Consider the following 71,177-nt stretch of genomic DNA (forward strand, 5'->3'; position numbering starts at 1 on the left):
GGGGGGGGGGGTGGGGGGGGGGGGGGGTGGGGGGGGGGGGGGGTGGGGGGGGGGGGGGGTGGGGGGGGGGGGGGGTGGGGGGGGGGGGGGGTGGGGGGGGGGGGGGGTGGGGGGGGGGGGGGGTGGGGGGGGGGGGGGGTGGGGGGGGGGGGGGGTGGGGGGGGGGGGGGGTGGGGGGGGGGGGGGGTGGGGGGGGGGGGGGGTGGGGGGGGGGGGGGGTGGGGGGGGGGGGGGGTGGGGGGGGGGGGGGGTGGGGGGGGGGGGGGGTGGGGGGGGGGGGGGGTGGGGGGGGGGGGGGGTGGGGGGGGGGGGGGGTGGGGGGGGGGGGGGGTGGGGGGGGGGGGGGGTGGGGGGGGGGGGGGGTGGGGGGGGGGGGGGGTGGGGGGGGGGGGGGGTGGGGGGGGGGGGGGGTGGGGGGGGGGGGGGGTGGGGGGGGGGGGGGGTGGGGGGGGGGGGGGGTGGGGGGGGGGGGGGGTGGGGGGGGGGGGGGGTGGGGGGGGGGGGGGGTGGGGGGGGGGGGGGGTGGGGGGGGGGGGGGGTGGGGGGGGGGGGGGGTGGGGGGGGGGGGGGGTGGGGGGGGGGGGGGGTGGGGGGGGGGGGGGGTGGGGGGGGGGGGGGGTGGGGGGGGGGGGGGGTGGGGGGGGGGGGGGGTGGGGGGGGGGGGGGGTGGGGGGGGGGGGGGGTGGGGGGGGGGGGGGGTGGGGGGGGGGGGGGGTGGGGGGGGGGGGGGGTGGGGGGGGGGGGGGGTGGGGGGGGGGGGGGGTGGGGGGGGGGGGGGGTGGGGGGGGGGGGGGGTGGGGGGGGGGGGGGGTGGGGGGGGGGGGGGGTGGGGGGGGGGGGGGGTGGGGGGGGGGGGGGGTGGGGGGGGGGGGGGGTGGGGGGGGGGGGGGGTGGGGGGGGGGGGGGGTGGGGGGGGGGGGGGGTGGGGGGGGGGGGGGGTGGGGGGGGGGGGGGGTGGGGGGGGGGGGGGGTGGGGGGGGGGGGGGGTGGGGGGGGGGGGGGGTGGGGGGGGGGGGGGGTGGGGGGGGGGGGGGGTGGGGGGGGGGGGGGGTGGGGGGGGGGGGGGGTGGGGGGGGGGGGGGGTGGGGGGGGGGGGGGGTGGGGGGGGGGGGGGGTGGGGGGGGGGGGGGGTGGGGGGGGGGGGGGGTGGGGGGGGGGGGGGGTGGGGGGGGGGGGGGGTGGGGGGGGGGGGGGGTGGGGGGGGGGGGGGGTGGGGGGGGGGGGGGGTGGGGGGGGGGGGGGGTGGGGGGGGGGGGGGGTGGGGGGGGGGGGGGGTGGGGGGGGGGGGGGGTGGGGGGGGGGGGGGGTGGGGGGGGGGGGGGGTGGGGGGGGGGGGGGGTGGGGGGGGGGGGGGGTGGGGGGGGGGGGGGGTGGGGGGGGGGGGGGGTGGGGGGGGGGGGGGGTGGGGGGGGGGGGGGGTGGGGGGGGGGGGGGGTGGGGGGGGGGGGGGGTGGGGGGGGGGGGGGGTGGGGGGGGGGGGGGGTGGGGGGGGGGGGGGGTGGGGGGGGGGGGGGGTGGGGGGGGGGGGGGGTGGGGGGGGGGGGGGGTGGGGGGGGGGGGGGGTGGGGGGGGGGGGGGGTGGGGGGGGGGGGGGGTGGGGGGGGGGGGGGGTGGGGGGGGGGGGGGGTGGGGGGGGGGGGGGGTGGGGGGGGGGGGGGGTGGGGGGGGGGGGGGGTGGGGGGGGGGGGGGGTGGGGGGGGGGGGGGGTGGGGGGGGGGGGGGGTGGGGGGGGGGGGGGGTGGGGGGGGGGGGGGGTGGGGGGGGGGGGGGGTGGGGGGGGGGGGGGGTGGGGGGGGGGGGGGGTGGGGGGGGGGGGGGGTGGGGGGGGGGGGGGGTGGGGGGGGGGGGGGGTGGGGGGGGGGGGGGGTGGGGGGGGGGGGGGGTGGGGGGGGGGGGGGGTGGGGGGGGGGGGGGGTGGGGGGGGGGGGGGGTGGGGGGGGGGGGGGGTGGGGGGGGGGGGGGGTGGGGGGGGGGGGGGGTGGGGGGGGGGGGGGGTGGGGGGGGGGGGGGGTGGGGGGGGGGGGGGGTGGGGGGGGGGGGGGGTGGGGGGGGGGGGGGGTGGGGGGGGGGGGGGGTGGGGGGGGGGGGGGGTGGGGGGGGGGGGGGGTGGGGGGGGGGGGGGGTGGGGGGGGGGGGGGGTGGGGGGGGGGGGGGGTGGGGGGGGGGGGGGGTGGGGGGGGGGGGGGGTGGGGGGGGGGGGGGGTGGGGGGGGGGGGGGGTGGGGGGGGGGGGGGGTGGGGGGGGGGGGGGGTGGGGGGGGGGGGGGGTGGGGGGGGGGGGGGGTGGGGGGGGGGGGGGGTGGGGGGGGGGGGGGGTGGGGGGGGGGGGGGGTGGGGGGGGGGGGGGGTGGGGGGGGGGGGGGGTGGGGGGGGGGGGGGGTGGGGGGGGGGGGGGGTGGGGGGGGGGGGGGGTGGGGGGGGGGGGGGGTGGGGGGGGGGGGGGGTGGGGGGGGGGGGGGGTGGGGGGGGGGGGGGGTGGGGGGGGGGGGGGGTGGGGGGGGGGGGGGGTGGGGGGGGGGGGGGGTGGGGGGGGGGGGGGGTGGGGGGGGGGGGGGGTGGGGGGGGGGGGGGGTGGGGGGGGGGGGGGGTGGGGGGGGGGGGGGGTGGGGGGGGGGGGGGGTGGGGGGGGGGGGGGGTGGGGGGGGGGGGGGGTGGGGGGGGGGGGGGGTGGGGGGGGGGGGGGGTGGGGGGGGGGGGGGGTGGGGGGGGGGGGGGGTGGGGGGGGGGGGGGGTGGGGGGGGGGGGGGGTGGGGGGGGGGGGGGGTGGGGGGGGGGGGGGGTGGGGGGGGGGGGGGGTGGGGGGGGGGGGGGGTGGGGGGGGGGGGGGGTGGGGGGGGGGGGGGGTGGGGGGGGGGGGGGGTGGGGGGGGGGGGGGGTGGGGGGGGGGGGGGGTGGGGGGGGGGGGGGGTGGGGGGGGGGGGGGGTGGGGGGGGGGGGGGGTGGGGGGGGGGGGGGGTGGGGGGGGGGGGGGGTGGGGGGGGGGGGGGGTGGGGGGGGGGGGGGGTGGGGGGGGGGGGGGGTGGGGGGGGGGGGGGGTGGGGGGGGGGGGGGGTGGGGGGGGGGGGGGGTGGGGGGGGGGGGGGGTGGGGGGGGGGGGGGGTGGGGGGGGGGGGGGGTGGGGGGGGGGGGGGGTGGGGGGGGGGGGGGGTGGGGGGGGGGGGGGGTGGGGGGGGGGGGGGGTGGGGGGGGGGGGGGGTGGGGGGGGGGGGGGGTGGGGGGGGGGGGGGGTGGGGGGGGGGGGGGGTGGGGGGGGGGGGGGGTGGGGGGGGGGGGGGGTGGGGGGGGGGGGGGGTGGGGGGGGGGGGGGGTGGGGGGGGGGGGGGGTGGGGGGGGGGGGGGGTGGGGGGGGGGGGGGGTGGGGGGGGGGGGGGGTGGGGGGGGGGGGGGGTGGGGGGGGGGGGGGGTGGGGGGGGGGGGGGGTGGGGGGGGGGGGGGGTGGGGGGGGGGGGGGGTGGGGGGGGGGGGGGGTGGGGGGGGGGGGGGGTGGGGGGGGGGGGGGGTGGGGGGGGGGGGGGGTGGGGGGGGGGGGGGGTGGGGGGGGGGGGGGGTGGGGGGGGGGGGGGGTGGGGGGGGGGGGGGGTGGGGGGGGGGGGGGGTGGGGGGGGGGGGGGGTGGGGGGGGGGGGGGGTGGGGGGGGGGGGGGGTGGGGGGGGGGGGGGGTGGGGGGGGGGGGGGGTGGGGGGGGGGGGGGGTGGGGGGGGGGGGGGGTGGGGGGGGGGGGGGGTGGGGGGGGGGGGGGGTGGGGGGGGGGGGGGGTGGGGGGGGGGGGGGGTGGGGGGGGGGGGGGGTGGGGGGGGGGGGGGGTGGGGGGGGGGGGGGGTGGGGGGGGGGGGGGGTGGGGGGGGGGGGGGGTGGGGGGGGGGGGGGGTGGGGGGGGGGGGGGGTGGGGGGGGGGGGGGGTGGGGGGGGGGGGGGGTGGGGGGGGGGGGGGGTGGGGGGGGGGGGGGGTGGGGGGGGGGGGGGGTGGGGGGGGGGGGGGGTGGGGGGGGGGGGGGGTGGGGGGGGGGGGGGGTGGGGGGGGGGGGGGGTGGGGGGGGGGGGGGGTGGGGGGGGGGGGGGGTGGGGGGGGGGGGGGGTGGGGGGGGGGGGGGGTGGGGGGGGGGGGGGGTGGGGGGGGGGGGGGGTGGGGGGGGGGGGGGGTGGGGGGGGGGGGGGGTGGGGGGGGGGGGGGGTGGGGGGGGGGGGGGGTGGGGGGGGGGGGGGGTGGGGGGGGGGGGGGGTGGGGGGGGGGGGGGGTGGGGGGGGGGGGGGGTGGGGGGGGGGGGGGGTGGGGGGGGGGGGGGGTGGGGGGGGGGGGGGGTGGGGGGGGGGGGGGGTGGGGGGGGGGGGGGGTGGGGGGGGGGGGGGGTGGGGGGGGGGGGGGGTGGGGGGGGGGGGGGGTGGGGGGGGGGGGGGGTGGGGGGGGGGGGGGGTGGGGGGGGGGGGGGGTGGGGGGGGGGGGGGGTGGGGGGGGGGGGGGGTGGGGGGGGGGGGGGGTGGGGGGGGGGGGGGGTGGGGGGGGGGGGGGGTGGGGGGGGGGGGGGGTGGGGGGGGGGGGGGGTGGGGGGGGGGGGGGGTGGGGGGGGGGGGGGGTGGGGGGGGGGGGGGGTGGGGGGGGGGGGGGGTGGGGGGGGGGGGGGGTGGGGGGGGGGGGGGGTGGGGGGGGGGGGGGGTGGGGGGGGGGGGGGGTGGGGGGGGGGGGGGGTGGGGGGGGGGGGGGGTGGGGGGGGGGGGGGGTGGGGGGGGGGGGGGGTGGGGGGGGGGGGGGGTGGGGGGGGGGGGGGGTGGGGGGGGGGGGGGGTGGGGGGGGGGGGGGGTGGGGGGGGGGGGGGGTGGGGGGGGGGGGGGGTGGGGGGGGGGGGGGGTGGGGGGGGGGGGGGGTGGGGGGGGGGGGGGGTGGGGGGGGGGGGGGGTGGGGGGGGGGGGGGGTGGGGGGGGGGGGGGGTGGGGGGGGGGGGGGGTGGGGGGGGGGGGGGGTGGGGGGGGGGGGGGGTGGGGGGGGGGGGGGGTGGGGGGGGGGGGGGGTGGGGGGGGGGGGGGGTGGGGGGGGGGGGGGGTGGGGGGGGGGGGGGGTGGGGGGGGGGGGGGGTGGGGGGGGGGGGGGGTGGGGGGGGGGGGGGGTGGGGGGGGGGGGGGGTGGGGGGGGGGGGGGGTGGGGGGGGGGGGGGGTGGGGGGGGGGGGGGGTGGGGGGGGGGGGGGGTGGGGGGGGGGGGGGGTGGGGGGGGGGGGGGGTGGGGGGGGGGGGGGGTGGGGGGGGGGGGGGGTGGGGGGGGGGGGGGGTGGGGGGGGGGGGGGGTGGGGGGGGGGGGGGGTGGGGGGGGGGGGGGGTGGGGGGGGGGGGGGGTGGGGGGGGGGGGGGGTGGGGGGGGGGGGGGGTGGGGGGGGGGGGGGGTGGGGGGGGGGGGGGGTGGGGGGGGGGGGGGGTGGGGGGGGGGGGGGGTGGGGGGGGGGGGGGGTGGGGGGGGGGGGGGGTGGGGGGGGGGGGGGGTGGGGGGGGGGGGGGGTGGGGGGGGGGGGGGGTGGGGGGGGGGGGGGGTGGGGGGGGGGGGGGGTGGGGGGGGGGGGGGGTGGGGGGGGGGGGGGGTGGGGGGGGGGGGGGGTGGGGGGGGGGGGGGGTGGGGGGGGGGGGGGGTGGGGGGGGGGGGGGGTGGGGGGGGGGGGGGGTGGGGGGGGGGGGGGGTGGGGGGGGGGGGGGGTGGGGGGGGGGGGGGGTGGGGGGGGGGGGGGGTGGGGGGGGGGGGGGGTGGGGGGGGGGGGGGGTGGGGGGGGGGGGGGGTGGGGGGGGGGGGGGGTGGGGGGGGGGGGGGGTGGGGGGGGGGGGGGGTGGGGGGGGGGGGGGGTGGGGGGGGGGGGGGGTGGGGGGGGGGGGGGGTGGGGGGGGGGGGGGGTGGGGGGGGGGGGGGGTGGGGGGGGGGGGGGGTGGGGGGGGGGGGGGGTGGGGGGGGGGGGGGGTGGGGGGGGGGGGGGGTGGGGGGGGGGGGGGGTGGGGGGGGGGGGGGGTGGGGGGGGGGGGGGGTGGGGGGGGGGGGGGGTGGGGGGGGGGGGGGGTGGGGGGGGGGGGGGGTGGGGGGGGGGGGGGGTGGGGGGGGGGGGGGGTGGGGGGGGGGGGGGGTGGGGGGGGGGGGGGGTGGGGGGGGGGGGGGGTGGGGGGGGGGGGGGGTGGGGGGGGGGGGGGGTGGGGGGGGGGGGGGGTGGGGGGGGGGGGGGGTGGGGGGGGGGGGGGGTGGGGGGGGGGGGGGGTGGGGGGGGGGGGGGGTGGGGGGGGGGGGGGGTGGGGGGGGGGGGGGGTGGGGGGGGGGGGGGGTGGGGGGGGGGGGGGGTGGGGGGGGGGGGGGGTGGGGGGGGGGGGGGGTGGGGGGGGGGGGGGGTGGGGGGGGGGGGGGGTGGGGGGGGGGGGGGGTGGGGGGGGGGGGGGGTGGGGGGGGGGGGGGGTGGGGGGGGGGGGGGGTGGGGGGGGGGGGGGGTGGGGGGGGGGGGGGGTGGGGGGGGGGGGGGGTGGGGGGGGGGGGGGGTGGGGGGGGGGGGGGGTGGGGGGGGGGGGGGGTGGGGGGGGGGGGGGGTGGGGGGGGGGGGGGGTGGGGGGGGGGGGGGGTGGGGGGGGGGGGGGGTGGGGGGGGGGGGGGGTGGGGGGGGGGGGGGGTGGGGGGGGGGGGGGGTGGGGGGGGGGGGGGGTGGGGGGGGGGGGGGGTGGGGGGGGGGGGGGGTGGGGGGGGGGGGGGGTGGGGGGGGGGGGGGGTGGGGGGGGGGGGGGGTGGGGGGGGGGGGGGGTGGGGGGGGGGGGGGGTGGGGGGGGGGGGGGGTGGGGGGGGGGGGGGGTGGGGGGGGGGGGGGGTGGGGGGGGGGGGGGGTGGGGGGGGGGGGGGGTGGGGGGGGGGGGGGGTGGGGGGGGGGGGGGGTGGGGGGGGGGGGGGGTGGGGGGGGGGGGGGGTGGGGGGGGGGGGGGGTGGGGGGGGGGGGGGGTGGGGGGGGGGGGGGGTGGGGGGGGGGGGGGGTGGGGGGGGGGGGGGGTGGGGGGGGGGGGGGGTGGGGGGGGGGGGGGGTGGGGGGGGGGGGGGGTGGGGGGGGGGGGGGGTGGGGGGGGGGGGGGGTGGGGGGGGGGGGGGGTGGGGGGGGGGGGGGGTGGGGGGGGGGGGGGGTGGGGGGGGGGGGGGGTGGGGGGGGGGGGGGGTGGGGGGGGGGGGGGGTGGGGGGGGGGGGGGGTGGGGGGGGGGGGGGGTGGGGGGGGGGGGGGGTGGGGGGGGGGGGGGGTGGGGGGGGGGGGGGGTGGGGGGGGGGGGGGGTGGGGGGGGGGGGGGGTGGGGGGGGGGGGGGGTGGGGGGGGGGGGGGGTGGGGGGGGGGGGGGGTGGGGGGGGGGGGGGGTGGGGGGGGGGGGGGGTGGGGGGGGGGGGGGGTGGGGGGGGGGGGGGGTGGGGGGGGGGGGGGGTGGGGGGGGGGGGGGGTGGGGGGGGGGGGGGGTGGGGGGGGGGGGGGGTGGGGGGGGGGGGGGGTGGGGGGGGGGGGGGGTGGGGGGGGGGGGGGGTGGGGGGGGGGGGGGGTGGGGGGGGGGGGGGGTGGGGGGGGGGGGGGGTGGGGGGGGGGGGGGGTGGGGGGGGGGGGGGGTGGGGGGGGGGGGGGGTGGGGGGGGGGGGGGGTGGGGGGGGGGGGGGGTGGGGGGGGGGGGGGGTGGGGGGGGGGGGGGGTGGGGGGGGGGGGGGGTGGGGGGGGGGGGGGGTGGGGGGGGGGGGGGGTGGGGGGGGGGGGGGGTGGGGGGGGGGGGGGGTGGGGGGGGGGGGGGGTGGGGGGGGGGGGGGGTGGGGGGGGGGGGGGGTGGGGGGGGGGGGGGGTGGGGGGGGGGGGGGGTGGGGGGGGGGGGGGGTGGGGGGGGGGGGGGGTGGGGGGGGGGGGGGGTGGGGGGGGGGGGGGGTGGGGGGGGGGGGGGGTGGGGGGGGGGGGGGGTGGGGGGGGGGGGGGGTGGGGGGGGGGGGGGGTGGGGGGGGGGGGGGGTGGGGGGGGGGGGGGGTGGGGGGGGGGGGGGGTGGGGGGGGGGGGGGGTGGGGGGGGGGGGGGGTGGGGGGGGGGGGGGGTGGGGGGGGGGGGGGGTGGGGGGGGGGGGGGGTGGGGGGGGGGGGGGGTGGGGGGGGGGGGGGGTGGGGGGGGGGGGGGGTGGGGGGGGGGGGGGGTGGGGGGGGGGGGGGGTGGGGGGGGGGGGGGGTGGGGGGGGGGGGGGGTGGGGGGGGGGGGGGGTGGGGGGGGGGGGGGGTGGGGGGGGGGGGGGGTGGGGGGGGGGGGGGGTGGGGGGGGGGGGGGGTGGGGGGGGGGGGGGGTGGGGGGGGGGGGGGGTGGGGGGGGGGGGGGGTGGGGGGGGGGGGGGGTGGGGGGGGGGGGGGGTGGGGGGGGGGGGGGGTGGGGGGGGGGGGGGGTGGGGGGGGGGGGGGGTGGGGGGGGGGGGGGGTGGGGGGGGGGGGGGGTGGGGGGGGGGGGGGGTGGGGGGGGGGGGGGGTGGGGGGGGGGGGGGGTGGGGGGGGGGGGGGGTGGGGGGGGGGGGGGGTGGGGGGGGGGGGGGGTGGGGGGGGGGGGGGGTGGGGGGGGGGGGGGGTGGGGGGGGGGGGGGGTGGGGGGGGGGGGGGGTGGGGGGGGGGGGGGGTGGGGGGGGGGGGGGGTGGGGGGGGGGGGGGGTGGGGGGGGGGGGGGGTGGGGGGGGGGGGGGGTGGGGGGGGGGGGGGGTGGGGGGGGGGGGGGGTGGGGGGGGGGGGGGGTGGGGGGGGGGGGGGGTGGGGGGGGGGGGGGGTGGGGGGGGGGGGGGGTGGGGGGGGGGGGGGGTGGGGGGGGGGGGGGGTGGGGGGGGGGGGGGGTGGGGGGGGGGGGGGGTGGGGGGGGGGGGGGGTGGGGGGGGGGGGGGGTGGGGGGGGGGGGGGGTGGGGGGGGGGGGGGGTGGGGGGGGGGGGGGGTGGGGGGGGGGGGGGGTGGGGGGGGGGGGGGGTGGGGGGGGGGGGGGGTGGGGGGGGGGGGGGGTGGGGGGGGGGGGGGGTGGGGGGGGGGGGGGGTGGGGGGGGGGGGGGGTGGGGGGGGGGGGGGGTGGGGGGGGGGGGGGGTGGGGGGGGGGGGGGGTGGGGGGGGGGGGGGGTGGGGGGGGGGGGGGGTGGGGGGGGGGGGGGGTGGGGGGGGGGGGGGGTGGGGGGGGGGGGGGGTGGGGGGGGGGGGGGGTGGGGGGGGGGGGGGGTGGGGGGGGGGGGGGGTGGGGGGGGGGGGGGGTGGGGGGGGGGGGGGGTGGGGGGGGGGGGGGGTGGGGGGGGGGGGGGGTGGGGGGGGGGGGGGGTGGGGGGGGGGGGGGGTGGGGGGGGGGGGGGGTGGGGGGGGGGGGGGGTGGGGGGGGGGGGGGGTGGGGGGGGGGGGGGGTGGGGGGGGGGGGGGGTGGGGGGGGGGGGGGGTGGGGGGGGGGGGGGGTGGGGGGGGGGGGGGGTGGGGGGGGGGGGGGGTGGGGGGGGGGGGGGGTGGGGGGGGGGGGGGGTGGGGGGGGGGGGGGGTGGGGGGGGGGGGGGGTGGGGGGGGGGGGGGGTGGGGGGGGGGGGGGGTGGGGGGGGGGGGGGGTGGGGGGGGGGGGGGGTGGGGGGGGGGGGGGGTGGGGGGGGGGGGGGGTGGGGGGGGGGGGGGGTGGGGGGGGGGGGGGGTGGGGGGGGGGGGGGGTGGGGGGGGGGGGGGGTGGGGGGGGGGGGGGGTGGGGGGGGGGGGGGGTGGGGGGGGGGGGGGGTGGGGGGGGGGGGGGGTGGGGGGGGGGGGGGGTGGGGGGGGGGGGGGGTGGGGGGGGGGGGGGGTGGGGGGGGGGGGGGGTGGGGGGGGGGGGGGGTGGGGGGGGGGGGGGGTGGGGGGGGGGGGGGGTGGGGGGGGGGGGGGGTGGGGGGGGGGGGGGGTGGGGGGGGGGGGGGGTGGGGGGGGGGGGGGGTGGGGGGGGGGGGGGGTGGGGGGGGGGGGGGGTGGGGGGGGGGGGGGGTGGGGGGGGGGGGGGGTGGGGGGGGGGGGGGGTGGGGGGGGGGGGGGGTGGGGGGGGGGGGGGGTGGGGGGGGGGGGGGGTGGGGGGGGGGGGGGGTGGGGGGGGGGGGGGGTGGGGGGGGGGGGGGGTGGGGGGGGGGGGGGGTGGGGGGGGGGGGGGGTGGGGGGGGGGGGGGGTGGGGGGGGGGGGGGGTGGGGGGGGGGGGGGGTGGGGGGGGGGGGGGGTGGGGGGGGGGGGGGGTGGGGGGGGGGGGGGGTGGGGGGGGGGGGGGGTGGGGGGGGGGGGGGGTGGGGGGGGGGGGGGGTGGGGGGGGGGGGGGGTGGGGGGGGGGGGGGGTGGGGGGGGGGGGGGGTGGGGGGGGGGGGGGGTGGGGGGGGGGGGGGGTGGGGGGGGGGGGGGGTGGGGGGGGGGGGGGGTGGGGGGGGGGGGGGGTGGGGGGGGGGGGGGGTGGGGGGGGGGGGGGGTGGGGGGGGGGGGGGGTGGGGGGGGGGGGGGGTGGGGGGGGGGGGGGGTGGGGGGGGGGGGGGGTGGGGGGGGGGGGGGGTGGGGGGGGGGGGGGGTGGGGGGGGGGGGGGGTGGGGGGGGGGGGGGGTGGGGGGGGGGGGGGGTGGGGGGGGGGGGGGGTGGGGGGGGGGGGGGGTGGGGGGGGGGGGGGGTGGGGGGGGGGGGGGGTGGGGGGGGGGGGGGGTGGGGGGGGGGGGGGGTGGGGGGGGGGGGGGGTGGGGGGGGGGGGGGGTGGGGGGGGGGGGGGGTGGGGGGGGGGGGGGGTGGGGGGGGGGGGGGGTGGGGGGGGGGGGGGGTGGGGGGGGGGGGGGGTGGGGGGGGGGGGGGGTGGGGGGGGGGGGGGGTGGGGGGGGGGGGGGGTGGGGGGGGGGGGGGGTGGGGGGGGGGGGGGGTGGGGGGGGGGGGGGGTGGGGGGGGGGGGGGGTGGGGGGGGGGGGGGGTGGGGGGGGGGGGGGGTGGGGGGGGGGGGGGGTGGGGGGGGGGGGGGGTGGGGGGGGGGGGGGGTGGGGGGGGGGGGGGGTGGGGGGGGGGGGGGGTGGGGGGGGGGGGGGGTGGGGGGGGGGGGGGGTGGGGGGGGGGGGGGGTGGGGGGGGGGGGGGGTGGGGGGGGGGGGGGGTGGGGGGGGGGGGGGGTGGGGGGGGGGGGGGGTGGGGGGGGGGGGGGGTGGGGGGGGGGGGGGGTGGGGGGGGGGGGGGGTGGGGGGGGGGGGGGGTGGGGGGGGGGGGGGGTGGGGGGGGGGGGGGGTGGGGGGGGGGGGGGGTGGGGGGGGGGGGGGGTGGGGGGGGGGGGGGGTGGGGGGGGGGGGGGGTGGGGGGGGGGGGGGGTGGGGGGGGGGGGGGGTGGGGGGGGGGGGGGGTGGGGGGGGGGGGGGGTGGGGGGGGGGGGGGGTGGGGGGGGGGGGGGGTGGGGGGGGGGGGGGGTGGGGGGGGGGGGGGGTGGGGGGGGGGGGGGGTGGGGGGGGGGGGGGGTGGGGGGGGGGGGGGGTGGGGGGGGGGGGGGGTGGGGGGGGGGGGGGGTGGGGGGGGGGGGGGGTGGGGGGGGGGGGGGGTGGGGGGGGGGGGGGGTGGGGGGGGGGGGGGGTGGGGGGGGGGGGGGGTGGGGGGGGGGGGGGGTGGGGGGGGGGGGGGGTGGGGGGGGGGGGGGGTGGGGGGGGGGGGGGGTGGGGGGGGGGGGGGGTGGGGGGGGGGGGGGGTGGGGGGGGGGGGGGGTGGGGGGGGGGGGGGGTGGGGGGGGGGGGGGGTGGGGGGGGGGGGGGGTGGGGGGGGGGGGGGGTGGGGGGGGGGGGGGGTGGGGGGGGGGGGGGGTGGGGGGGGGGGGGGGTGGGGGGGGGGGGGGGTGGGGGGGGGGGGGGGTGGGGGGGGGGGGGGGTGGGGGGGGGGGGGGGTGGGGGGGGGGGGGGGTGGGGGGGGGGGGGGGTGGGGGGGGGGGGGGGTGGGGGGGGGGGGGGGTGGGGGGGGGGGGGGGTGGGGGGGGGGGGGGGTGGGGGGGGGGGGGGGTGGGGGGGGGGGGGGGTGGGGGGGGGGGGGGGTGGGGGGGGGGGGGGGTGGGGGGGGGGGGGGGTGGGGGGGGGGGGGGGTGGGGGGGGGGGGGGGTGGGGGGGGGGGGGGGTGGGGGGGGGGGGGGGTGGGGGGGGGGGGGGGTGGGGGGGGGGGGGGGTGGGGGGGGGGGGGGGTGGGGGGGGGGGGGGGTGGGGGGGGGGGGGGGTGGGGGGGGGGGGGGGTGGGGGGGGGGGGGGGTGGGGGGGGGGGGGGGTGGGGGGGGGGGGGGGTGGGGGGGGGGGGGGGTGGGGGGGGGGGGGGGTGGGGGGGGGGGGGGGTGGGGGGGGGGGGGGGTGGGGGGGGGGGGGGGTGGGGGGGGGGGGGGGTGGGGGGGGGGGGGGGTGGGGGGGGGGGGGGGTGGGGGGGGGGGGGGGTGGGGGGGGGGGGGGGTGGGGGGGGGGGGGGGTGGGGGGGGGGGGGGGTGGGGGGGGGGGGGGGTGGGGGGGGGGGGGGGTGGGGGGGGGGGGGGGTGGGGGGGGGGGGGGGTGGGGGGGGGGGGGGGTGGGGGGGGGGGGGGGTGGGGGGGGGGGGGGGTGGGGGGGGGGGGGGGTGGGGGGGGGGGGGGGTGGGGGGGGGGGGGGGTGGGGGGGGGGGGGGGTGGGGGGGGGGGGGGGTGGGGGGGGGGGGGGGTGGGGGGGGGGGGGGGTGGGGGGGGGGGGGGGTGGGGGGGGGGGGGGGTGGGGGGGGGGGGGGGTGGGGGGGGGGGGGGGTGGGGGGGGGGGGGGGTGGGGGGGGGGGGGGGTGGGGGGGGGGGGGGGTGGGGGGGGGGGGGGGTGGGGGGGGGGGGGGGTGGGGGGGGGGGGGGGTGGGGGGGGGGGGGGGTGGGGGGGGGGGGGGGTGGGGGGGGGGGGGGGTGGGGGGGGGGGGGGGTGGGGGGGGGGGGGGGTGGGGGGGGGGGGGGGTGGGGGGGGGGGGGGGTGGGGGGGGGGGGGGGTGGGGGGGGGGGGGGGTGGGGGGGGGGGGGGGTGGGGGGGGGGGGGGGTGGGGGGGGGGGGGGGTGGGGGGGGGGGGGGGTGGGGGGGGGGGGGGGTGGGGGGGGGGGGGGGTGGGGGGGGGGGGGGGTGGGGGGGGGGGGGGGTGGGGGGGGGGGGGGGTGGGGGGGGGGGGGGGTGGGGGGGGGGGGGGGTGGGGGGGGGGGGGGGTGGGGGGGGGGGGGGGTGGGGGGGGGGGGGGGTGGGGGGGGGGGGGGGTGGGGGGGGGGGGGGGTGGGGGGGGGGGGGGGTGGGGGGGGGGGGGGGTGGGGGGGGGGGGGGGTGGGGGGGGGGGGGGGTGGGGGGGGGGGGGGGTGGGGGGGGGGGGGGGTGGGGGGGGGGGGGGGTGGGGGGGGGGGGGGGTGGGGGGGGGGGGGGGTGGGGGGGGGGGGGGGTGGGGGGGGGGGGGGGTGGGGGGGGGGGGGGGTGGGGGGGGGGGGGGGTGGGGGGGGGGGGGGGTGGGGGGGGGGGGGGGTGGGGGGGGGGGGGGGTGGGGGGGGGGGGGGGTGGGGGGGGGGGGGGGTGGGGGGGGGGGGGGGTGGGGGGGGGGGGGGGTGGGGGGGGGGGGGGGTGGGGGGGGGGGGGGGTGGGGGGGGGGGGGGGTGGGGGGGGGGGGGGGTGGGGGGGGGGGGGGGTGGGGGGGGGGGGGGGTGGGGGGGGGGGGGGGTGGGGGGGGGGGGGGGTGGGGGGGGGGGGGGGTGGGGGGGGGGGGGGGTGGGGGGGGGGGGGGGTGGGGGGGGGGGGGGGTGGGGGGGGGGGGGGGTGGGGGGGGGGGGGGGTGGGGGGGGGGGGGGGTGGGGGGGGGGGGGGGTGGGGGGGGGGGGGGGTGGGGGGGGGGGGGGGTGGGGGGGGGGGGGGGTGGGGGGGGGGGGGGGTGGGGGGGGGGGGGGGTGGGGGGGGGGGGGGGTGGGGGGGGGGGGGGGTGGGGGGGGGGGGGGGTGGGGGGGGGGGGGGGTGGGGGGGGGGGGGGGTGGGGGGGGGGGGGGGTGGGGGGGGGGGGGGGTGGGGGGGGGGGGGGGTGGGGGGGGGGGGGGGGGGGGGGGGGGGGGGGTGGGGAAATGCCAGTCAGCCTTAACTCAATCAGCTTTCCTGATTTTTTCTTCCCTAGCTAATCCTATCACACTCTTCCATTCCAACTACTGGAGAACCATCCAACCTTACCCTGAATTGGAATACCTCAGCCCCCTTCCGCACATGCAGAATAACGCTCTTTCAATCCACTTTCCAATGCTCAATTCAATTCAATCCAATAAGCCTTTATTGGCATATGCACGATAGTATAAAAAATACAGTTCCAGTTAAAAAGTGAATAGTAAAAAACTTCGTGTTTGTCATACATTCAGTTTACAAACTTCTGACAAAAACTTGGCCACTATAAGGCAACAATGAAAATCCTGGCAATTTAAAAGCATAACGACTTTATCTGATTCAGTATAATCAATCATAGGGTCTATAGCTTGGGATACAGGCTGGATCGGAGTTCTTGGTATAATACGCAGTTCAGGAGAATGTGTGGGATGGAATCCAACTGTCCTATGCTACAGGTACAGAACTTCTCATCGCTTGGAAGACCTTTAAGTCTTCCTCTATGTAGCGGAGATGGCATGATGTTAAATCTAGCCAGCATATAGGCTCTCCTGTGTATGGGATTTGTGAGCGCTGTAATATAATAGGCTGGGTATCCCTGCGTGAAAGGAATTGACATATTTGTTGGTGAACAAGATTTATTTGCCAAGCTCTGCAGTTGTTGATAGTCCATTGCTAACAGCCTCTCTTTAATGAGGGCAAAAGTTTCAGTAAAGGTTAGCATATTGAAGGAGTTGCTGTCATAACCCAGTTCCCCGATCTTTGCTGTAGCTATTGTGCACCATTTTGAATGGTGGAGTTCACTCAAGGTAAGTTGGGTCAATGAGTTTCTGGAGCTTCGGTAGTGAATATTTAACCAGAATTTTATAATGATTAGCCAAATAGTGGCCTCTATAGAATATTGGTCAGATTCTAAACATAAGACTGCGTATGGGACGCAGTTTGGCACGCCAAATAATTTGTGCAAGAATTTGGAGTGGAATGATTTGATAATGCTGCTATTTGGAATACCACTTTCAATGCACTTTGCAGCTGTGCGGAAGAGCAAAATCCACTTGCAAACAATTGTGAAGATGGATTGGAAGTGCATTATTCTGCATGTGCAGAAGGGGCCCCAGAGTTGTAAATTAATCAACTCCAGCTAAATCTAATCAAAAACTGGATGCTCCCCAGCTCTGACTCATTAAGCCATAATCTACTGTATTGATCTCTCCTGAGAACAGGAACCCAGCTTAGTCCAGGAAGATTAGCTCACTTAGCATCATCAGAGGGTCAGTTTTTCCAATTTTTCCCATATCTAGTTTGCTCAACCAAAAGCCCCTTGCCCGCTGACCCTGGATTTGGCTTAGTGTGTCTGACATAATTTTTTTTTGGCATTTCCAGTGTAAATTAGCACTAGCCAGGTTAGGGTCTTTTAGGGCTATTTGGGTACAAAAAAAGGTTTCTATAACAATAAGGTAAACTATGAAATTCTGGGGGGAAAAGGGAGTGTGAAGGCGGAAATCTGTCCAGGAAGACTAAAACATTAAATGATCCTTAAAGGGTGGGATCTGTTTGCCTTAGTCATATTAGGAAACAAGTTAATTATAACAAACATTGAGGTAACAATTTTAAATGTTTGGAGTGTCATGCTTACAGCATTTGAATGGCTAAACCACAACTTTTTGTGACCAACAGACAGTCTCAAAAACAGTATAAAAGGCCCCAACAGAGCACAACTTTTCCAATAGCTCCTGCAATAACAGCCTCTCTTAGCTCCTTCTCTTCTGGAAGGTAAGTTCATTTGTAATGAACCTGAAAAACTGTGCTATGATGATTTGTATGCATGTGACGTTTGTGGCTTGCCATGAGTTAGCAGGGTCATTCATGTTCTGGGACTAACAAATGTTCTGTCATTCCGAGTTCCATGCCATTTTCAGTCCACATGGGAAGCTTAAGAAAGTACAGGTGGTGTGAGAGAATTCTTGGTTGATATCGCCAGCCTTCTTGCAGGATAAGAAGGTCAACTTATGGCTACATTACTAAGAGAGCCAGCATGGTGTAGTGGTTAAGAGCAGGTGGACTCTAGTCTGGAGAAGCAGGTTTGATTCCCTACTCCTCCATCTGAGCAGTGAACTCTTTATCTGGTGAACTGGATTTGTTTCCCCACTCCTACACATGAAACCTTCTGGGCAGAGGTGGGATCCAGCAGGTTCTCACCAGTTCCTGAGAGTGGGTTACTAATTATTTGTGTATGCCGAGAGGGGGTTACTAATTCTTTACTAATGCTTTTCCGTTAGAAATTCCTTTACTAATTCGTTACTAATGCTTTTCCATTAGAAATTCCATTAGAATCCCAAAATCCATAAAAGTCCCATAACTGGCCTATGGCGGCTGGTTAGAGAAGGTAGAAAACGAGATAATTCTCCCTGCTGGGCTGTTTTAAAAGCATTAATGTTTTAGTAATGTAAGGTAGAGTTCACCTTACATTTTAAGGAAATTATCCTTCTTTTGATTTTCTAGAAACAAAATTAAGCGTTTGAGAGTATTAAAGAAATGTTGACAGGCGAAGTCAATTAGAATGAAGTAGTTGTTTCCTGTTGGCGGTAAGCTGATGGGACTTTTCCATAATGAGTTTTAAATTATGGATTGCGACCGCTTTTTTTACAGTAAGATTTTTTTTACAGGTAACAAGAGAAATTATTATTACCCATACCCCGGAATGCCACGGCCCATGCCCCGGGTGTGCCCCACCCAGGCCCATTTGCGCTACGCTTTCTTTGGAATCCCACCCAGCATGGGACCCTGTGCCCCTCAAATTTTTTGGATCCCACCCCACTGCTTCTGGGAGTGGCCTTAGGCTGGAACCCAATTATAAATGTCAATGATGTGAAAGCAGCCAAGATCCCCTGTCTGGCTCTATTTTAGGATAGAAAACTCAATTTAAATATAAACATTTTAGGCCATCAGCTGAGCCATCGGCTATACACTTCAGTAGTTGGACAGCAGCAATGACATTTCGAGACCCCACATACACTCATGCACAAAAAGGGATAGAGATTCTCATGTTCTCATGGTAGAGACTTGTTGTGTACACATTGGTTCAGAGAATCTCTCTCCCTTTTTGTGCATGAGTGCATGTGGGGTCTCGAATTATTGTTGTTGTTGCCCATTGTGTGTACAGTTCATTGATGTATTTTAAAATGTTTATATTAAAATGGAGCTTTTAATTCTGTATTAGAGCCAGACAGGGGATTTGCTGTTTATGGTTGACCTTGGGCTAGGTACCTTCAGCCCCACCCACATCACAAGGTGTCTGTTGTGGGGAGAGGAAGGGAAAGGAGTTTGTAAGCCCCTTTGTGGCTCCTTACAGGAGAGAAAGGTGGGTTATCAATCCAAAATCCTCCTTTTCCTCCCCCTCTTCCTCCTCAGCTTCTTCTTCCAGATCCCACTCTTGCTCAAGCATCAAGAGAATTTCAGTCAGATCTCTACAAGTAATTCGGCTTACATTTGTTTCCTTCCAAATTTGTTTTGTTGGCTAAGGGCAAGAACCAAGAACCAAGGAGCAGAATGAGATGGCAGAGTTTGTAGGTAGAAGAATGTGATTTACCATTTCAGACCATGTATGAAGGATCACCTTCATACTCCTTCCTGATGCTGAACCCCTGCAAATAAAATAAATAGTGTATCAAATAAACAAAGTGTTTTAAAATAAAAAGTGTATCAAGGAAAAAGGTTTTTGGGCGAGTCACAGCTTCTCGGAGCTCTCTCAGCACCGCCCACCTCACAGGGTGTTTGTTGTGAGGGGGGAAGGACCAGGAGATTGTAAGCCCCTTTGAGTCTCCTGCAGGAGAGAAAGGAGGGATGTAAATCCAAACTCTTCCGCCGCCTCCTCCTCCTCCTCCTCCTCCTCCTCCTCCTCCTCCTCCTCCTCCTCCTCCTCCTCCTCCTCCTCCTCTTCTTCTTCTTCTTCTTCTTCTTCTTCTTCTTCTTCTTCTTCTTCTTCTTCTTCTTCTTCTTCTTCTCCTTCTCCTTCTCCTTCTTCTTCTTCTTCTTCTTCTTCTCCTTCTTCTTCTCCTTCTTCTTCTTCTTCTTCTTCTTCTTCTTCTTCTTCTTCTTCTTCTTCTTCTTCTTCTTCTTCTTCTTCTTCTTCTTCTTCTTCTTCTTCTTAATTTTCTGTGGTGTGCCACACAGAAAATGAACCAGAACAAAAGAAAAGTTCTGCTGCATCAGACCAGTGGTCCATCTAGTTGAGCATCTTGTCTCACACAGTTCCTCTAGAGAATCAACAACATGTTTGGAATGTAGAAGGTACCAGGTTCAGTTCCCACCATGCCCAGATAAGACACAGATAATAAATTATGTGAAAAACCTCTGCCTTCAACTCTGGATAGCTACTGCTTGTCTGAGTAGACAGTACTGGCCTTGAGGGATCCAAGGGTCTGACTGAGTATAAGGTGACTTCATATTTTCAGTCATCAATGGTCCCCAGAGGATTTGTGTTGACCTCCAACAGTCACTCTTGATGATGCTGGTGAATTCTGCTTCCCATGTTCTCAAATTTATCATTTCAGAGCACCTTCTCTTGTGGAAAGATGGCGTGGGGTAACTGCGGACCATGTGGCTACACCTGCGACTCACAATGCCCACCAAGCGTCGTGTGCATCCAACCACCCAGCTTCTGCGTCACATGCCCGGGGCCCGTCATGAGCTGCTACTGTGATCCACTTGGTGTTTGCTGCAATACTCCCTGTTGTAATACTGGCTGCTGTGGTGGCAGAGGAGGCTATGGTGGTCGCTGGTAAGATCTCCAGTTACCCTCGGACCAGCCAGTCCTTCTCGAAAATAGGCTTTTAGGCCAAGGCTGAAGAAAACCTGTGTTGTTTCTTTTTGCGTTGTCATTGCCTTTCCCTACCTCTTTTCTGATACTTTTCTGTTTCCTTCTGCCTGCTGCCTTTAATTCACTTTAAGCACATGTGTCCCAAGCCAAATAGCCATAAGCAGGAGTCTCTCCTTGTCAGCTAAGGCCTTCCCACAACTTATGGAAGCACAGTCCTTCTGCTTTGCCTTAGTCGGTTATGGAAGGTTCCTCATAGATTTACCACCACGAGGGTGAGATGGGAAGGGAGAATGGGAACGTCGAGACTCTCAGCTTTCATGAGCGTGCTCTACAGCTCCAACGGAAGAAGAACATCTGGTCTGAACTACATCTGCAGCGATGTGTTTCTCCTGTTTTGCGATGTAATCTTGGCAGCGGGTCTGTGCATTGTTTGAAACGTTCCTTCTTTGTAAACTGACCTTTTCGTTCCACATTAAAAATGGCATCCTATGTCCTGTGTCCAGATCTTTTTTTAAAAAATTGGTAATCTTTATTTCTTGAACAATTTTTTTCTGTATGGTACATCCAGTATGAACTGTGCATAAGAATGTAAGAAGAGCTCTGCTGGATTAGACCGGTGGTTGAACTAGTCAACCATCTTTCTCATACAGTGGACCACTATTTACTCTAGAGGACACAACGAGGCAGAGGGCTGAGGAACTCTTCTGATACTCTTCTGATACTTCCTTCTGTCACTGGTATTCAGAGATATACTACTTCTGAATGTGAAGGTTCCCTTTGCTTTCCCTTTTACCAATGAAGAAGAAGAAGAAGAGTTTGGATTTATATCCCCCCTTTCTCTCCTGCAGGAGACTCAAAGGGACTCACAATCTCCTTGCCCTTCCCCCCTCACAACAAACACCCTGTGAGGCAGGTGGGGCTGAGAGAGCTCCGAGAAGCTGTGACTAGCCCAAGGTCACCCAGCTGGCATGTGTGGGAGTGCATAGGCCAATCTGAATTCCCCAGATAAGCCTCCACAGCTCAGGCGGCAGAGCTGGGAATCAAACCCGGTTCCTCCAGATTAGATACATGAGCTCTTAACCTCCTACGCCACTGCTGCTCCTGTCCTCCAATAAACCTGTCCTCCATGTAATTGATGCAGTCCAGCTTCCTGTAGTCCACTGTCCATGGAATCCAGCATCTTGCTTCCCACAGTGAGCAACCAGATGTGTAACCTCTAACTGTGGGTTCTGTGGGGCAGAACTTGGAATGAGTTTGCAACAACAAATTTTAAAAATACAAAATGGTTTACTTTCTTAACCTATAACAGCTGTCAAACATCAACATTTAACGTCACACTTCAAGGTCCCGTTCAGGTTTCATTTCAAGTCCTTCTAGTTACAGTCTTCTGATATTGCCAAGTCCAATTCTTCCTGCAAGTGGGTTGGCTCCTGAAGACTCCAAGGGCTTGGTGAACAGGATTCAACACGATGAAGGTTTCCCATTACTCTCTCTCCCATTACAAACTCTCACCCATTAGGAGAACTCTCACCCATTACAAACACAAAAAAAACCCTGAAACAATAAACTCCAACATTTACAACATAGCAAAAATAAACAACTACCTTCCCACTAGTTCCCAACAACATTGCAGTTTCCTTAACAAGGTGTTAAGGGCTTATACAAACCAAGGTCCGAGTCTGGTAGCCTTGTCTCCTCCAAACTACATGAGCTCTGCAGCCTCCTGCTGCTTTGAATCTCCACCCCTTTCTGGGTCAACCCATTCTGAGCATGGGGGTTACAGATGCACATAGGAAGCCCCCAAGAGGGGTATAAATTCCGTGGTTATTCCTTTGAGTTTTTGGTCTCCATAAGCTTGCATAGAGTCCTCCCACTGTGCTATGGAAATGTTCTGGACGACCTTAGGCCACATACTCTCAGCTGTGACACTGGCAAGCACCATTCCTAGTAAGCTGAAGGCATGAATGCCCACATGGCCTCCATCCTGGTCTCCATACATAGTCTCCATACTGGTGAGGGGCAGATATGCTCAGCAGGAGGAGCTCTCCTGGACTGCTCAGTTCTGTGCAGTTTTCAGGCTGCCACTCAGCAATCAGGAATGACTAGAGGGACCTCTTGGTGGCAGGTATTTGAATGGGAGATCTCCGAGGAATTCCAGGGGCATGACATGGAGGCAGGCAATAGAAACCACCTCCAAATGACTCGTGCCTTGAAAACTGTAAGTCGGCTCTGATTTAACGATAAAAAAGACTCTTGACTTTAACGTCCTAAAATCCAATAGGCAATCCACTCCAACTCCTTAAGTAGGATCTGGAAAGCCCAGGTAATATCCCCACTTGCTACATGGAAAATGCTGGGATGGATCACTCACCCACTGTCAACTTCAACCCTGCCCAGTATTTGGATAGAAGACCTCCAAGGAATACCAGGGGCATAACTTATGGTTAAGGAAAGTAGGATATAAATCCAAACTCCTCCTCCTCCTCCTCCTCCTCCTCCTCCTCCTCCTCCTCCTCCTCCTCCTCCTCCTCCTCCTCCTCCTTCTTCTTCTTCTTCTTCTTCTTCTTCTTCTTCTTCTTCTTCTTCTTCTTCTTCTTCTTCTTCTTCTTCTTCTTCTTCTTCTTCTCCTTCTCCTTCTCCTTCTCCTTCTCCTTCTCCTTCTCCTTCTCCTTCTCCTTCACTTAGTCCTTCCAGGAGAAGGACTAAAGGCAATATATATTGATTGCCTCCAGACAAATACAGGTAACAACTAAATATAAAATGATGTAAAGTTTCAATCATAGCTCTGCCACAAGGGCAGAGTCTTTGGGGACAGCAACGCCCTTGCAGTGACCTGACAGTTCTGGAAGTGCTAATCATTTCCTCTAGCCAAGACAAAAAGTTGATGAAAAATTGGGACTGCTACGAAAGTGAAATAACCCAGCAAAACAGGGAAATGAGATGCTGAAAAGCCAGCCGCAAACACTACCAGGGGAAGCTATGGCCTGTGTAGTGGAATGGGCCCGCTTGTCCAAAAGTGTTTAGAATTTGGCTCTTTGAGGTGTCTACGCATCCATCAATTGTCCCCTGTCTTCAGCCAATGATGTTCCTCCCAACCATCAGAAGGGTTTCTCTCTCTTGCTTCTCCTTTAGTTCACCATCACCAGCTTTGGTTTCAGAAATTACTCACCAAAGAGATGATATTCAAAGGTTCTTTTCTGCCATCATTCTAAAGCTCTCCCTAGAATCAAAGACTCATAGAATCATAGAGTTGGAAGAGACCACAAGGGCCATCAAGGCCAACTCTCTGCCATGCAGGAACACACAATCAAAGCACTTCTGACAGATGGTCATCCAGACTCTCTTTAAAAACCTCCAAAGAAGGAGACTCCACCACACCCTGAGGTAGTGCATTCCACTGTTGAACAGCCCTTACTGTCAGGAAGTTTTTCCTGATGTTTAGGTGGAATCTCTTTTCCTTCACCTTGTACACATTACTACTGGTTCTAGTCTCTGAAGCACCAGAAAACAAGTTTGCTCCCTCGCCAACATGGCATCCCTTCAAATATCTAAACATGGCAATCATGTCACCTCTTAACCTTCTCTTCACCAAACTAAACATACCCAGCTTCCCAAGTCTCTCCTCGTAGGGCATGGATTCCAGACCTTTTCCCATTTTGGCCATTCTCCTCGGGAACCGTTCCAGCTTGTCAATATCCTTCTTGAATTGTGGTGCCCAGAACTGTACACAAAATTCCAGGTGACGTCTAACCAATGCATATCTAGCTTTATAATGGTCCTACAGTTGGGTATCTGTTCCTTTCAGGTTCTCATTGCCTGATGAATGTGCGTGAGTGTACTTTCCTGCCCAAAGGAGCAGTAGGAAGGGGATGTGAGAACAATGTGTCTATGGTGAGTGCTCCTTCTTCTTCTTTCTTTCCTTCTCTCTTCTTTCTTCTTCTTTCTTCTTCTTCTTCTTCTTCTTCTTCTTCTTCTTTCTCTTCTTCTTCTTCTTCCTTCTTCTCCTTCTCCCTTCTCCTCTTCTCCTTCTCCTTCTCCTCTTCCTCCTTCTCTCCTACCCTTAGTCCTTTCCAGTGGTCTAGGGATTTTTTAAAGGCAATATATATATATTGGATTGCCTCTTAGTATCAAATACAGGAAACAACTAAATACAAAATGATGTAAAGTTTCAATCACAGCTCTGCCACAAGGGCAGAGTCTTTGGGGACAGCAATGCCCTTGCAATGACCTGACAGTTCTGGAAGTGCTAACCATTTCCTCTTAGCCAAGACACAAAAGTTTGATGAAAAATTGGGACTGCTTACTTAAAGTAAAATAACCCAGCAAAACAGGGAAATGAGAGGCTGAAAAAGCCAACCCCAAAACACCACCAGGGGAAGCTATGGCCTGTGTAGTGGAATGGGCCCGGCTTTGTCCAAAAGTGCTTTAGAATTTGGCTCCTTTGAGGTGTCTACGCATCCATCAATTGTCCCCTGTCTTCACGCCAATGATGTTCCTCCCAACCATCAACAGAAGGGATTCTCTCTCTTGCTTCTCCTTTTTTAGTTCACCATCACCAGCTTCTTGGTTCTCCAGTGAAATTACTTCACCTCAAAAGAGATGTGATATTCAAAGGTTCTCTTTCTGCCACCATCCTAAAGCTCTCTCCCTAGAATCAAAGACTCATAGAATCATAGAGTTGGAAGAGACCACAAGGGCCACTTTCATAGGCCAACCTCTCTGCCATGCAGGAACACACAATCAAAGCACTTCTGACAGATGGTCATCCAGACTCTCTTTAAAAACCTCCAAAGAAGGAGACTCCACCACACCCTGAGGTAGTGCATTCCACTGTTGAACAGCCCTTACTGTCAGGAAGTTTTTCCTGATGTTTAGGTGGAATCTCTTTTCCTTCACCTTGTACCCATTACTACTGGTTCTAGTCTCTGAAGCACAAGAAAACAAGTTTGCTCCCTCGCCAACATGGCATCCCTTCAAATATCTAAACATGGCAATCATGTCACTTCTTAACCTTCTCTTCACCAAACTAAACATACCCAGCTTCCCAAGTCTCTCCTCGTAGGGCATGGATTCCAGACCTTTTCCCATTTTGGCCATTCTCCTCGGGAACCGTTCCAGCTTGTCAATATCCTTCTTGAATTGTGGTGCCCAGAACTGTACACAAAATTCCAGGTGACGTCTAACCAATGCATATCTAGCTTTATAACGGTCCTACAGTTGGGTATCTGTTCCTTTCAGGTTCTCATTGCCTGATGAATGTGCGTGAGTGTACTTTCCTGCCCAAAGGAGCAGTAGGAAGGGGATGTGAGAACAATGTGTCTATGGTGAGTGGATATAATGCTTTGCCTGCTGTAACGTCTCCAGTTCCAACAATGTCAGTTAATAGCTTTTCTATGCTTGTAATCAATAAATAAGAGTTCCACCCTCACAGTACTGATTTGTTTATTGGACAAGTCTGGGGTTGTGACATTCGCACGCTGTGCTACTCCGAATTTTTAGTGTTTGTAGTACCTGGAGGTTGACAACTCTACTAACAAGTCTATTTCACCCGAGGTAAGTGGGAGAGATGGAAAGGCAGAAACTGAGAGGGATCAAAGTGCTTGCTGATCTTTAAAATGACTGGGGAGAATGACTGGGGAGAAAGCACATCAGGCCCAGAGAAAGCCAAACTAATGCACAAGTCAGTGTAAAGTGTAGTCTGGCTTTTAGGGGGTCAGACTGAATGGACCAGGGGTCTGCAACCTGCAGCTCTCCAGAGGTTCATGGACTACCAATCCCATCAACAGATGGGAATTGTAGTCCATGAACATCTGGAGAGCCGCAGGTTGCAGACCCCTGTATTAGACTCTAGGAATTTTTAAAGTGAAGACTCCTTTTTGCCATTAAATCACCATTGACGTATAGTTTTCAAGACTTGTTCAGAGGTGATTTGCCATTGCCTTCCTCCGTGGAATTCTTTAGAAGTCTCCCTTTGTAAATACTTGCCATTGTCAGGGTTGAGAGTGTGTGGCTGGCTTTAAGGTCATAGAATCATAGAGTTGGAACAGACCCCAAGGACCATCAAGTCCAACCCCCTGCCATGCAGGAACACACAATCAAAGCACTCCTGACAGATGGTCATCCAGACTCTTTAAAAACCTCCAAAGGAGGAGACTCCACCCACCTTGAGGTAGTGCATTCCACTGTTGAACAGCCCTTACTGTCAGGAAGTTTTTCCTGATGTTTAGTTGGAATCTCTTTTCCTTCACCATGAACCCATTACTCCTGGTCCTAGTCTCTGGAGCTGCAGAAAACAAGCTTGCTCCCTCACCAACATGACATCCCTTCAAATATCTAAACATGGCAATCATGTCACATCTTAACCTTTTCTTCACCAAACGAAACATACCCAGATCCCTAAGTCTCTCCTCATAGGGCATGGATCCCAGACCTTTTACCATATTGGTTGCCCTCCTCTGGACCCGTTCCAGCTTGTCAATATCCTTCTTGAATTGCGGTGCCCAGAACTGTACACAATATTCCAGGTGAGGTATATCCAATGCAGAATAGACAGGCCAGAGTCATACGGAGGGCAAACAACTTGGTCCGCCTCCTCTCGCACACACTCAGGGGTGGAGCTCAGGGTTAGGGTTAGGGGGCTGGGGGCAAAGCAGAGCAGAACTCCCCCATGCACACCCTGGAGGCCAGCTGCCCTGCAAGAAGCTGCCCTGCCGAGAGGCTGGAAGGGAAGTGGCGCGCTGGCTGCAGGGGTACATCTTTGGTCATGTGGGGGGCCCCTCCGGGGGGCCCCATGTGATTGAAAGGCATGTGCCCCGTGTCCCTAGGTCGATACACCTATGAGAGAGGTACAATTACATCCCTTGATTTAGACAAAATATTCCTGTTGATACAGGCCAGAATAGCATTGGCTTTCTTGGCCGCTGCATCACACTGCTGACTCATGTTCAGTCTGTGGTCTACTAAGACTCCCAGGTCCCTTTCACTTGTAGTGTTATCACCCATGGTATCACCCATCCTGTATCTGTACATTTATTTTTTTCTTCCAAAGTGCAGTATCTTATCTCTGTTGAAATAGATTTTGTTTGTTTTGGCCGAGCTCTCTAATCTGACCTGGCCATTGTGAATTCTGACTCGGCCCTCTGGGGTATTAGCTACCCCTCCTAATTTGGTATCATCCAGTAAACTTCAGTGTCACGGTAGAGATTCAAAACTGGGTTCCCCAGGCCCTACTCTGATTCCTTAACCACTACACCATGTTGGCTGTGCTAGCATCTTTGCTTTTCTTTAAAGGGTCAAGAGCAAAAGCCTGCCTTTTGATTACTAAGTTAGCATAAGCATAAGCATTTATTGTCATTGTGCAGGCACAACGAAAATTTACAGCAGCATTCCTCGATGTACACAATTTCAGACTCATACCCCATCCTCACTTTCCCCTTCCTCCACCCATCCCTACACAGCCCCAAACACATCAACACGAAGCTACAGAGTTCAGCATCGCCACAGCTCTAGAGTAGAAGCTGTCTCTAAGCCTCTTTGTCCTAGTTTTGATAGTCCTGTATCGTCTGCCGGATGGTAACAGTTCAAAAAGAGAGTGTGCTGGATGAGATGGGTCTCTCAGAATATTTTGGGCTTTCTTTAGGCTTCGGGAATTATAGAGTTCTTCCAAGGAGGGGAGAGGGCAGCCGATAATCCTCTGTGCAGTAGTGATCACCCTTTGGAGCGCCTTCCTATCTGCCACTGTGCAACTGGGGAACCATACACAGATGCAGTAGGTTAAGACACTCTCTATAGCACAGCGGTAAAAGGACACCAGGAGTTTTCCATTCAGTTGTTGTTTCCTTAACAGTCTCAGATAGTACAGTCTTTGCTGGGCCTTCTTAACCACCGCGGCAGTCTGTATGCCCCAGGTCAAGTCCTCTTTAATCATAACTCCCAGAAATTTAAAACTAGCCACCCGCTCTACTTGATCTCAATTTATAGTCAAGGGCTGAATTTCTGAGCTATTCCTTCTATCGTCCACTATAAGCTCCTTTGTCTTGTTAGTATTAAGAACCAGGTTATTTCCCTGCACCATGAGAGCAATCGGTCCACCTCACTTCGATAGGCAGACTCATCCCCTCCAGAGATGAGCCCCACCACCGTTGTGTCATCGGCAAATTTGATAATGGTGTTATTATGATAGACAGTTGGCCCTTATGACCCCCTCTGAAGACGTGCACATGTACATGAAAACTTGTACCAAGAATAAAACTTTGTTGGTCTTACAGCCCAATCCAGAACCATCCACAGCTGGACTGGTGCTGCTAGGGCACTGCCTTGCTGCCTCCAAAGGTGCTTTGGTAGCTTTTGGAGGTAAAATACAAAGGAAAGCCTGCCCGCTGCTGAAAAGCAGATTCCACCCAAACATCCTGATGGTAGGGGCTGTTCAACAGTAGAATATGATGCCTTTAAGGGTGGTGGAGTCTCCTTCCTTGGAGGTTTTTCAACAGAGGATAGATGATCGTTTGTCAGGAGTGCTTTGATTGTGGGTTCCTGCATGTCAGGGGGTTGGATTGGAGGGCCCTGGTGGTCTCTTCCAACTATATGATTCTATGCCTGGATATATACATTTCGAGTCAGAAAGAAGAAAAATCACCTTGTAGGCGTACTGTCAAGTATTTCACATGGGTCATGGGCTTTCCCAAGATCCTTCAGTTATAGATTGAAATGCTGTGCCATTCCAGAGGACGTTAGATCAACTCTGAACATTGTTGGTTAGATAATTGGTCAATGCATCCATGTATACTTTATTTGCTGGACAGCATCTCTACTGAATCTCAAATGAGGAGGGAAGGGCTTTCCGAAGATCCTTTAGTTATAGATTGAACTTGGAAATTTCTGGACCAGTGATGAGCCAACCCATGGCAGAACTCTATATAAGTTTTGGAAACCAATCACTTATAGGAACAACCCACAGACCTTATACCCACATGAGGGCTTCATGGAAATATCTAGTTGGCCACTGTGGGAAGCAAGATGCTGGATTACATGGATAGTGGACTACAGGATGCTAAACTGCATAGACTACATGGAAGAGAGGTCTATCGGTGGCTACTAGCCATGATGACTACAAGGGAAACTAAAGGGAACCACATTCAGATATAGTATACCTGTAAATACCAGTACAAGAAGGAAGTCTCAGAGGAGGTCATCAGCTTTCTAACCTGATGGGGCCCTCCAGAGTAACTACCGTGTTTCCCCGAATATAAGACAGTGTCTTATATTAATTTTTGCTCCCAAAGATGCGCTATGTCTTATTTTCAGGGGATGTCTTATTTTTCTGTGTTCTGTTCCTCGGGCAGGCTTCCAAACAAAAACTTTGCTATGTCTTACTTTCGGGGGATGCCTTATATTTCGCACTTCAGCAAAACCTCTACTATGTCTTATTTTTAGGGGATGTCTTATACTCGGGGAAACAGGGTAGTGGTCCACTGTGTTAGAAAGATAGTTGATGACAGGGACCACTGGTCTGATCCAGCAAAGTTCTTCTTGTATTCTTTTGCACAGCTCATACTGGATGTACCCAGGGGTGTAGCAAGGGGGGAAAGCGCCCGGTGCACGGGTGCATCCTCCACCCCCGTCCCACCGAGGAACGCTCCCGCCCTGCCCCGCCCGGAACACCTTTGCCACACCCCCACAGGGGGGCATGCCTGGTGTGTCGCACACTGTCCCGCCCCCTTGGAGCTGCGCCTCTGGATGTACCGCACATAAAAAATTATTCAAGCAATAAAGATTACTAAATTTTTTTAAAAAGATCTGGACGCAGGATGTAGGATGCCATTTTTAATGTGGAACGAAAAGGTCAGTTTACAAAGAAGGAATGTTTCAAACAGTGCACAGACCCACTGCTGAGATTAAATCCAAAAATAGGAGAAACACATCACTGCAGATGAATCTGTTGGATCGTAGATGTAGAGCAAACCAGACGTTCTTCTTCAGTTGGAGCTGTAGAGCATGTTCGTGAGAGCTGAGAGTCTCAAAATTCCCATCTTCAGTTGGAGCTGTAAAGTATGCTCATGAAAGTTGAAAGTCTAACCATTCCTGTTCCTCGTTCCCATCTCACCCTCATGGCAGTAAATCTATGAGGAACCTTCCAGAAGTGACTGAGGGAAAGCAGAAGGATCGAACTTCCAGAAGTGATGGGAAGGCCTTAGCTGACAAGGAGAGATTCCCATTTAAGGCTTGGCAGTTTGGTTTTGGAAATATGATTGCGCTTAAAGTGAATTAAAACCACCAAGTAGAAGGAAATAGGGGGAAAGAGTCAGAAGTGAGGTAAGGAAAGACAATGATGAAGGGCAAAGACACACCATGTATCTTTTCTTCAACATTGGCCTAAACGCTGTAGCTTGTTTCCTAGAACGACTGCCTTGTTCGAGAATGACTGGACATCTTACCAGTAACCACCATGGCCCCCTCTATAGCCACCACCACCACAGCCAGTATTACAACAGGGAGTATTGCAGCAAACACTGATTGGGTCACAGTAGCAGCTCATGACAGGCCCCGGGCATGTGACAGAGAAACTGGGCGGCTGGATGCACACTGTGCTTGGTGGGCATTGAGAGTCACAGGTGTAGCAACATGGTCCACAGTTGCCCCACGCCATCTTTCCACGAGAGAAGGTGCTCTGAAATGATAAATGTGGGGACACGGTAAGCAGAATTCACTGGCATCATCAAGAGAGGTTGTTGGAGGTCAGCACGAACTCTATGTGGACTATTGATGTTTGAAGTCACAAAGCTGCCTTATACTGAATCAGACCCTTGGGTCTCTCAAGGTCAGTATTGTCTACTCAGACTGGAAGCAGCTAGAAGAGACCTTTTGCATCATCTACTTTCTCATTCTTAACTGGAGATGGCCGGGATTGATCCTGGGACCTTCTGCAAGCCAAGCAGATGCTCCGGTACTAAGAAGAGGTCTCTCCCCTGCCTCTGGGGCAGAGGTGGGATCCAGCAGGTTCTCACAGGTTCCCGAGAGCAGGTTACTAATTATTTGTGTGTGCCGAGAGGGAGTTACTAATTGGTGATTTTGCCATGTGATTTTTGCCTTAGTTACACCCCTCCTCTGCTCCTCAGCAGTAGCGCGCAGAACTTGAAGCAGTCTAGCAGGAGGTGCACCGGCATGTGTGGCAGCTCATGCCTGCGCCATGCGGCATCTGACATTTCCTCGCACCAAGGACTGGCGCAGCATCCTTGCCACAGCCCCGCCCAGGAATGCCCCGCCCAGCCCCATTGGTGCTACGCCACAGTTTGAATCCCACCACCATGGGAACCTGTTGCTAAAATGTTTGGATCCCACCACTGGGTGGCTCCATGGTAAAGTTGCCAAGTCTGGGTTGGGGAATTTGTAGGGGAGGGGTTGAACCTGAGAAGGACAGCACTCGGGGAGGAGAGGGATCTCAGAAGGGATGTGATATCACCAAGAAATGTCTTTTCCTCCAGAAGAGCTGATCTTTGAAGTCCAGAAATCAGTTGTAATTTGGGGACATCTCAAAGCCCCGCACAAAACTTTGCAACTCTATTACACACAGATTTTTTTTTTGAACCGTAGTAGTCCCACAGCATCATAAATACCAACAACGCGGGTCCGTGTGCGTATCTATCCAATGAAATGCATTCCAATAATCCTAGCACAATCTTTTGGTTCATTGCCAAAGGACTTACCTTCCAAAGGTGCAGGAGATGAGAGAAGTTGCTACTCGCCGAGGTTGTTGGAAAAGCTGTGCTCTGTTGGGGCCTTTTATACTGTTTCTCAGTCTGGTGGTCAGGAAAAATGGTGGGGCTGATCCATTCATACACTGTAAAGATGACTCCCCAAACATTTATAATTGTTATTCCAATGTTTGTTATAATTACCTTGGGTCTTAGCATGACTAAAGCAAGCAGATTCCACCCTGTATGGATCCTTTAATTTGAAGCTTTCCTGGGCAGAATTTCTTCCATAGTTTAGCTTGTTATAGAAACCTTTTGTTTGTATTCCAATACTCTTCAAAAGACCTGCAAGTTGTTTGTGGTTACTCTAGGTTCATCCAAGGATAACAGTGTTGTGTGTTCTGTCTATAGATGTATTATATGCCTCCTATATCCTACCTTTCTCTGATGGAACTAGGACTTCAAGAATAAACTTTCTGGAATTGGACTCTTTAAACTTAAACATGGGTCCAGAGGGGGCCTTCCTTGCTTCCTTGAACAGGCCATAGGGCTGGGGCAGAGGTAGGATCCAGCAGGTTCTCACCAGTTCCCGAGAGTGGGTTACTAATTATTTGTGTGTGCCGAGAGGGGGTTACTAATTGGGTCTGCTTTTCCGTGCTAGAAATCTCCATTAGGTCCAAAAAAATCACAAAGTCCTTGTTGTTTCCTATGTGGCTGGGTTAGGCTGAAGGTAGAAAACGGGAGAACTCCTCTCCCTGTTGGGCTGTTTCTAAAACATGCTTTTAGAAATATGGTCAAGTTCCTTGTTTAAGGAAAGTCTCCTTCTTTTGATTTCTAGAAACAAAATTAAGTCTTTGAAAGTATTAAGTATTTGACAGGCAGTCAATTAGAGGAGAAGTAGTTGTTTCTGTTGGCAGTAGACGATAGGACTTGCTATAATGAGTTTAAATTATGGACAGAAAGATACCAGTTGGAAATTAGGAACTTTTTTTTACAGTAAGAGTTTTTTACAGTAACAGAGGAATTATTAATGCCCTGCCCCGGAATGCCTGGCCACGCCCATGTCATGCCCTGCCCAGCCCCATTGGCGCTATGCCACTGTTTGAATCCCACCACCATGGGAACCTGTTACTAAAATTTTGGATCCCGCCACTGGGCTGGGACCAAACCTAAAAAAGCCCAGACTGAGAAAGATCTGGAAGGGGTCCTTCCCCTTGGTTTTCAGAAGGTTGGTGAGTGGCAGCACTTCCTGAGCAAAATTGGGTAGGAACCCTGATAAAAATTTGCAAAGTCTAAAAATGATTGAAGTAGTGTGCAGGTCTGAGGGGCTTCCCACCCTATCACACCTTGGACCTTGGCTGAGTCCATCTGAAGACCAGCAGCCAACATCCTGTATGTATCTCAAAAAGGCCAGTTTAGGCTTGTGAAACACACATTTGGAGAGCCTCCCAAAAAAGCTGGTTTTCCTTTAATGTGGTTAACACAGTTCTCGCCAGCTGTATGTGCAGTGACGTCGCGCCAAGGGGACTTGGAGAGCACCCAGGTTTGTTGAAGTTTTGTTCAGAGGGTCCATTGCTATGGGTCTTCAAACAGGTAGCCCCCATCTCTCATTGTTTTCAATGAATTTCTAATGGGAGCTACCCCTTTGGGCACCCATAACACTGGACCCCCGGAACAAAACTTCACCAAAAGTTGGCATTCTTATCAGGAGGTACCTGAAGCCACTTTACAAGTTTGGTGTCTCAACCTTGGAAAAATGTGCCCCCAAGAGATGGTGTTGACCTTTAAGGCCTTACGCGGCCTGGGACCATCGTATCTTCGAGACCGCATCACCCCATATGTCTCTGTACAGCCTCTTCGATCAGTTGAGGCCAACCTACTAGTGGTCCCTGGCCCCTCGGTGATGCGGCTGGCCTCCACACGGGCCAGGGCCTTCACGGCTCTGGCCCCAGCCTGGTGGAATGCTCTTCCTCCAACTGTCCGGGCCCTGCAGGCCCTTGGTGAGTTCCGCAGGGCCTGTAAGACGGAGCTGTTCCGCCAGGCCTTTGGAGGAACCAGCCGCTGATGGTGCCCCCTTCCCCCCCTTTCATGGCCCTCTACCTCACGGCCCTCTACATTTGGGACCTGCCATTCCTCCCTCTTGGGGAGAGGATTTTGAATATGGAGCTGCTGGACGCCATTTATATTTATGCTAGTATTTTCATTGTATTTATGAGATTTAGCTTTTACTGTTTTATCGCTGCTTTTAAAGATTTAGCCATTTTATGTTATATTATGTTTAGTGTTGTACACCGCCCGGAGCTCCTCGGGGATAGGGCGGTATAAAAATCTAATAAATAAATAAATAAATAAAAACGGCAAAAAACCCCCACCCAAAGTTCCCCTTAGGCTCACATAGGAGCCATTTGAATTAGACAGTAGGGTTTTTCAATAATTTTAAAGCCAGAAAGACCCGAACCTGAATTTTACCAAATTTGTTTTGATGTGCTTAAGCCTAGAGGCTGTGCAAAGGTAGACTTCTGTTCATCTCTTGCTTTGAAAACTGTACACGGTTGCCATAAGTCGGTTTCAACTTGATGGCACTTTCCACCACCACACCAGCACAGTGAAGCCCTTGGCTGCATTCTACCCATCTTTGGTCATCTCCATTTATGTTGATGGAAAGTGCACCATCAGGATCTAGGTGACTTATGGTGACCTACAGGGTTTTCAAGCCAAGATACATTTGGAAGTGGCTTGCCATTGGTTGACTGCATAGACTGAGAGTTCTGAGAGAACCATAACTGGGCCAAAGTCACCCAGCCAACTGCAGGTGAAGAGTGGAGACAAGAATCAGGTTCTCCAGGTTAGGATCCACCACTCTTAATCATTACACCATGCCAGCTCTCTATCTCTAATTATCCTTAATTAGTAATTATATTGATGGGAAGGAGCTTATCTTTTTCTGCAGTGGCTAATTTTCTTGATGGTATTAATAGCTGAGAAGGCAATGGGGAAAAAATAAGTGACTTTTCCTTCCCTGCCTGTTGAATCCTGATCTCCTCCAACTTGTCAGAGAGGGATCCGAGAGAATTCTCATGCGCTAATCACACATGGACAGCGCAATTGGCTACCTGACCCTGCAGCAAGTCAACATGTGCAAGCATTGAAGAGTTGCCCTATAAACTCAGGCAGAGGGAAAATCTATTCTGGGAGTAAGAACCCCAAATTCGGGGGTCTGCAACCTGTGGCTCTCCAGATGTTCATAGACTACAATTCCCATCAGCAGAGGTGGGATCCAGCAGGTTCTCACCAGTTCCCGAGAGTGGATTACTAATTATTTGTGTGTTCCGAGAGAGGGTTACTAATTGGGTCTGCTTTTCCGTTTTAAATTCCATTAGGTCCAAAAATCATGAAGTCCTGTTGTTTCCTATGTGGCTGGTTAGCGAAGGTAGAAAACGGGATAATTCTCCCTGTTGGGCTGTTTTAAAAACATGTTTTAGAAATATGGTAAAGTTCCTTGTTTAAGGAAAGTATCCTTCTTTTGATTTCTAGAAACAAAATTAAGTATTTGAAAGTATTAGACAGGCAGTCAATTGTTTCTGTTTGCAGTAGATGATATGACTTGCTATAGTGAGTTTAAATTATGGACAGAAAGATACTAGGTGGAAATTAGGAACTTTTTTTACAGTAGGAGTTTTTTACAGTAACAGAGAAATTATTAATGCCCTGCCCCAAGAATGCCCGGCCACGCCCCCATCGTGCCCCGCCCAGCCCCATTGGCGCTACGCCACTGTTTGAATCCCACCACCATGGGAACCTGTTACTAAAATTTTTGGATCTCACCACTGCCCATCAGCCCCTGCCAGCATGGCCAATTGGCCATGCTGGCAGGGGCTGATGGGAATTGTAGTCCGTGAACATCTGGAGAGCCACAGGTTGCAGACCCCTGCCCCAAATTGAAATAAGTCCCAAACAGGAGCATGTAAACAATGACCCACTTAGGGGGTTTACATTGTGTTTCTTTATTTGGTTAAAGATGCTCCTGAACAGCAGCGTGATTTTCTGTAAACAATTTGTGTGACTATACAAGTATTCAGGTCCCGTAAAGGCTTAATGGTTGTTTATGAAGCCTTTTGAAAGCTTTCATTTGGAATAAACAGGCCACGACTTCTGGCCTTCCGGCTTTTCCCAGCCCTCCCCAAGCGCTACTTTTATTGCTCTTCTAAACTGCAAAGGTAGGCAAAATTCAGTAGCAACTTTTTTTACTACCAGTCATAGGAATGCCAACTCTGGGTTGGGCAATTCCTGGAGATCCAGGACAGAGCTTGGAGAGGGCAATGTTTGGGGAGTGAAAGGAGGTCAGCAGGGGTGGGATGTCATGGAGTCTACCCTTCAAAGCTGCCATTTCCTTCAGACGAACTGATCTTTGTAGGCTGGAGATCAGTTGGAATTCTGGGTGAACTCCACGCCAGACCTGGAAGTTGGCAAACCAAAACAGTCACAAGAATTCCAGGGGTCTTTGAGCCAACTTCGTGGCTAGCCTGACACCCACCAGTAGTCTGCATTGGTTCACGAGAAGCAGGGATCACTATCTGGATGAAGCTAATGGGGGACATTGTCCAGCCCAAAACACGGATTATTTTTCCCACCTGAGAAAGGTCCTCAATCACTTCTGTCCATTTCTTGAAAACCCAGTGGGGTTGGCTGTGGATTTGGTGGTCCCTCCCATCAAGAATATAGATCCCAATCAAAAAATGTAGGATTTGTCATATGACAGATTATGGTTAAAGAGCAGGACTCTGAAGAGACACTGTAAAGTCTCACAAAGAAGGAAGGAAGGAAGGAAGGAAGGAAGGAAGGAAGGAAGGAAGGAAGGAAGGAAGGAAGGAAGGAAGGAAGGGTAAGAGTAGGAGTAGTTTGGATTAATACCCCACTTTTTCCTCCTGTAAGGAGTCTCAAAGCAGCTTCCCTTCCCTTCCTCTCCCTACAACAGACAGCTTGTGAGGTAGGTGTGGCTGAAAGAGTTTGGACAGAATTGTGACTAGCCCAAGGTCACCCAGCAGGCTTCATGTGGAGTGGTGGGGAAAACCAATCCAGTTCAGCAGATAAGACTCCATCGTTCATGTACAGCAGTGGGGAACCAAACCCGGTTCTCCAGATTAGTGTCCACTGCTCTTCTTAACCACTAAGCCCCACTGTAGGTAGGTAGGTAGGTATAGGCAGGCAGGCAGGCAGGGGTAGGCAGGTGCAGGCAGGCGGTGGCAGGCAGGCAGGTGGCAGGCAACAGGTAGGTAACAGGTGGCAAGGTAGGTAAATAGGTAGGATGGATGGATGGATGGATGGATGGATGGATGGATGGATGGATGGATGGATGGATGGATGGATGGATGGATGGATGGATGGATGGATGGATGGATGGATTTTTTATACAACAATCCAATTTCAGGGGGGGTTGAGTACCACCAAAATAGTGATGGCCTAGGCTCTGGGTTCTCCTGTGTTAATGTTTCCATGGGCTCATTCCGCACATGCAGAATAATGCACTTTCAAACTGCTTTCAGTGCTCTTTGAAGCTGTGCAGAATAGCAAAATCCACTTGCAAACAGTTGTGAAAGTGGTTTGAAAATGCATTATTTTGCGTGTGCGGAAGGGGGCCATGGGTTTTTCAGATCACTACAGGATTGGGAAGACTGAGGCATGTCTTTACTAAATGTATGTCAGAGCTTCCGAATGTAAACATTATGGTTTTATGCAACATGCATTTTTGGCACTAGTGATTGAGAGAGGTGTGGCCTGGGTGGCAGGGTTCCAATTTCTAGACGTTTTTGTTGGATGTGCATTTTTATGCCTTCCTTTGAACGCCTGCATAGCAATGCAGCAGCCCCACCTAGTGAGAACACTGGGAGTGGAAGAACAATATTGGTTATGATTGAGGATATTTATAAAGAACTTTGGGGGTTCAAAGCAGTTCACAAATATTTAGGGCTGCTGCAAACTTTGCAGCAAAGGTGTTCAGCAGGTAAACACATTGTTTATGACTCATGAGCCACTCATTCCACCACCAACTAGAATAAGAACATAAGAAAGAGCCTGCTGGATCAGACCAGAGTCCATCTAGTCCAGCACTTTGCTACTCACAGTGGCCAGATACCTTTGGGAGTCACATGCAGGATGTGAAAGCAATGGCCTTCTGCTGCTGCTGCTCCTGAGCACCTGGTCTGCTAAGGCATTTGCAATCTCAGATCAAGGAGGATCAAAGTCAGTAGCCATACATTGACTTCTCCATAAATCTGTCCAAGCCCCTTTTAAAGCTATCCAGGTTAGAGGCTATCATCACCACCTCCTGGGGCAGCATATTCCAAACACCAATCACGTGTTGCATGAAGAAATGTTTCCTTTTATTAGTCCTAATTCTTCCCCCCAGCATTTTCAATGTATGCCCCCTGGTTTTAGAATCATGGCTACACAGTTTTGCAGAGGTTCAAAGCAGCTGCATTGAAGGGATTTCATTTCTTCTGTTTCATAGCTGTCTCCATCTCTGTGCAGGAAGTGAAATTGAACCCCCAGCCCCAGTTCATAGATGGCCCAGTTGACTTGAGGGGAACCATGGCTTCCATAACATGAATATGCATGAAATCACCACAATAACTCTCACACCAGAGTTTCATAGCTGTCTCCATCTCTGTGCAGGAAGTGAAATTGAAAATCCCACAATGAGTGGTGGTGTTTGAATATACGGAAACCAACTCACCAATCGATTCGAGCCAAATGATTCAATGAAAAACTGGCTTTTTCCTTGAAACTGAGTAGAATTTGAGAAATGCTCCTTTATCTCAAATCCTACTCAGTTTCACAAGGAAGAATCTGGTTTTTCATTGAGTCATTTGGTTATTGGTGAGAAGTTTGAACTATTGGTGAGTTGGTTTCCATGTTGCAAATATGAATCTCAGAGAGACTAATCACAGTCCCCTAGGGAGTCTGAGATTAGAACCATCGATCACCCCAAATCTAGGTTATGTGTTTTCAAAGACTGGCCCACTTCTAGAGACAGAATGCTGGATAGTCTATCAACATGATTCTTTCTTTCAAACAGTGTTTCGGATCATCAAATGGTTTCAAATCTCATTGAGATCTCCATCCAGTGCAACATATTCATCTTCAGAACTTTAATCCCTTTTCTCATTCCTTCACCCTCTTCTATCAGTGGTATGATACTAAAAGGACTAAAGGGAACCTACACATTCAAAGGCAGCAGACTTCTGAACACCAGAGATGGGAGTCAACATCAGGAGCTGATTGGCCACTGTTTGAGACAGGATGTTGGACTAAATGGACCACTGGTCTGTTCCAGCAAGTCTCTTCCATTTAAAAAAATTTTTTTATTGTATCATTTGAATATTACATTTTATATTAATGCCTTTCTTCATTTGTTTTCAAACAATACATTTCCCCCTTTTCCCCCCTCCCCCCTATGTTTTTCATAGTTTTGTCAAACAAACAGCAGTAAGTTCGTTCTTTGTAATCTTTTCTCCCATTTCTCCTCATTGACTCCAGCTTCTTTCATCCAGTCCTCGTATATGGTCCATATCTTCAAGATTTCGCTCTGTTTATCTTGCCACAGTTGATTCTTTGTTATTATGTCGAAAATGTCCAGTGTCACTTGTTCCCAGATGCATTCCAACCATTTCTGAATTGTCCGTTTTTTTCTTTTCTTTCCAGCCTAAAGCTATTGTTGCATGTGCTGCTTTGATCATTATTTTATACATATAGCTATATTTTTTTCTACCCTTCTATCCTCCATTACACCCATGAACATTAAGTCGTTATTTATCCCAATATTAATCTTCACTAGTTTCTCGATATATAACATTACAGTTGTCCAAATTTTCTATACATTCCGTCCACATATGGCTATAATATGCCTCCTGATCTCCACAATGCCAGCATTTTGGGCCAGAAAGTATCTTCCAATGTTCACATGAAGGCCACAGTCTCTATGCCCTGTTGTTGGCCCTCCACAGAAACTAGTTTGCCTCTGTGTGAGGCAGGATGCTGGACTAGATGGACCATTGGTCTGATCCAGCAGGACTCTTGGGAAATGTGTATGCTCTTAGTGATCAAAAAAGCAACCCTTCAATTTTAGTGGCCAATATTGGAAATAGCATTTTATGCACAACTATGTCAAGGTTACTAATTACTACTCCCAAAGTATTTCTTTTCAACCATTTTTATGAGGCATTCATTTGCTTGTTCATGGCTACATGATGCGAAAAATCATCAATAGCTTCTTCTACACCCAACCAATGATGTTGAGAAGATATTAATTTTTTTTCATTCTTCATCTTTAAACCAAAAGGAAACAACATCTGGATTTAGCTAGAGTTATGGATGAGCAAGTGGTGGACAAATGATTACAAACAGCAAAGTAACAATTACTGAGCGGGGTGCATGAAGCCCACAGATGTGATCATTTGGGTCAGCGATGCTCCCTGAGATGGTATAAAAGGACTTCCCAATGTGAAGTATTTCAGACACCTTCTCTCCTTCTTGAAAATTCTTCTTAGACTCCTCTCCTCAGAGCATCAAGTATGTATTGTTTTTCCCCTTCATTTTGGCCCTTTGAGCTTAGCAGTGTAAGTGGCAGTTCTCAAAGAGGAAAGAGCTTTTAAAGGGAGATGTCAAGAGAAACTAGAATCACAGAGTTGGAAGAGATCACAAGGGACATCCAGTCCAACCCTCTGCCATGCATAAGAACATAAGAAAGAGCCTGCTGGATCAGACCAGAGTCCATCTAGTCCAGCACCCTGCTACTCGCAGTGGCCCACCAGGTGCCTTTGGGAGCTCACCTGCAGGAGGTGAAAGCAATGGCCTTCTGCTGCTCCTGAGCACCTGGTCTGCTAAGGCATTTGCAATCTGAGATCAAGGAGGATCAAGATTAGTAGCCATAGATAGACTTCTCCATAAATCTATCCAAGCCCTTTTTAAAGCTATCCAGGTTAGTGGCCATAACCACCTCCTGTGGCTGCATATTCCAAACACCAATCACATGTTTTGTGAAGAAGTATTTCCTTTTATTAGTCCTAATTCTTCCCCCCAGCATTTTCAATGCAGCGACACACAATCAAAGCATTTTTGACAGGTGGCCATCCAGCCACTGTTTAAAAGCCTCTAAAGGAGGAAACTCAGCCACCTTCGGAGGCAATATATTCCACTGTCAAATAGCCCTTATCTGAGGCTATTTAAAGTTTTCCAAATGTTTTGAGCCTGTGGGTGCCTTTGGTGTTCAGATACCATGTGGTGGGTATAGCCACAAAATGGCTGCCATGGAATGGCTGCTGCCTAGGGACATCAGCCCTCCCAGCCATGAGTTGGGGGGTGGGTCGGGTTGCCATATTCACATTGGGGAACTCCTGGAGATTTGGGATGTACCTTGGGGCAGACAGGGACCACAGCAGGAAGCAATGCTATAGAATTCACCCTGCAAAACAGGCTTTTTTCTCCAGAGGAACTGATGTCTGAAGTCTGGAGATTAACTATAATTCCAGGGGATATTTGTTTCCCACCTGGAGGCTGGAATCCCTACTACCGTAGTGGTTGGCAAGCTTTTTTTAAAAAAATAGTCCCTATATTAAAAATATATATGCTCACTATGTAGTGACTACAGTCACTACATCCCACTTTTATAATGGAATAATTCTATTTTTGTATTGTTTAAACACTAAGGAGTTTAAACACTAAGTATTGTTTCAACACTAAGGAGCAGCAGTGGCGTAGTGGCTAAGAGCAGTGGCTAAGAGCAGGTGCACTCTGATCTGGAGGAACCAGGTTTGATTCCTAGCTCTGCCCCTTGAGTTGTGGAGGCTTATCTGGGGAATTCAGATTAGCCTGTACACTCCCACACACGCCAGCTGGGTGACCTTGGCCTAGTCACACCTTTTCGGAGCTCTCTCAGCCCCACCCACCTCACAGGGTGTTTTTCGTGAAGGGGAAGGGCAAGGAGATTGTCAGCCCCTTTGAGTCTCCTACAGGAGAGAAAGGGGGGGATATAAATCCAAACTCTTCTTCTTCTTCTTAAGAAAGTTCACATAATACAAAGCTATGGTCCATGGCCCAGTTGACCTCAACCAGAGCCTGGGCTTTTTCAGACCTGGCTTCAGCCTGCTGGAACTCGCTGTTGGAAGAGACCAGGGCCTTGCGGGACTTTATGAAGTTCCACGGGGCCTGCAAGATGGAGCTATTCTTATGGTTGAAAAACGACACCTTTGTGTAGTTTTTGAGGCCTCAATATTTAGCTTCACCTGTTGGATTTTTGGAAATAATCCCTGAGTACAAAAATTGAGACATTATTTGAATGTCATTTGAAATTTACTTTTGTATGACTCATGTGTTGAGTTGTTGAACTCAGAGGTGCAGTTTTCGTTTCAGTATCTGATATACACATACCCTGTTAATATGGTGGATTCTTATGGTTGAGGCAGCTACAACTGGAGGTCTCCCCCATCAATCCATCCCTGACAATGAAATTGTCAGCATTGTTAAAGTTAATGCCCTTATTATGTCTATCATAATTTGTCTGAAATGAGTAAAAAAAATTGAGGTCTTTATCTATGGATGAATCTATAACCACAAAACCAGCTGACAAAGATGGAGCCCTAGTTATTATGAATACTAGTGATTATAGGGTGGAAGTGCTAAGACAATTTAAGGATCCTAATTTTTTATAGGAAGCTTACTAAAGACCCTACTAATATAGTCAAGAAGAAGAAGAAGAAGAGTTTGGATTTATATCCCCCCTTTCTCTCCTGTAGGAGACTCAAAGGGGCTTACAATCTCCTTGCCCTTTCCCCCTCACAACAAACACCCTGTGAGGTGGGTGGGGCTGAGAGAGCTCTGAGAAGCTGTGACTAGCCCAAGGTCACCCAGCTGGCATGTGTGGGAGTGTACAGGCTAATCTGAATTCCCCAGAGAAGCCTCCACAGCTCAGGCGGCAGAGCGGCAGAGCGGAGAATCAAACCCGGTTCCTCCAGATTAGATACACAAGCACTTAATCTCCTATGCCACTACGCCACAATTGGTTGTGACTGATGGCAATCACAATTGGTTGTGACTGATGGCAATCTTTGTGGTTACATTAATGATACAAAATCTAAATTTTTGATCAGGGACCATCCTAAGATGCCTATCCTATATTGTCTACCCAAAATTAATAAACCCAGTCGACCTCCCCCCACCTCAGTAGACCTGTAGTCTCGGGGGTAGGTTCCTTACTTGAACCTGCTGCTCAGTTTGCTGATTATTTTTTTTCCAGCCATTTGTTAAAAAAACACCCACTTATATTAAGGGCGCAAGCCATTTTATTAATATGATGGAAGGATTTCATGTTCCTTCAGGAGCTGTGTTAATTACAGCAGATGTCACCTCTTTATTCACAAACATTCTGTTTGAAGGGGCCCGTTCAGCTGCAGAACATTTTCTCAATCAAATAAATGATTTATTTCCTCCCACCTTTTTTCTTTTGGATTTATTAGATTTGGCTTTGGAAAATAATTTTTTTAAATGAAAAATCATATTATATTCAAGAAAGGGGTGTGACCATGGGGTCACCCTTAGGTCTGTCTGTTGCTTGTTTATTTATGTCATGCTTTGAAACAAGCTCATATTTTGACATCTCAAGTCAATACTTTTTTAAACTACCATATATACTCGTGTATAAGTCGACCCACATATAAGTCGAGGCACCTAATTTTACCACAAAAAACCTGGGAAAACTTATTGACTCGTGTATAAGTCTAGGGTGGGAAATGCAGCAGCTACTGATAAATTTCAAAAATAATAATAGATACCAATAAAATTACATTAATTGAGGCATCAATAGGCTAAATGTTTTTGAATATTTATTTTTAAAAAACAGTAAACTAGCTCTGTAAGTGGAAAAAAGGGTCAACAAGAACAATATGGTCTCAACAATAACTTTAAAAGTACAAAAACCTTAGCTCAACCAGCAACCAAGCTAAAACACAAGAGTTAAAATCCTTCAAAACTGGATTCCTCCTCCTCATCTGAATGTCCAAATGTAATCCAACTTAGATTTTAAGAGGAATATTATCAGAAATGGAAAAGGAGTTCAAGTCTTTGCCAGTGTGATCCCACCTTGTGACCCTTAACATTCACCAGACTTACAACAAAAGAAACTTTAAATCTGTTTTCTGTTTCATAAACAATAGTGTGCAGTATAACAATTAAATGTGGCAAAACCAGCGCATACAGAAACAATAATCAACATAGTTCTGGCTGGCTCAATTCGCTGGTGCAAAACAGACTAAGCAGTGGCTCTAAAGTCCCATTTTATTTCACTTTTATTAGTTGGATTTCTATTATACTTGCTGTCTCTATCCTCTAAGGGCTTTACAGTGTTGTCTCTAGCTCGTGTCCTGTGGCACTACTGTTTGATGCAGCTACAGGCCTCTTAACAATTCTGAGGAAATGGAGCCTTTTCTTCCTTATATGGAAACTCTGAGCTCTTTAGCTCCCCCTAATGGGCCCTGGGTCACACAGAGCTTCAGCTATAGCACATACAGTTGTATATAAATACTGTATATACTTGAGTATAAGACCCGAATATAAGCCGAGGAGGGCTTTTTCAGCATAAAAAATGTGCTGAAAAAGTCAACTTATACACGAGTATATATGGTATATTCTACAGTTTAAAAGGTTTATAGATGACCTCTTTTTTGATATTTCTAATTCTACTGTGGTGGATCCACTTTTCAAATGGTTAAATTCTCTCCGCTCTATCATAAAATGCATAGCCACTAGTAATGAGATATCTTTACCTTTTTTGGGATTTAGTGGTGTCCATTTCCAGTAGTCATAAACTACAGCATACTTTGTTTAGGAAAGACACTGATAGGAACATATACCTCCATTATACCTCCTTCCATCCCTGGCATTTAAAAAACAACCTTTCTTATGGTTTATTTCTCTGGGCTAAACGGAACTCCTAATCTAAGAAAAATTATAAGAGGGCAGTTAAAACAATATAAGTTAAGCTACTGAATAGGCAATATCCATGGTCTATCATCCATAAAGTGAAAATGAAATCTGATAGTGTGTCTAGGGAGGCTTTGTTTACTTCAGATGGTTGCACTAAATTCAGCTAGGATTGTATCTTCTTTTGAGTTTACTGAATTAAGGTATTAAAAATATTCTTAGGTGTTGGCCATTTCTCCAAGATCTCCCTGGTTGTTCTGTTCCCCCTTTGATAAAATTTAGAAGAACCCGGAATTTGGGAGATATTCTGTTCCACTTAGATTCTGGCAAGCAATTGGAAAAAACCCTTATCAGTGTGAGGTCACTTTAAATGCAACAACTGTGCTGCCTGACCTTTAGCAATTGAAATGAGGAATGTGTCTTTCCCTGAGGCTAATTACTTCAAAGATTTGCATAGTTTTTCCAACTGCAATTCGGTGAATGCTGTATATTTTACAGTCTGCACTTGTACAAAATATTATATTGGTAAAACACTGAGAAAATTGAAATTATGCATATTTGAGTACTCTTCTCGTATCAGGAACTGAATTAAGGACACTTCACGACCATTTTTTGCATATGAATCATCCTTGGAATGCACTATGCTTTGGAGTTTTATCGCTTATCTCTGATGCGGAGGAGGATGTGGATTGCAAATTACATTGCCTCGAGAGTTTCTTTATCTTGCGTATGAATACACTCCAACCCTCTGGTTTGAATCTGTCAATTGACTTTCGACCATTTTTGTCATGAGGGAATTTCTCTCTCTCCTCTTTGTGGATTGTATAATTAGCCCTGTATTGTGGCTCCTTTAAGGGCTTTGCAAGAAGTGGGAGTCAAGCTAGAGAGCAGTCTTTTGTGGTGTCCTTTATATATTTTTAAATTTATTATTATTATTTTTTGGTTATAAATTGATTGTACTTGTATCTACTGCTTTTTTGTAGATTATCCGATTTCATTGTAACAAGTTACGTTTCTCAGTACTATTCAGTTTGTATGTATAAACATTTTATATTTGGGGCTTGGGGTTTCCTTGTGGACTTTTCTATTTATTTGCATTTGTGTTATCATTTTTACAGAATGAGCCTTGAAGTTTCATTACAAGATCGGCATTGAGTCTAGTTTGCCAGCTAGCTTGTTCTTTTATAGATGACTGGTTTGCTACATACTTGTAAACTTGTGTACATTTCCATTTAAGTTTGTAATGAAATATATAAGTAAAAAGTCTGTTGTAATTGCACTCCAGTTGGAGGCTTTATTTTGTCAGCATTAAACTGTAGCCTTGTGGCATATTTTTGTCCTTTACTACCTTGTGGTTGTGTATCACCCTTTTTGCTCATTATAATGGAATCACCATCGGGGGCTTTGGATTCTACAAGTTTATTGCTCATACGTGGCAAGCATTAACTTTCTCAGTTTTGACAAAGATTAGGTTTTCTCCTTATCTGCACCAAGGAAATGGAGAACAGGTCTACATCTTTTCTTATGATCCTGCCGTGAAATAGGATCACCTTGTTCTGCTTCAGAAATAACTTTTGGATGGAGAACTACAGAAAGTTTGGATCAGCATGATTTATAGGCATCTCCACAAGCACAAGTTATTCTTAGATATCTGACTGCCTAAGTTTTACTGAATACGCTAGTATCAGTTAGGCTCCTTCAGCACAGCACAGGTAAAGAGGGTTGCAGGTGGAATAAAATTACCCATTCTCCTGTTTTCACATTCACATGCCTCCGTGCAGGCGGCTACTGGAGCCCATGGAATCAATGTAGGTTGCTGTTGTGCCTTCGTATGGAAGCATTTTTTCCAGTTTACCTCCCTCTGCTGCATAGCTATGCAGGCATGTAGGCATGGACCTCCACAGCCATGCTGACATCTCGCCATACCATGAGATGTCCCTGTGACCCTGCATGGCTATGAAGATGCGAGGTGGGAACTTTATTAAAAAGGGGAGCACAGCTGATTAAAGCGCCTCCTGGCCACCCGTTTGCTCATGAGCGGCTGCAACCCGGGTTTTAAAAAAAAATCGTGGATAGTGCGGCACCTTCCACATGGGCCAATGAGCCCAGGCTCCATGCAAAGGCACAACAGCAACCCACATGGTTCCCATGGGCCCCAGTCACTGCCTGCATAGAGTCATGCAAATGCGAAAACAGGAGAGCGGGTTACTTAATCACGACTGCAACCTGTTCTACCTGTGTTGTGCAGAAGGGGCCTGTGATTCTCAAAAACCCAGTTTGGGGGACCCAACACGGGCAGCCTCGCTTTAGGGGTGGGATCTGTGCAAAGTCCCCCCCCCCAAACAGGTTTTTTAGCGTCCATAGCCCGGGTTTATTGGCCCATGTGGAAGGGGCCTTACATTACAAAGCAAGCACCACACTGTGATTAAATGCTGGTTTAGTGATGCTTGAGGCCTAAATTTCAGGCCTGTTCCTTCAGAAGGAGGTAGGCCTCAACCGCTATTTCTTGTTGAACCTTCTGAAGAACTTGTTGGTTACTATGTGAGATAAGGATGTCGGCCTCCAGACATTCCCCAGAATTACAGCTCGTCTTCAGACTACAGAGATCAGTTCTTCTGGGGAAAAATGGATGTCTTGGAAGGTGTGCTATATGGCCATGCACCCCACTGGGGTCCCTGCCCTCCTCAGGTTCCATTCCCAAACTCCAGGAGTTTCACAGCCTGGATCTAGCAATCCTAGCCTCCACCCCCATTAGTGGCCAGGGAAGACCTCACAACCATAGAGTGAGACAGGATGCTAGCTTAGATGATCCACAGGGTCAGATCCAACAGGGTTTTTCTGAGGTTTCTATGTCATATATTTTCCTTCCTCTTAATATTTCCAGTTGAATAACAATAATTCTGATGATTGGGGCATTCTGGAAACTGTTATTTGTTGAATTTGTCATTTCAGATCTCCCTCTCCTGCAGAAAGATGACACATGGTAATGGTGAACATTGTGGCGGGTTTCAGTGCCCTCCCACATGTGATGTGCATCCAGCCTCCATGCTTCCGTGTCACATGCCCAGGACGCATCATGAACTGTACAAGTGATCAAGTGGATATTTCTTGCAATGCTCCCTTAGCTGAAGCTGTGGTGACTATGGTAGCAATGGAGGCCATAGAAACTGTGAAGGCTGTGGAGTCTTTGGCAACAGTGGACGGAAAACGAGATGTGGAATAGGCTATGGTATCAGGGGTCAGTGGGAATGGACACAAGCAAACAAGAGTATGACTTAAAAATAACAACAGATGACTCAGCTTGGCTTTCAGATGAACAACCACAATTTTGCATGTAGTTGTGGTTGCTCAGCTCCTCCCTGAAACAGACTCAAAACACTTAGCAGCAAACCCTGGAGCAAAGGTTGGTGAATTGCACCTATTATGGGCTGGTAAAGTTGTTTGCTTCTATCTAGCCCAGCTTTGCCCTGATAGGTAGCTCAGGCTAGCCTGGTCTCGTTAGATCTCAGAAGCTAAGCAGGGGCAATGCTTGGATGAGAGACAACCAAGGAAGGCCCAGGTTGCTACACAGAGGCCCATTCCACACTGGCCAATAAAAGTGGGGGAAAGGTGAGTTATATGAACCCACCCTTGCCCCAACCCCTTTGCACAGCTGGCTGTCCACGTGACAGCCAGGGCATGCACCTTTGCACGATGGCCCTTTTTTCCTCCTCTGCCTGCCTCCCCCCCGGCCTGCCTGTGACCCCCCAGGTCATGATACAGCCCATTTCCCCTAGCTCCGCAGATGGGAGCCAGGGAAAGGGTTTTCGAGAATCTCATTATTTTAGATCATCATTGTTTTAGATTTTATTTTTAGATTCTCTTTAGATTTTAATGCATCTCACAGCCGCAGCTGTTCATAAGAACATAAGAAACAGCCTGCTGGATCAGACCAGAGTCCATCTAGTCCAGCACTCTGCTACTCGCAGGGGCCCACCAGGTGCCTTTGGGAGCTCACAGGCAGGAGGTGAAAGCAATAGCCTTCTGCTGCTGCTGTTCCCGAGCACCTGGTCTGCTAAGGCATTTGCAACCTCAGATCAAGAAGGATCAAGATGGGTAGCCATAGATCGACTTCTCCTCCATAAATCTGTCCAAGCCCCTTTTAAAGCTATCCAGGTTAGTGGCCATCACCACCTCCTGTGGCAGCATATTCCAAACACCAATCACACATTGCGCGAAGAAGTGTTTCCTTTTATTAGTCCTAATTCTTTCCCCCCAGCATTTTCAATGGATGCCCCCTGGTTCTAGTATTGTGAGAAAGAGAGAAAAATTTCTCTCTGTCAACATTTTCTACCCCATGCATAATTTTATAGACTTCAATCATATCCCCCCTCAGACGTCTCCTCTCCAAACTGTTCACTCAGCTGCAGCTATGAACTGTGTTAAAACAAAAGAATCACAAATAACGCAATTGTCAAAAAACCCGGGGGGGAGTGAAACGTGGAGCAGATCCATGTTAGGATCAGGGTCTGTGTGAAGTTCCTGCCCCTGCCATCCGGGTTTTTTTACCGTTGTTATCTTGGTTTAATCAGCCCATGTGGAAAGGGCCAGAGCCAAGCAAAACCACCTCTGTTCATCTCTTGCCTTGACCTGAATGGTCCAGGCTAGTCTGATTTCATTTATTTATGTTTATTTACTTTGTTAAATTTATATCTCCCCACCCACCCCCAACCATAGTTAGGCTTGGGGTGACTTACAGCACATAAAATAAAACACATTAAAATAGACATTAAAACAGAAAGTACAACTAACACCAGCAAAACTACAAATCTTGGAAACTATCATCAGATCTTACAATATCGTCAGAACCTGGAAAGTCAGTAGGGTTGGCCCTGGGAAGCATTTGGATGGAAACTTCCGAGGGATAGCAGGGTCGTGACATGGAGGCAGGCAATGGCAAAACCACCCTGAAGATCTTTTGACTTGAAACCAGGGGTCACAATAGGTCAGAAATGGCTAGATGGCCCCCCAAAAGCACCCAGCTTTATATTTCCAACAAGGGGAAGCCCGATGCCTGGGAAAATGAATGAATGAGGGCAATATCTTTTTCCTGTCATTAGTTTTTTGAATGGGATAATTAGAAGTCTACCAGCTACAAGAATAGAGGTTCTGTTTAACTAGCATGGCTTGTAGGAGGGGTTTCCAAGAGACCAGCAGGTGGAACAAGGTTTGGGTGGTTGGAGCCAAGCTAAGGTATGGCAGGAGTCCCTTTGCAGAAGAATCAAGTCATATAGCAGCCAAGGGCCTATTCCACACAACAAGAAGAAGAGTTTGGATTTATATCCCCCCTTTCTCTCCTGTAGGAGACTCAAAGGGGTTTACAATCTCCTTGCCCTTCCCCCCTCACAACAAACACCCTGTGAGGTAGGTGGGGCTGAGAGAGCTCCGAGAAGCTGTGACTAGCCCAAGGTCACCCAGCTGGCATGTGTGGGAGTGCACAGGCTAATCTGAATTCTTCAGATAAGCCTCCACAGCTCAGGCGGCAGAGCTGGGAATCAAACCCGGTTCCTCCAGATTAGATACACGAGCTCTTAACCTCCTACGCCACTGCTGCTCCAAAACGTCTACAAAATATTTTCAGTCCCCCCGTTTGTCCACTCTCACCCCTCGAAATGATTCCTAGCTGCCCTTTTGTAATTTTTCTGTGTGTGTGTTTAATTCTTCATGAATGCAAGGCTTCGATGCATCAGTGCTTCATGCTGCAATTCGCCATAGTTTGTGTAATTGATGTTTTGGAGATTTCAACCCCCCCCCACTCCCATTAAAGAACCTAAAACTGAATGGATGAAAATAAACAGGCAACATGAAATGGAACGAGCTCCGAAAATGGCACGGAGAAGGAAGTCCAGGGACTGCAGCGAGGCATGGGAAACGTCTTAAAGAGATCGCACACCAAGTCAAAATGTTTTAAAAACGTTTCGGCAAAAGGATTGCTAGAAAAGAGGATGTGTTTAAAACATTTTGAGGCTGGAAATGTAAAATTTTGAGGTAATCAGCAGTGGGAGGGTCAGTGATAGGGGCTGAGAGATACCTCACCCCTGGTGGAGGTCCGGCAACCTTCCACCAATGTGGTATCTAAAGATATTCAATATGCATGGGCACGTCAGCCCCCATTTGTGGAAACCTATGCAGTATTCTCTGTCTTGACTTTCTGCCATGAACGCCTACAGAACGTTGCTCAACTGTATCACACACGTCATCATTTTGTGGCCACGGTTGCTGGGAAATAATGGAGCTATTTTGGCACGCCCTAATGAGTTAGTTCTTCTTTGGTTTGCAAAGGGAAAGGAGAAAGAGAAAGGAGCGATGTTAATCCATCAGTGTGTCATTTCTCAAGCACAGCTATTGCCGTGGGACATATTCTTTTGTGAGCTTCTGGATTCTTGCCTAGTGCATGAGTAGACTTCAACCAGTTTGCAGAGGAGCTGAGTGTCGCTTAAGGCACGCCAACCCATGCGCCAGCAGATCTTGCAAATAATCCCTTCCTTCCTTTGTTCCTTCCTACAGCAAGGCTGTCTTAACAGCATTATAGGCTCTGGGCAAAGCAGGGCACTAGGGCCCTTCCCTACACAACCACACATATAAATGGTTGATAAAATTAAACTCTTATTTATTGGTACTTTCAACAAAGTCAGTATTTAAACATTTTAAAACATGCTGCACAGCAGAGATCCATATATTTATTTACTGACTAGCGGGCCCGGCCACGCGTTGCTGTGGCTGAGTCTGGTGAAGTGGAAAAGAAAGAAAAGGGGAAGCGAACGGTTCGAACATGTGTCATTGCACAATGCTTGCAAGGGAGGGGAGGGGCAAGGGGCCCCTCACTCCCCTCCCTCTCTCCCGTTCCCTTGCATGACAAGCTGGCCGGTCCCTCCCTAACATTCCCCTTCCTCTGCTAGGGTGGGTGGGCCATGTGCAGGTGGCTGGTCCTGTCCCTTTCACTCCCTTCCCTTGCAGGCGAATTATCTAGCATAAAACACGCTGGGAGGCATGAGCTACGTTGTGTTCAAATTTCAGAGCGTTTGGTCCAGCAAACCCCCGGACCCTCCCTCACCTTCCCCTTCCTCCGCTAGGGTGGGTGGGTCATGTCCAGATGGCGGGCCCCATTCCTTTCACTCCATAAGGCAGTGGTTTTCAAGGAAAGCATGCTTGGTTCCCTTGTATCAGAGGGTGTTGCTTTGATGGCCAGCAGATGGTGCTGTTACGGAACAGAACTGTGGTTCCAACTGTCACAGGTGTGGCATGTACACAATAACTGGCACAGTTGTGACATGTTCACAACAGGAGGTGTATGAGTGAGAAGGCTGTGAAGAGGTTCAGGGTAGAGTTGAAGGGCAGGGAGCTGGACTGTACCGCCACTGCAGCACATTTTTGGGGACTCATCCCGCCACTTCAGAGCACGACACCAAGCACAGGGTGATCGGAGGCCATGAGCAATAAACATGTCTCCACAGTAAGCAATCTGATGTCCAAATGCAAAACCCAACAAATGTTTAGTAGTCCAAGGTAATAGTGTGGTTTGTAATCTGTTTTGATAGTATTTGGCTGTAGCGGTGTTGTTAACGTGAGGGTGGGTGGAGGAGAACTTTTTCACAGCCTGTCTGTTAACTCCGGGGGTGACATTCAGCATACTTTTTTGCAGCCTGTTTGTGAACTTTGGGGTGACAAAATGCAGCCCAAAGGACTCTCAGGAAACTGACCGTAATGTTTTAGCTAATGAGTTCATTCAAAGAACATCAATTAGAACAAACACACTCAGTGTCATTTAAGTACAGGGTTTTTTTAAAAACTGTAACATCTTAACAAGTGGGTTGTACTTTGATAAGGCAATCTGCATAGGGAAATTTGGGAAGGATAGATGGGATTTAACCAGAGAGGATGCTTGTGGGAGCAGGAGAAAGGGTAATGGGATTAGGAGAGCATTTGATTGTACTGCAATTTTAAAAAATGTAAATAAAGAGTTTGTATTGTTCAATTCACAGTTAAAAGTTGGACTTCAGCTATCTGAAGATCATTTGTTGAAGCCCAATGTGTTTTACATTCGGGACCTAAAGAGCAGAAATTAACTACACACAGGAATGCAGTCATTTCCCATAAATCTGTTTTGTGTGATTTTAATAATTTGTTCTGAATGAGGCATTTACCACATCCTTTCCCCCAAGAAGTCCTCAGGATGTCTTATTGGGAAGGATAGAGTTTTTGAAAAGCAAAGCTCTAGCAGTAGCTATCACTACGGCACAAAGTTTTTCACTGTGTGACTGAAGGTAAGCTCCAGCAGCCATTTTGTAGCTGGTTTCTGCCTCCTGAGGCAGCCATTTTGTGAGACCATTCATCTCCCTGTCTCAGGATTCCCAACGTGCCCTCAGGTTGAAAAAGGTTAGATTCCCCTGTAATTGAGTATTTTTTTTTTACTATGTGCAACAATCGCTTCACATATTATTACAGGAATCTCAACAATAACCCTGTGAGGTAGGCCCTGTCCAGATAAAATGAAAAAGAACAAAGAACATGAGTGGCTGACTCCTATCTGGTGAACCGAGTTTAATTCTCCGCTCCTCCACACAAAGCCTGCTAGGTGACCTTGGGCCAGTCACAGTTCTCTCAGAATTCTCTCAGTTTCATCTATATCACAAGACGTCTGTTGTGGGGATGGGAAGGGAAAGGAGGTTGTAAGCCGCTTTGAGACTCCTTAAGAGTGAGAAAAGTGTGGTATAAATCCAAACTCTTCTTCTCCTTCATCTGACCACCAGAATATCCAGGTGTCCGCTGCGTCTCCGAAATGGAGAATTTTCCCCTTGTCTCCGTGCTGCAAATTATGGAAGAGATATTTAGCTGCCACTCAAGATGTCTTTTTTTTAAAAAAAAAAACTCTTCAAAATTTCTCCTTTTCGGCTAAACCACCTGCAAGTTGTCTCCTGCCTGGCTGTGTGGAATGCAAAGCTCAGGAGGTGTCTCTTTTTCCCGCCTGGCCATTTTACTCTCTGGCCAGTTTGACCCTGAGCTTGTCCCTGATATTTTGTGTGCAGCTGACGGGATTTCCCCTGCTGCCGTTTGCTGAAGGTTGCCCTGGGGCGTTTGCCGTGCTGGCTCTGATCCTGGGCACCTTTTCGTCCCAAAAATTCCATAGTTATACTCAGCTGATCCTGTCAATTCTGGCAATATAGCGTTCAGTTTTCCTATGGTTTATTTTTTTAAAAAAAAAATTGAGGAGCTATCTCCAGACCTATGCACACATGGATGCAAGAATCTTAGCTGCTTGGAAGATAGGCCTGCAGCCCATTGAAAAGTATTGGGTTGACCTGCCCTCCATGGACCAACTTAGTTTTTCTTACTGCGCAGAAATAATGGCACTTGAATCAACAAGGCCTGTAATTGCAACAGGGGCAGAGGTGGGATCCAGCAGGTTCTCACAGGTTCCCAAGAGTAGTTACTAATTATTTGTGGGTGCCGAGAGGGGGTTACTAATTGGTGATTTTGCCACGTGATTTTTGCCTTAGTTACGCCCCTCCTCTCAACAGTAGCACGCAGAACTTGAAGCAGTCTAGCAGGAGGTGCACCGGCGTGCATGGCAGCCTGCACCTGTGTGCATTTGTTTCCCGCCCAAGGACCGCCGCAGTGGCTGCGTCCTTGCCACAGCCCTGCCCAGCAATGCCCCGCCCCCGGAAGGCCCGCCCTGCCCCCAGAATGCCCCGCCCATCCCCATTGGCCCTACGCCACAGTTTGAATCCCACCACCATGGGAACCTGTTACTAAAATTTTTGGATCCCACCACTGGACAGGGGGCATGGCACACGGTGAACTCTGGGAGAACGGGGGAGGTGATAATTGAAAGATGGACCGCAGAAGGTGCAGAGAACTGCAGGGCTCTGCTGTGAAGCACAGAAGCAATGTTCTCAAACCAAAAGGGAGAACTCACAAAATGGGGGCCAGGAATCCTTTGGAGGGAGGTGAGTTCAGCTAAACATTGTCATCAGGGGGAGGACCGAAAATATTTTAGAAACATTTTTGGAGAACCAGGTGTTTCTGGAGAACCAGAGCCCATGTAACAATGGCTCAGTTGAATCTCTGGCCCACCAATTACTTCACTGTCTCAGATTCAAGGAAATCAGATCCAAGTATGTGAATCTTACTCCTTTACATTTACCCCATCTCCCCGATTTAATTAGATTACACTACTTGTTGGACAATCCTGATCCTTCTCTCTGTATGATAGTGGCAGACTTTCTCCTGGAAATTACTAAACGCCGGTAGATTTCCGTCGACCTAACAGTTATTTCCTGTATTGTATATGCTTTTTAATCTGCTTTTAATTATTGTTGTACTGTTGTCTATGCCAATCAAGGCTTGCTTTCGAAACATTTTGGGGGTTTTATGCAGAAAGGGCTATAGTTTGACTAGTGGGTAGGAAACAGACAGGAAGCCAGAAAGTGGGAGAGGTTATGAGGGCTGCTAAGGAAGGGGAAGAGGGCCTGATGATGGAGGGGGGGGGATGAGATGCCCCCTGCAGGTTCTTACTGTGCCCCTACTAGTCTTTGGTGATCCCCACTTTATCTCGATTGAGGAGTTATTAGATAGATTGTTATGTACCCCCTTGATTCCAATAAAACAAACAAACCGACAACACAAGAAATTGCGATGCATCTTTTTAATGATATTCAAATGGGCATACAGAATAAAACAAGAGACAAGAGAGAATGTTTCACGCAACATTTCGGTTCATGTACCAAAGACAAACAGATTGCCGACCACCTAGTCAAGATAGCAGACCTTCCTGCCCCCTTTGATACAGGTGATCAGTCAAACCAAGCCTGATCACCCACCATTCTTTTCACTTGTTCAAGTGTCCAGTGGGACCACGAACCATGAAAGAAAAGGAGGAACCTTTTCATACACCGTTACAGACAGTGTAGGCGAATTTACGTAACGTTCCTGGAAAGTCAAGAACCGGTGAAGTTTCCCGTATCCTAAACAGAGACTGAGGATGAAGATGAGACGTGACGGAAGACTGGAGCTGCCAAGCTCATCTTAGAGAAAGTAGAGAGAAAGAGAGAACACACAAAAGAAAAGAAAGATAAATAAGTGGGCTTGAATTTCTGAATCACACTAAGCAAGAGACATCAACTTCATTTTGAAATTGTGGGTGCTCATTGTTTTAGAAAACCAAGCCCAGAATCTCTGCCATAGATCTTTGTCAGAAGTTCATGACCGGGTTCTTCCTGTTTCTATGGATGCTTCGTCGGGTTCTACCATCCCCAGCGACCCCAGCCTCTACCCCATCTACCACCCCAGCCACCATAACCTTGGCCACAACCATAGCCCCCCCAGCCTCCACAGCCACCGTATCCTCCGTAGCCACCATAGCCTCCGTAGCCGCCATAGCCTCCCCAACCGCCACAGCCGTAACCACAGGGAGCATTGCAGTCCACCCCCAAAGTATCATTTGAGCAGCTCAATATGGGTCCTGGGACTGTGACGCAGAAGGGGGGAGGCTGGATGTACACCACGTGTGGGGGGCACTGTGATTCGCAGGTGAAGCCACAACATCCTCCGTAGCCGTAAGCCATCTTTCTGCAGTGAAAAGGGGATCTGAAAGAAGAAGACGGGAATACTGTAAGCACCACTCACAAAATCTCAGAGACTAGAGACCCGAAGGTCATAAAGTTGCACACCTTGGAAAGACTGGTGACAAACTGCAGACCATTGGCTGAACAAGAAACGCCTTCAGCTGAGTCGTTCCAGTAGTCGCCTCTGAACCTGCTTTGAGGCCCACTTCAGGAGAATTGGGAGGCCACTCTAGAAGATCTTAAAGAAATCCTGGTGCTTTTAACTAACCCTTGACCATTCAGCGGAATCTCAGAAGATGTTTGGCCTGAAAGGGATCCCGCTGAGTTGGATAAAATTTGGCTCCAACTCTGTCCATGTCCCAACCCAAAAGACATGAAAACAACCATTATTATGACCCCAGAACTTCTGTTGTGGACCTAGGACTTGGTGGCAATAACTGTGTGTAAATTGCTCTCATGTCACAACTGACTTATGGTGATCTGAGCAAGGGGCTTTTAAGGCAAGAAGAAGAAGAAGAAGAAGAAGAGTTTGGATTTATATCCCCCCTTTCTCTCCTGCAGGAGACTCAAAGGGGCTTACAATCTCCTTGCCCTTCTCCCCTCACAACAAACACCCTGTGAGGTAGGTGGGGCTGAGAGAGCTCGGAAAAGCTGTGACTAGCCCAAGGTCACCCAGCTGGCGTGTGTGGGAGTGCACAGGCTAATCTGAATTCCCCAGATAAGCCTCCATAGCTTTAGCGGCAGAGCGGGGAATCAAACCCGGTTCCTCCAGATTAGAGTACACCTGCTCTTAACCATTACGCCACTGCTGCTCCTCTCACTGCTGCTCCTCTCGCTGCTGCAAGTGGGAAGCAGAGATGGTCTTCCATTGCCTTCCTCTGTAGAGTCTTCCTTGGAGGTTTCCCTTCCAAGTACTGACCCTGCTTAGCTAAATCTACTGAGATCAAGCTATACCATACCACCTCCCTTCCATTCTGCCACATACAGGTCTATACATTTGTGTATGTTATTGTGGGCCATTTGTAAAGGACCATCCACTCTCCCATCTGACAACTTCTAAGGACCACCGCAACTTTGGCCTTACCTTATCACCCTTCTCCAACCTGAAACTCCATTTCTTCACCTTTCCCCCTTTCCATAATTTCTCAATTTGGATTTGCCCCCAATTTTTATCTTCCCCATGAAGCTACTCCAAATCCAGAATAACTTTCCATACCCTATCTTCTCAAGAGGGCAGAGTCTCCAAGGCATGACAGTGTTTTTGAACATCTGCTAAGAGACTGAAACACCACTGTTGGTACCCATATTGGATGCACAAAGACCAGGTTCCTCTCTAGACAGACGTCTTCAAATAGCAGAGCAGCAAAGCTCTGCTTCTAGCTTTCCAAGGAGGAGAAGAGGAAGGAAGAGGAGGAGGAGAGGAAGGAGTTTGAATTCACACCCTGCTTTTCTCTCCTGTAAGGAGAATCACGGTGGCTTACAAACTTTTTTCCCTTCCTCCTTTTCCCACAACAGGCCCCTTGTGCAGAAGGTGGGGCTGAGAGAATGAACTGAATGAATCATGATTCAGACTAGGGAACTCAGAGGTTAGGAATCCACATTCTATCAGTTTTCTACCAGCATGGCCAATTGGCCATGCTGACAGAGGCTGATGGGAATTGTAGTTCCTGAACATCTGGAGAGCCACAGATTCCCTACCCCTGGACTAGACCAAAGTCACCCAGCAGGCTCCCTGTGTAGTATCGGGGTAATCCGAGGAACTGGTTATTGGACTAGATAGATTTTGGGTCTGATCTTGCAGATCAAGTTTTTAAGGTTCTGGGAAAGTAGAGACATTTTAGTCAATTCAGTGTCACCTGTAAGAAACCACACTGGTCATTGCAGCTAATCAGCATCACCAGCACGGTATACTGGTAAAGAAGAGAAGAAGAGAAGAGTTTGGATTTATATCCCCCCTTTCTCTCCTGTAGGAGACTCAAAGGGGCTGACAATCTCCTTGCCCTTCCCCCCTCACAACAAACACCCTGTGAGGTAGGTGGGGCTGAGAGAGCTGCTTTGAGAAGCTGTGCGGACTAGCAAAAGGTCACCCAGGAAGCTGGCAAACAGTGTGTGAAAGTGCACAGTTTGAAAATGCATTTTCAGATAAGCCTTCTCAGCTCAGGCTTGGAGAGCTGGGGCCATCAACCTCAGTGTCACCTCCAGATTAGAAACCACAGCACTGGTCATTGCAGCTAATCACCTACCACTGCTTTAGCTGCTGTTCCAGTGAGTATGGGTGGATTCTAATCCTGAGCAGGTGGATTCTAATCTGGAGAACCAAGTTTGATTCCCCGCTCCTCCCCCTGAGCGGCAGAGGCTGATTTGGTGAACCAGATGTGTTTCTGCACTCCTACATCCTGCTGGGTGACTTTGGGTTAGTCATAGCTCTTCAGAACTATTTCAGCTGAAACACTTTATTTTTCCAGGCTATGCGGAAAAAATCCACAAAAAAACTATCCCTTTCAAAACATTTGCAAAACATTTTCAATGCTTTGTAAAAGCATTTACAAGAAGCCATAGTTTACTATGAGTAGGGCTAGCATCTGGTGAACTAGATGTGTGTTCGGGTTTGATCTAGCTCTGCCGCCCTGAGCTGTGCTTATGTGGTGAATTCAGATTAGCCTCTCCACTCCTACATTCGCCAGGACTGGGTGATCAACAGGCTAATCACAGTAATTCTCAGAGCTCATTCCTCAAGCCCCACCTACCTCTGCAGAATAATGCACTTGTCAAACCTTGCAGGAGATTATCAATGCTCTTTTGAAGCTGTGCAGGAGAGCAAAGGGGATATAACTGCAAACAGTTCTATGGTCTGCCACTCCTACATTCCTGCTGGGTGATCTTGGGCTAATCACAGTACTCTCTGAGTCTGAACTCTCTCAGCCCCACCAACCTCACAAGGTGTCTGTTGTGGGGAGAGGAGGGGAAAGGAGCTTGTAAGCCACCTTGAGTCTCCTTACAGGAGAGAAAGGTGGGATATAAGTCCAATCTCTTTTTCTTCTTGGGAAACCTTAGCCCATGACAGAATATTTAGAAAGAGGAGACCAGCACTGGCAGAGAACTCCACTTCCTCAGAGTAGCCATCTCAGTCAATTTGCCACCTTATCTCGACCTCAGTATTATTTTCTGTAGCTTCCAGACCTAATTTGCATGGTGCGATTCATAGTTTCCCTGGAAGACAATGGATCAAGAAGAACTTACCACGTCCTCCAAAGAGAAAGTGCTCAGAGATGCTTGTTGAAAGTTCACCGAAGCTGTTGGAAGAGTCCCCAGTGGACATCTCTTTTATACTGTTCTTGGAGCATCCCAAGGGCGGTGATGCCTCTTTAGAACCTGCCCATGTTCTAATTAATGGCCAGCCTGCTGTTGTTTTCGCTATCACACCCAAATCGCTGTAATTGTTCACACTGCAATTCTGGCGGCCATTGCAATGATATCAGAGCTGTAAGTGATGAAGGTACACCACAGTATGAAAGGTCCAGAAACCTGGAGAATCTTCACAATTAAAGCTGTGTGTTTACATTCGCTGGAGTCCCAAGTGAGTTATGGAATTGCTACTCTATCCTTGGCCAGAAGACTTGGCATAGGGCAGGTGTCGGGGGTCCTCCTGCACCATGGCTGTTGGCAGATATTTTGGGGCACATGGCCAATGTCGACGATTCCAAATTTCATGAGTACTTTGATCCAATTTGATCTGTTAGTTGTTTTACAGTTCCCCAGTTTGAACTGTAGTTCACCTTTCCCCCAGCTTTTTGGGGTTCCTTAGCTCCAGAGCCGTACCGGGGGGAAATGGCACCCAGGGGAAATACCTGCTCTGGGTGCCAGAAGGAGAACTAGAAGCAGCCTCTTTATGGTATAAACAAAGTAGGTAGAAACATACCTCCATCTACCAGAATGCTATAATGCAAAGTCACCCTGACAGACAATTGGAAACAGTCATAAGAACATAGGAACATAAGAACATAACAATATAAGAACAAGCCAGCTGGATCAGACCAGAGTCCATCTTGTCCAGCTCTCTGCTACTACTTGATGTGGCCCTGGCGTGCTGCTTTCGGGAGCTCACCTCGGCAGGATGTGAAAGCAATGGCCTTTCAAGTGCGGATAAGTTGCTCCCGAGCTACCTGGACTGTTAAAGGCATTTGCACAATTCTCAGATCAAAGAGGATCAAGATTTGGTAGCCATAAATCGACTCTCTCTCTCCTCTCCATAAATCTCAAGTCCAAGCCCCTTTTAAAGCTTCATCCAGGTTAGTGGCCATCCCTGCCACCTCCTGTGTGCAGCATATTCCAAACACTAATCGCGGGTTGTGTGAAGAAGGGGTACATTTCGTTAGTCGTTATTCTTTTCCCCAGCATTTTCAATGACTGCGCCCTGGTTCTAGTGTTTGTAGAAAGAGAGAGAAAAGTCTCTGCTGTCAGATGGCCTCTACCAAGCATGGGTAATTTTATAGACTAAGTCCTAGTTATCCCCCCTCAGACGCTTCCTCCTCTCCAAACCAAAGAGAGTCCCAAAACGCTGCAGCCTCTCCTCTCATAAGGAAGGTGCTCCAGTTCCTCAATCATCCTCATTGCCCTTCTCTGCACTTTTTCTATCTCTTCAATATCCTGTGTCCCAGATTAATGTCAAGATTGCAGTGCTTTAGCAAATGTGTTGCTGACTAGTAGAACACTCTGCCATAAGATTCAGTGGCAGCCTTTAACTTAGATGGAATTAAAAGGGGCTGGGATAAAATTGATGCATGGTGGCCTTAGCATGGTTGGCTGTTTGCCATGGTAGCTGAATGGGAGTTTTAGGTTCAGAGGCAAATAATGGTGAGCTACTGGACAACAAGAACAACTATGCTTGATGGGTTCCCTGTGGCATCTGCTGTGGAGGGAGATGTAGGAGAACAGTGCTTTCCAAAATGGGGCATGCCTATCCCCAGGATCTTCGGGAGTACACTAAAAGTACATAATGCGGACACTGGTAGCCTTATCAATCATCCACCTCCTCCCAATCTGACCATGTGGAGTCTAAGTGAGGTGGCAGGCGGACGAAATTAAGAAATACTTTCCCCTGGGATTCCTCCTGAAGTCTTTGCAAATGCTATCTCCTTCCGAACTCTTTTTTCAACTAAAAAGGCTGACTCCTGTTGACCAGAATTTCTAGAAGTCTCTACAAGACCAAGCGCGAAGTAACTGTTCCCCCTTCTTTTTCAACATCAAATTCAAAACCAATCTGATGGCAGACTATCTCCATTCTTGAGGTATACTTCAAGAGCTCCATCTGCTTAGATGGATATACACAAGGAAGCATTGTAATTCTCCTTCCCCTTGTTCTGTACTCCAAGGGAGGTTTCTTTAAAATTGACTGCGCCAAGAGGTAAGTTTTGGTGCCCCACTGTACTATATTGGTGCTTTCCTTGGAACATATAATGCTTAACTGCCCCAAATACAGAAGAAGCTAGTGACCCCAGGCTTTGACTCCTCCCTTCCTGCTAAGTTTAAGGAATACTCTGTCGCTGGGAAGGTTGTATTACTACTAAACAACTCTTCTTCTGTGATTTTAAATTCTGTAGCTAGGTTCCTTTCAGAAACTTTGGAATAATACCTGTGGTGGTTTTATGTATGGAACATCTGTCTGGATAATGCTGGTTGTTATATTGGTTTTATGCCTAATAAAGGTTTTATGTATGTATGTAAGTACATAATGGGTTTCCTAATGTGGGGGTACAATTTTAGGGAAATGGTTTGCAAAAGGGTACATAAGTGAAAAAAGGTTGGGAACCACTGGACTAGAAGGACCATCGGTCTGATCCAGCAAGGTGAATTGGATGTTCTTATAGGAAGGTTTCGCCCATGCCATTTGGTTCAAGTCCATTTCAAACCAGGTAGGTACACTCAGATAAAAAGTGGGGCAGGGCAGAGAAGACCACGAGGCTCTGCTGTTGTTGTTGAACAACTGAACACATGGAAATGCCTTATTCTGAGTCAGACCATGGATCCAGTATTGTCTACTCAGAGGAGCAGCTGCTCTCTGGAGATTCAAACTGAGGTCTTTCACATCACCCACTGCCTGGACCTTTCACCTGGAGATGCCAAGGACCAAACCTGGAACCTTAATGCCAAGCAGATGTTCTACCACTGAGCCATGGACCCTCTCCAGTTGTTCTTGTTTTTAGATCTTGCAATTTTAAAATTTTAAAATTCATTCCAAGGTCAAATGAGGAAAACAGAGAATTTCCTGGATTCTTCCGGACTTCGTTTTGGGTCATGTCCCCAAGTTAAGCCAATCTGGGACACACGACTGATGCACTTTGCATATCCACATCTTAAACGTGGATAATGACACCTGTGGGCCAACGGAGTTATAAAACTACCACAGGAGGAAGGCTTTTAAAAAAAAGCTTCACAAACAATCATTAATCTTTAATATGCATCAAGAATGAGATTGGTGCTTGCATTGTTTTTCGTAGACATTTATGTGACTAATGAACAGCATCAGCAGAAAACTTGACCACTGTGATGAATCACTCTCTGAGATGCAGAGGATATTTCCTTCTAAATTAGAAGACCATAGATTTACCCCCCTCCCCTAGTGACTGCATTTTGCATTCCTGGGTCAACCTTCAAGTAACTTTGGCCACAGGGGTTAATGGTGTAGGCACCAGTGGACTGGTCTAGGTCAACCTTCAAGTAACCTTGGCCATAAGGGTTAATGCTATAGGGCAGTGTTTCCCAACCTTTTCGAGGTCAGGGTACCCTTGACCTGACTCTTCATATCTCACGGTACCCCTGCCATCACCTTCCCCTCCCATTGCCCCTGCTTGCCACACCCCCCACCTTCCCCTCCCAGGGTGAAGGGTAGCACTGGGGGGGGGTGGCTGCTGACCTTGTGGCAGGCCCTACCCCATGGGCCAGCTCCATGTCCTTGCTGGCGTCAGTGGGAGACACCACAAAAATGTGAGGAGGGGGGGGGCTGTAGTGTTGCCAAGGGTATCTGCACTCTGCTGGGACATACTCCACGTGCAACCTAGTGGTACCACGGATCTTTAAACCCTGGTTGAGAATGGCTGCTATAGGGACTAGTTGATTTCTTGTTCTGGGAGATACAATTCGTTTTGTCCCTATTGAACTGTGTTCCAGTTTACCATGAAGACCTTCTGAAAATTAATTTGGGAACTGCTAGCCAAGCACTAATTTTGCAGAACATTTTGGTCCAACTTGTCTTCTTTTAACACGATCCCAGGGTGAATCTGCCCAGTGATGAAATTGTACGGCCAGAAGGAATTCAGGGTTCTGCTTTGTGCGACCATTTCATCAATTTGGACATGGGCTGGCACAGTTCAGCTATATACAAACTGGTGGTTGGCAAAACGGAGCAAAAAGAAATTCAACATGGAAGGTAACAACATTTAGTAGTCCTACATTAGTTATATCATGAAAAGCAAGACTCATTGGAAAAGGCAACAATGCAAGGGAAAGTGGAAGCAGGGACAGAGGAAGACCCAACATGAGATAGATTGAGTGAGTCAAGGAAATCACAGCCTTCAACTGGAAAGGCTAGAGAGAGGCAGTTAACAATAGGACGTTTTGGAGCCCATTGATTTAAAGTTGGCCTTGATGGCCCTTGTCGTCACTTCCAACTCTATGATTCCATGGATTGATAAGGTCACCATAAGTCAGAAGTGAATTGACAGCACTTGACACACATACACACACAGCAGTCCTACAGCATTGTGTGGATTCAGAAAGCTTTGAATATGATATTTTACTAAAGCCCTGACAATGTTGGCAAGTTGTACGTTTATAAAGTGCTGATTTTTTGGAAACTCCATAGGGTTTTAAAGGATAGAGACATTCAGAGGTTTGCCATTGCCTGCCTCAGTGTAGTAACCTTACAAATCCTTGGGGAATTACCCATCCAAATACCAAGCAGGGCCAGCCCTGCTTAACCTCCAAGATCTGACAAGACCAGGCTAGTGTGTAACATCCAGGTGAAGAAGATTAGTAGGGTAGTTCTTATAATTTCCGATGGGCACCATACTCCCATCAGCTCCTGCCAGCATGGCCAATTGGCAGGGGCTGATGGGAATTGTAGTCCATAACATCTGGAGTGCCAAAGGTTCGCCACCATGGAGCTAAGAGATGCACCGAAGCGGCTTGCCATTGCCTGCCTCCTCATAGCAACCCTGGATTTTCTTGGTGGGCTTCCGTCTAAGTGCTAACCAGGACCAATCTTGCTTTCCTTGTAAGATCTGACGAGATCTAGCTGGCCTGTGATATCCAAGTGAAGCTAAGTTATTTACAGACATTGTGAGCCATTGCCTGCCTCTTCATAACAACCCTGGACTTTCTTGGTGGTCTCCCAATCCAAATACTAACCATGGTCAACCCTTCTGAGATGATGATGAGGCTAAGCTGGTGTATCCAGTTCAAGGCATCTGCAAATGACTTACTTAGATTTAGTTCCTCCTGTGCAACTGGGCACATTGGGCAACAAGCACTCTCCAACCATTTTGGTTGGTTGCGACGAGTTCAACTAAGTCCCATGAGATGCGAGCCTTGTTGAGATGGTCTTTGAAGGTCTTGGCTTTCTTCATGACAAAGTCCACAATGAAAAGGAACAAAAATGGTGAATTACATGGATTACATGAGCATAATTACTCTCACGGTCCACAGAAGAGGGGGAGGTTGGAGATGAGCATCTTGACTGAGATTGCAAAGTAAGTTCTAGCTTTCTTGCCAATGTTGCAGTTCTGTAACAAATATGGAAGAAAATTGGGTGATTCAAAAACCCATAATTGATTAATTTGGAGCATTGCACTTTTTAGTACCCGTGGTCACTATAATCTGTAGGCAGGTTGGACAGTTTGAGAGCCAGTGAGATGTAGTTGTTAGACTTGGGTCTGGGATACATTTGAATCCCCACTTGTTTATTTTATGTATTAGATTTGATGGGCCACCTCTCTTCTTCTAGGCTCAGGGTAAAGCACAACAATCATGTAGACACACACACGGCATTAACAATATATATTAAAACATCCAAACTGAGGGTTAGAAAAAAGGATAAGGTGGACTGCCAGGAAACTATGGAAGAAGAATGAGGTGGAGCCAGTAAAATATGCACATCATTATTCAAAAACAGAATTGTCAATGGGCAGAATTGTCAGCCTTTGCCCAAAACTGTTCCAAGTTATCCAGCTGCAGAATTTGCATGCCTCTGTCCTTCGCAGCTTCCACAATGAATTGCCAAACGACCACCAACGCCCCCACGATGCAGGGGTGTGTTTTGATAACTACTTGCCTGCAGCCGTTGAGACATCGCTTTCAGCTTGCAAACTATTAAAAACACCCTTGCGAGGTTGTTCTGGAGAGGGTGCTTGCCACACCGTGTGAAAATTAAAGGCTCCTCTCGGAGGAGAAATTTGTTTCATTTGGTACCGGCAGTGACAATTATGACCACGTGAGGTTGGCTGGTAAACGATTAGGTAACTTCAGAGGGTGTTTCTTAGTCATGAGGTGGTATTTGGTGTGATATAAAAGGGGTTCTCGGCAAGCTCACCCTCCATCAGTTTATCTCATCTATCAGATCCCACCTTGACTTCTGCTCCTTGGAGAACAGGTAAGTGAGCTGGAATTTTCTACCATCCTAGTGATCCACCTGGCAACCCAAATTCCAAAACTGTATTTATTAAAATGCTTCTGTATGATCTTATGGTGAAGATTAGAAGGGGACTGAAGAAGAAGAGTTAGGATTCATACCTCTCCTTTCTGTCCTGTAAGGAGTCTCAAAACAGCTTACAAACTCCTTCCTTTCCTCTCCCCACAGCAGACACCTTGTGCAGGTACTTTCTCTTCTTGAAATTAAGGGTCGGGGGAGAGGACATTTCCAGTCAGTGTAGAGGGAATGAGGGTCCAGGATTGTATAAGGCAGTTTCGTATAATTTTCTTATGGCGTACTGACCAAAGGGAACCTTCACATTGAGAGTAAGTACGCCTTTGGATACAGTTGCCAGGATGCAACAGCAGGGAAAGGCCTCAGACTCTATGACCTGTTGTTGGACCTCCAGAGGAGCTGGTTGGCCTTGGTGTAAGACAGGATGCTGGACTAAATGATCCACCAGTCTGATCTAGCGGGGCTCTTCTCATATTCTTATGAAGGCCTCAGACTCTATGCCCTGTTGTTAGAACTGGTTGGCCACTGTGTGAGACAGGAAGTTGGACTAGATCAGTGGTGGCGAACCTTTGGCACTTCAGATGTTATGGACTACAATTCCCATCAGCCCCTGCTAGCATGCTGGCAGGGGCTGATGGGAATTGTAGTCCATAACATCTGGAGTGCCAAAGGTTCTCCACCACGGGACTAGATGGTCCCCTGGTCTGATCCAGCAGGTCTCTTGTGAAGTTCTTGGGCAATCAGCCTCTGAGTCCCAGTGCTAGGAGGCAACATCAGGGGAAGACCTCAGCATCTATGTCCTGCTGTTGGACCTCTGGAGGAACTAGTCGACCACTGATTGAGACAGAATGCTGATGGACCCTTTCTCTCATTGAGCAGGGCAGCGCTTATGTTCTTGTGTGTTCATGCTTTGTTTGGGGTTAGTTGGAAATAGAGGTCAAGGGTGGAGCTCTGGGGAGTTGGGGAGTGTATATGGTTCTTCCTGTTTTCATTTTGACTTCACAACCATATGAAATGAGTTAAACTAAGAAAGAGCAAGAGCAACTGTGTGTGTGTGTGTGTGAGAGAGAGAGAGAGAGAGGGAGGGAGACTGGCTTATGATCCCACAGTAAACTTCATGGCTGATCAGGACTTTAAACCTGGGTCCCAAACTTGCTGCTCCAACTATTGAGCCCCCCTGTATCTCAAATAGGATATCGGGATAGAGTCATTGCATGTTTTCATTAAGGGCAGCTTTACAGGTTCCTATATGTTCCAGTTCCTCAAAAACACCTCCAAAATGAAACATGAACTATTTCTCAATATTTTTCTGACACAAATGAGGAATTTTAAGGAAAGCCAGAAATGGGGTGCTGTGTGGTTTCCGGGCTGTATGGCCGTGTTCTAGCAGCATTCTCTCCTGACGTTTCGCCTGCATCTGTGGCTGGCATCTTCTAGGTTGGGTCTGGTCCATATTGGGATGAGAGACAACCAGGAAGTATCTGCCTAGTGAAATTCTGAAATTTCACATCATTTCCCTTCCTCATCCCCCTCTCTTCAAACTTCTCTTTTTCCCCCAAAATGAAATTGATTTGAAACAGACTCCAAATGTCTTTAAAAAAAAGAGGAACAGGAGCAGATGTTTGATTCCAGGGAGAAAATTGGCAAAGAGGAATCATGAAAACATCTCGTAGCAATGCTATTTTCCAGAGTTGGTGATTGTCTTACCTTTTGTGCGCTGCGTTCTCTTACAGATTGCCCTTGCGGAAAGATGGTTTACGGATACGGCGGATCTTGTGGCTTCACCTGCGAATCGCAGTGCCCCCCACACACGGTGTGCATCCAACCTCCGCCCTTCTGTGTCACCGTCCCGGGTCCCATTTTGAGCTGCTCCAATGATACTTTGGCGGTGGACTGCAATGCTCCCTGTGGCTACGGCTGTGGCGGTTGGGGAGGCTATGGCGGCTGGGGAGGCTATGGCGGCTACGGCGGCTACGGCGGCTACGGCGGCTACGGCGGCTATGGCTGTGGTGTGAGATGTGGAACGGGCTATGGTATCCGAGGATAGGGGAATTGGCAACACTTTAACAGGTAGATGGATTGGAAACAGTGACCTAATGGTTGACCCCTAGCTTTTAGAAGAATGGAGGGCCCACAATTCTAGTTGACATTGCGAGTCCTCGTCTCTTCTGAAGACAAGCCCCTCCCCCACAAAAAGATCTTTGTAAATGTTTTTCCTGGAAATGGAATGCTATTCTTTCCCTCCTTTCTGTCCTGCTGCAAAACTAGACGGTGCTACCATGCCTCAGTACCGATGCTTAGCCAGCACGAAGGCAAAGATGCTACTGAGATGACAAGGTGGCTTCTCCTGCCTTGTGAAGGAACCTAGGGCCCTCCCTGTCTTTGCTGGGTCAATTGGTGGAAGGCAATGTCCACACTATCTCCTTAGAACATTACCATAAGGTAGGCTAGGACAGAGATAGCAATGCTGGTTTAACTTATGCCGATAATATGAAGAGGTAAAATGTATAGGGTTCTTGGAACACTAGAAAGTCTTCTTTAAATGCCCTGTACGGAGGCTGGACGGGGCTATAACGGCAGAGATATTTTGGCATTGTGAACATCTTTGTTCCATAAAGCCAACAGTGAATGCTGAGGATGCAGCCTGCCAAAGAAAAGGCTGAAAACGTTTTAGATACGAGCTTCTCAAAATCTCAAGCTCTCAAAATCACAGGGGAAGGTAAAAAGAAACTGAATCCTCAAAACTGTTGGGATTCTGGCTCCGATTCATACGCTTTTGGTACCAATGCATAGTTTGATTTCTTGATTCACTCTCATTTTCTGTTCTACGCCGATTCCTATTTATGTGTCATTGTCTTATTGGTGAACAATGTCAGCCTCAAAGAAATATAGTGCAGGAGGGTGATGTATGTTAGAACACAGTTACGTACAATTTAAGATGTTTTGTGAGAAACTATGTACTGATCGTGCTATTCTGCTCCATGTATATTAACTGTTGGTTCATTAATAACATGGGTGGGAGAACCTCACATCGCAGAGAGTTTGTTGTATACTACTAAGCTCTGGAATATGCATCCAGATGTTTTGGTGTTTCATTCTGCAATGTACATTTCTTTACCTGTTCATTTTCTGAATAAATCTTGTTCTGCATTTGAAAATCAAGATATCCTGGAATTTGTTTTTTGGAAGAAAAAGGATAATGATCATAATAATATGTTACTGGGCTTATTGCAAGTCTGGATAACATGTCCTATAAGAAACAGGGTGTAAGAACAACAGAGATGGGGTGGGAAGACAGCACTCGTTTGCCACCTAGTGGATTTGTCAGAGATAACAAGCAAGCTTAGAGCCAGTCTATAACTATGCCCATTTATGCACGCACTGCTTACCCCATAGCTGTATGTTTTACAGTGGGATATTCCTGGGGTTTTTGGTTTGCTCAGGGATTATCCTGCTGCGAAGTGTGCCTAGTTGAGTCAAACCACCATTTTGCCTGCCCACCACTTCCTGGGTCTTTCTGTGTAACCTCCCTTTGAGGAGATTACCTGTTGCCTTTTTTGTTTTGTTTTTGGTTTTTGGGGGGAAGTTGCTGTCTTTGGTCTAATGTTACTTTGCTATACCTGGTTAATTTCATGTCACTTTCATGGTCTATTACTCCAGTGATAGACAACAATAGACACTCCTTGGCAGAGGCGTACCTAGGCAAACTGGAGCCCTGGGCAAAACCTGAGTTTGATGCCCCCCCATGGGCAGCCACCCTCCCCCACTGTGACCAAACAATGATTTTTTTCCACCAGGTCGTTTCGAAGTCACCATCACATTATAGAACATCCCCCAACTCACAAATCTGAACAAAGCAATGGGCCATGCCACACAGCAGAAATAATTTTTGGAAACCATTTTCAAAATGCTTTCAAAATGTTTTATTACTGCTATGAAAACATTTTATGGTGTTGTATTCAGTCCCCTCAATTGGGGGAAACAGCATCACTTTCAATGTTATTTAAACTCGGGACCCCAGATTCTCCCATTAAGGTGGATTTAAAAGGAGAATCTGGGCTCCCTCGTTTAAACAAGTGATTCTGGAATCCACCCCCAAACAGCATCATTTTCAATGGTGTTTAAACTAGAGAGCCCAGATTCTCCTTTTAAATCCACCTGAAAGGGAGAATCACGGGGTCTGGTTTAAACATTTCATTGAAGATGATACTATTACAATTGGGGTGAATTCCCGAAACAGCATTCCTTTCAATGTTAAAACTGGGGACTTCATATTCTCCCTTTAAATCCATGCCAAAGGGGGTGGATTTAATAATAATAATAATAATAATAATAATAATAATAATAATAATAATAATAATAATAATAATAATAATAATAATAATAATAATAATAATAATAATAATAATATCCTTTATTAGGCATTGAGAGAATTAAAGAAAGAAAGAAAACAAGCATTGACAGGAAGGGAGTGGATTTAAAAAGAGAATCTGGGGAGATTTAGGGGGTGCCTGTTGTCAGGGGTGCAATTATTAAGATAGCAGCACCAACATTTCAGAGTATCTTTGTGAGACCCTGCTGATGATACCACCCAGCTTTGGTGAAGTTTGGTTCAGGGGGTCCAAAGTTATGGACTTTCAAAGGTGTAGCCCCCATCTCCTATTAGCTCCCATAAGAAACAATGAGGGATGGGGGCACTCCCTAAACCAAACCTCACCAAACCTGGGTCATATCATCAGGAGAGTCTCCCAAAAAATCCCAGAAAGTTTGGTGCTGCTAGCCTAAAATCTGCGCCCCCTGCAGGCCAATAACAGAAAAAACACTGAAAATAGAAAATCCCCCACAAACAAACCTGCAATTTTGTCACCCACCACAAGGTGGCGTCCTGGGCAGCTGCCCACTTTGCCCAATAAGAGGCATGCCTCTGCTCCTTAGGCATTAAAACAAAAAGAAAAATAGGTAACTAGAAAGTCATAGGTAACATGAAAGACCTCCCTGAGAGCCTGGATTTCTGCCATCTGAGTAGAGAATCTCTGACTGATGGACTGATTCAGCATAATATGGCTACTTGTGTTCATGTGTTTTTGTAAAGTTCCTTAGTAAGTCCTGTGGATCCTGCACACTACACACACACACACACACAAATCTTGTATACACACACACACACACACACACAAATCTTGTATATGCACTTAACTATTCTTTTTGTGTGGTGTTTCACAAATGCAGGAAAGGCCTCATGATTCTCAATTTGGCCCCCAAATAAGGGGTGGTGGAATCATATAGGGTTGAAAACCTTCTGGTGGGATCAGACTTCTTTCTGGATAAAATGATAGCTTCAGAGGGAAGACTGTACAATATACCGCCGATTTTAAGAGAAATGCCTCCTCTGCATTTTTTTTTTAACTGAAAGATTTTTACATGAAACAAAGTTTTAAAAAATCAACAAAACCTAAAAAGACAAAAGACGGGGTGGGGGAGAGAACATAAAAGAAAAAGAAGACGGAGAGGGAGAGGCCAATTCTGCACAGTACAAAAAAAGACAACTGTGGGATGTCTTAAAAAGTAGTGACTGCTTCTTTTCACTCCGTACCCCCCCCCCAAAATAAGATGTTCAAGGGACATCTTAAAGAGAGGTGGCTTCCAGTGTGTTCTCTGGACAGCCAAGGCATCAGAGAGGAAACGAGTTTTTTTCCCCAGCCAACCGTTTTGCTCCCTGGCCCGTTTCACCCTCAGCTCGTCCTTGGCCCCTTCCGCACAGGCAAAATAATGCGTTTTCAAACCACTTTCACCACTGTTTGCAAGTGGATTTTGCCATTCCGCACAGCTTCAAAGAGTACTGAAAGCAGTTTGAAAGTGCATTATTCTGCATGCGCGGAAGGAGCCCTTGACATTCTGTGTGTACAGCTGAAGGAATTCTCCCTGCCACCGTTTTCTGAACATCTTTTCAGCCCCAAAAGGCCACAGTTGTACTCAGCTGGTCCTGCTGATCCCAACAATATATAATTGGGGGGCGGGGGGTTTAGAAGCTATTTCCGTAGCTATGCAGACATGGATGCGACAATGTTAGCCACTTGGAAGATGGGTGTGCTGCCCAATGAAAAGCATTGGATAGACCTCCCCTCTGAGGACTTCTTGAGAGAAAAGCTGTGCAGAATTCCTTCCCAAGATGCCTTTTTTAAGGTCTGCAGAAGGTATTATTTGCGAAGAAGAAGAAGAAGAAGAAGAAGAAGAAGAAGAAGAAGAAGAAGAAGAAGAAGAAGAAGAAGAAGAAGAAGAAGAAGAAGAAGAAGAAGAAGAAGAAGAAGAGGAGGAGGAGGAGGAGTTTGGATTTATATCCCCCCTTT

The sequence above is a fragment of the Sphaerodactylus townsendi genome, linkage group LG01 (assembly GCF_021028975.2).
Source record: "Sphaerodactylus townsendi isolate TG3544 linkage group LG01, MPM_Stown_v2.3, whole genome shotgun sequence".
Taxonomy (NCBI): Eukaryota; Metazoa; Chordata; class Lepidosauria; order Squamata; family Sphaerodactylidae; genus Sphaerodactylus; species Sphaerodactylus townsendi.